The sequence below is a fragment of the Hordeum vulgare genome, chromosome 7H, assembly GCF_904849725.1.
Source record: "Hordeum vulgare subsp. vulgare chromosome 7H, MorexV3_pseudomolecules_assembly, whole genome shotgun sequence".
In the NCBI taxonomy this organism is placed as follows: domain Eukaryota; kingdom Viridiplantae; phylum Streptophyta; class Magnoliopsida; order Poales; family Poaceae; genus Hordeum; species Hordeum vulgare.
The window spans coordinates 543176011-543248099 of NC_058524.1; the positions used below are offsets into that span (position 1 = coordinate 543176011).

Consider the following 72089-nt stretch of genomic DNA (forward strand, 5'->3'; position numbering starts at 1 on the left):
CAGACGGGAAACGATGGAAAAGTTGCACATTTGCTATGCTAGAGACGCGTGACAAACGAATGGACCGTGTACCGGGTTCGTCTGTGTGACAGCCCGATGCCGACGTTTGCTATGCTAGATTCCCCTTCTATTTCGTTTTCGTCGTGTGTCTATTTTCTTTCGTCGCATCATCATCGCATCATGCGCATCATCTACATTGCATCGGCATCTCCGTTGCCGCCAGTTTTCGAAACCTGCATCCGTTGTCAGTTGCCGGTTCTCGTCGTTGTTCGTTCTAAGCCCGACCGCACTCACACGCGCTCGCGGCATTGTCGAAACTCTGTTTTAAAAGTGTGCATAAAACTTTCTCTAATCGGGTTGAGTTTTGACGTGCGGTCTTATTTTAATATAGCTAGGCCGCCTGTCGAATTTCGTCGCGATCGGAGACCGTCTGGTACCCGAACGGTCGACCGTAGCGGCACCCTATTCGGTCTACCGTCGGACGTGTTCCTGTGTTTTAAATCGCGTTGCCGCGCCGCCCGTTTTCCCTCTCGTCTCCGGTTAACCACTCTACACAGCCCACTAGTTCTACCTAGCCACTTCCTCCGTTCGTGGTCATCGGATCACGATCGGACGGACGAGGTCCACCCCACCAAAGACCAACCCTATATAAGTAACACCCCCCTAGAGAGAGCCCTCTCACTTCACTGGGGTTTCCCCTAGTCATTTTTGCAGCCACCCCCTCAAAAACTCCACCTGCTAGCCCTCTCCCTTCAAAATCCCGCAGCCCAAAGCCTCTGGACAAATCTGGCCATTGGATTCACATCTAATGGCTCAGATTCGCCCAAAAACCCACCTACCGGACATATCCGGGAGACCACAGGAGCTCTCCCATGCCCGCAACCACTCTCTCCTCTCCCTGCCCGAGCTCGTGCGAGCACCATGGACAGCCCCGCCGCCTGCGCCCGGTGCCCCGCGCCTCCAGCATCCTCGCCGGCGGACCCGTGCCGCGCCTCCCCGACGGTCTCCTCCAGTGCACTGGCCGCCTCCCGCAGAGCCGTCAGGAGCGTGCGTTGTCCCAGCCTCCCGCCGCCTCGGCCTCTACCCGCCGCCAAGTCCCGCCTCCACCGTGAGATCGAGCGGATCCCGGGCGTCCTGCGCCAGATCAGGCGAGCCCCGCTCCTCGCCGCCTCGTGGGAGCCCCTGCTCCCCGCCGCCGCCTCCTGTCCAGCTGGACGAGGAGCACAACGAGGGAGACGACCACGCGCTCGGCCTCCCCGCGACCCCTCCTGGGCCGGCCTCCTCCCGCCTGGGCCGGCCTCCCTCCAGGCCGAGCTGTCTCCTTCGGCCTCCTCTGCGGCCCAAGCCTCCAACCGGCCCAAGGTGAGGCTGGCCTATCCCCCGCCTTGCATTTTTTTCGTTATTTTGCGCTTGCCCTTTCGGCCCAATAGAATTTAGTTTTTTTTTTAGTTTTCGAATTAGATAGATTTCAGGAAATAGACGTATTTTAAAACGCGTGTATTACTTAAACTGTTTGTCGGATCGCGATGAATTAGATAAGTATTTGGTGTAGTTTTGCGCGTAGAATCTGATTATAAAACTTGCATATTTGTTTGACATGGTTTGTCGTGCCAAATGCCTAGATTAACGTGTTGTCTAGATAGGATAGATGCCGTATTTATTTTTCGCGCAAGACCGTATAGCCCGAATGCCATATTAGAAATGCCCATGTTTTAGGAACCCTCTTGCTATGTATTTTAGTGTGGTCATTGGTATTTTTGCGCGTAGGGATTTGCCGCTAGATTATTTTCCGTGTTTAGGTCTTTATCTCACATTTACGTGTGGCATTATTTTTGTGTTGTAACCCCACATATTTTATATGTTTTCGGGGTAGGATTTTTCTGTGCAATTGGTTTTAGCTTTGAGCAAGTATATCGCGCAATATTTTGCTATGTTGCCCTCTTGTCTATTTCATACGATTTATTCCGTGCTTCGTTTGATTAAGTTGTCAACTAGGGAGTTGATCTTTGATGTTTAGTCTAGCCCCTGGTATTTTTGGTTGCAATAGAAATGCATGCTTAGGTGTGGTTTGCTTGCTCTCAAGTTGCTAGAAATAGTGCTGATTTGGAGGTGCTGAAATATTTCTAAGTCTGAAATCTGTTATATTTTGTTGTTGTCTTGTCTTGCTTGTATCTTGTGATCTGTAGCTCTTTTGAGGTTGGTGCAATGGAGTAAGTTGTAGACCTTGTGATTCTCTAGAATGATCTGAATTTTCAGGCCATTTGGAGTCCTGTAGCTATAGGTTTTTCTGCTGTCAATATGGCTTCAGATCGAAAACTGCACTTTCATGAAGTCTTATTTTCACCAAGTCTGAAATAGTGTGTGGGAAGCCATTTTGTGACTTCTTTTCCTAGTTTTCCTTGGTGCCATGATAGTTGTTGTTAGTTGTTTGTTGTAGTGCTTCTTGCCCTCTTTCTTGTCATGCCTTGGTTGATTATATTGGAGTTGAGTAGCTCGTAGTTGTGGGGCGTAGATAATGCTATGTGGCTGATTTTGGCAGATTGTAGTGATTTCTTGTTTTGCTCGTAGTTGTTGAACCGTAGCTCCGATTTGATCGTGTCCTACATGAAACTTGCTAAGAACCTCGTGTAGTTTCTTTTTCTCTTGTTGTTTGTATGTTTTGAAGTTCTCGTGACCGTCGTTGCACACATATTGCATTCATGCCATCATATCTTGCGGTGTCCGTATCTTTTGAACCGTAGCTCCGTTGGAGATGTTCTCTATGTGTAAATTGCTTGAAATGACGCGTAGAATCACGTGAACCTGTTTGTTTTGCTGTTTAACAACTAATTAAATGTGTTAATTCAGATCTGGAAAGAATTGTAAATTAACATATGAGGTCGTTTCGGAGGTGCTATATGTCATTTCCGACCTCACTTAAAATGCCTAGATAGGTAGATTAATTACGCTTCAACTCTTGCCATGTTTAACCACATTTAATATTGCCGAGTACCTAATTGGGATAGAACTAAATAAATAAACGTGGAGTTTCGTCAATATGCAACTCGTTGCATATTGAACTTCACTTAATGTGTAGTGTTTGATTGTGTGAATTGTCATGCCGTGACTTGCATGTATTCAACTGCTCATGCATCATTTGTGTTGTGCATTGTGTGGTGAATATCATGTGTTGATTCTTGTTTTCGGCTTCCTTCGTCTCGCTAGAGTTCCGCAAGCGTGTCGGATTGTGAGGACCCGTTCGACTACATCGGTTCGTCTGCTTCACGGAGTCATTCTTCTTCCAAGTGGGATCTCAGGTAAGATGACCATTTCCCCAGATACCATTACTATCATTGCCATGCTAGTTTTACCGCTTCTATCGTTTATGTCTCGTTGCCTACCACATGTTAAATATCAGCCTCTCAACAATGCCATGAAAACCTTCAGCCTGTTCAACCTAGCAAACCACTGATTGGATATGTTATTGCTTGCTTATCCATGTTGTTAGCATTGCTAGTTGCAGGTGTAGTTACTTCCATGTGAAAACATGGGTTCCTTGTTATATCATCATATTAATGCTATTTAATTTAATGCACCTATATACTTGGTAAAAGGTGGAAGGCTCGGCCTTTCTAGCCTGGTGTTTTGTTCCACCTTTTCCCCCTTAGTTTCGGCTACCGGTGTTATGTTCCATAATTGAGCGCTCCTAACACGATCGGGGTTGTTATGGGGACCCCCTTGATAATTCGTTTTAGATTAAAGCTGGTCTGGCAAGGCCCAACATTGGTACTATTTTCCCAACATAATAATTTTGTTAATTTGAAATGCATAGGGAGTTAGCGCTACCCGAGGAGTAATTCTACATAATACAGGGGGGCCAGTGCTGATGGTGTTGGTCCAAAACTAGAGCCATTTGCGGGGCCAACCCGGGGCAACTCGGGACATTTCTATCAGGCCACCGTACGCTGTGCTTATCCGTCGTGTCCTGAGAACGAGATACGCGGCTCCTATCGGGATCGTCGACACGTCGGGTGGTCTTGCTGGATTAGTTTTACCTTTGACGAGATATCTTGTGCATTGGGATTTCGGTGATGCTTTGGGTAATCTCAGAGTTGAGGTTTTCCACTAGGGAATCCGACGAGATCGCGAGCTTCGTGATTGAGGATTTCTATGTGGCTTGTGGTAACTTGTGATGGAGTAGTTGGAGCACCCCTGTAGGGTTGAATCTTTCGGAAAGCCGTGCCCGCGGTTATGTGGCAACGTGGAAACTTTGTTTAACACTGGTTCTAGATAACTTGAAGTTAACTTAAATAAAAACTTGCCAACTGTGTGTGTAACCGTGATTGTCTCTTTCGTGAGTTCCTTCTCCGATCGAGGACACGGTGGGGTTATGTTTGACGTAGGTAGGTGTTCAGGATCATTCATTTGATCATCAGTAGTCACGTCCGTTATGCGTAGATCATCCCCCCTCTTATTTCTTGTACTCGGAAGTGTAGCCACCAAATAAATGCTTAGCCGCTGCTGCAACCTCACCACTTAACCATGCCTCACCCATTAAGCTTTGCTAGTCTTGATACCTTTGGAAATGAGATTGATGAGTCCCCTGTGGCTCACAGATTACAACACCAGTTGCAGGTACATGTAAAGGGTACTTGACGCGAGCACGTTGATTGTTCATTTGGAGTTGCTTCTTCTTCTTCTTCTTCATCGATCTAGGATGGGTTCCAGGCCGGCAGCCTGGGATAGCAAGGATGGACGTCGTTCTTATTTTCTCGTTTGTTTTCGTCCGTAGTCGGACCTTGCTCTTCTTCATGATGACTATATATTGTACTGATGTGACTCTGATGTAGCTTGTGGCGAGTGTAAGCCAATTCTATATGTATATATCTCTTCTTTTCAGTACATGTACTTGTAACGATATCCATTCTTGCGACACGACGAGATGCGCTTCTATCTCTGACGAGGCCTTCATGCCAAATTGAGGATAGGATCGCATCTTGGGCGTGACAGTCTCGTTCTGCTGATCAACTTTCATGTTGAAAATATTTTGATCTGACTTACGTATTATTTTATATTAATTTTTAAAGTTTTCTTCAATAATTAGGAATTAAAAACAGATTTAATTAATTTAATTAAAAGCTATTATGACATCAGCATGATGTCACGCTGACATCAACAGTTGACTGGTCAACTGACCAGTGGGTCCCGTGCGTCATAGGCACAAGTTTTTAATTAAGATTAAATAGTAACTAATCAAATTAATTTAGTGGGGGACCCACGTGTCATTCTCTAATTATTCTAATTACCTATTTAATTAATTAACTAATATATCTATTTATTTATTTAATAAAAACATATTTTACTTTTATATTTTAATTTTCACTTTTTCTCAAAAGAGGGTGTGGGGCCTCCCTGTCATAGACAGCGGGGTGAGTTGGCCCCACCGGTAAGTGGCTTAGGCCACATACACATTTTACCTATAGATACATATTCATACAATTAACGTATTCTGCCATATACGGACATACATAAATACATACGTACGTGCATCTCATACATACAAAATACATACGCGAATACATCATTTTATTTTTATTTCTAACTAAAACTCTGTGCTAACTCTCTTTGTTAACAACAGAGACTCTCAAACTCTCAACCTCATAGAGAGAGAGGAACATTTCCAACATCGCCTAATCGATCGTAATGGCGTCGGAACGGAGCGCCGTTTGCTGGAATGGAACCGGGACGGCGCGAGGAAGGAGACGGTGGGAGGAGCCCGTAAGGGGGCTCACCGACGTTGACGAGAGGGCCCAGTGAAGCCGGAGTTCTCGGGAGGCGGAGGAGGAGGCGGAGACGGTGGTGGCGCGGTTCCGGTGAGGACGTGCCGGGGAGGGGGAGCCGGCCGGAGGGTCGCAGTGAGGGGCCCCGGTGAGGAGGGGCCCCTGGGGATGGAGCCGCCGAAAGGGGCTCCGGCCGGTGCAAGGGCTGAGGAGGAGGGTCACCGACGGGAGGAAACGCAGGGGATGCTCGCACGGATCGAGGTGGGAGGCTCGGTGGGGTTCCTGGGGCTGGTCTGGGAGGAGGAGGGATCGAGGGGCGTGGGTGGGGTTTCTTGGTGGGAGGGAGGGAGACCGAGAGGCTGGGCGAGGGGTTCGTGGGGGGTACCGAGAGAGAGAGAGGAGGGTTTCTCTCGTGCGGGGGTTGGTGCGTGCGGCTGGGTGCGCATGGGTCTCGCGGGGGGGGGGGGGGCAGGGATACGAGCGGCTAGGGTTTGCCTCCCCTCGGGGGCTTTATACCCCAGGGAAGAGGTGGACCGAATGGGGAGGCTAGCTGGGCCAGTTTTGGCCAAGTTAGCCAGGGGGTATTTTTTTTAATTATTATTCCTTTTTATTATTCTTTTCATTATTTAATTTTATTTACTTTCTTTTACATTTTATTATATATAATTTTAATACTTTCTTTTATTTACTTATTTTCATTTACTATATTTATTTTATTTAAAGCTCCTCTTTTAAATATATTGGGATTACCAATAATTCTAAAAGTGCCCGATTCGTGTTTATAATTCGTTAGAGAATTTTCATAACTTCCCTGACATTTTCATTTCAACAACCGAAATCTTTTCTCGTTTGACTTTATCTTAAAGCTTCGAATTTTGATTCGTTTTCAACTAACACGAGATCATTGATATAATCCACGGTGACGTGGCATCATTAGCGCGGGATCACTGTCGCTTAATTACAATCATCACTGCAGCAAAAGTCGAGGATGTCACAATTCTCCGCTACAAACAAGAATTCTCGTCCCGAGAATTAAGAGGTAGAAGGAAAGAGCTCGGGGTATTCATCACGAAGATGATCCTCGCATTCCCAAGTGACTTCATCTTCAGAATGATTTGACCACTACACTTTAAGGAACTTGATGACTTTGCGACGAGTTTTATGTTCAGCTTGGTCGAGAATGTGGACCGGATGCTCCTTATAAGAGAGGTCTTGTTGTAGCTCAAGTATACCATGATCCACTGCTCGAATAGGATCCTTGAAGCAGCGACGGAGCTGAGAAACATGGAAGACATCATGAACCTGAGAAAGGTTCGCCGGCAGTTCCAATTGATAAGCCACTCTTCCACGCCTTTCGAGAACAATGAAAGGACCAATATAGCGAGGAGCTAACTTGCCCTTGATCCTGAAACGGTGTGCACCTCTCATTGGTGTGACACGAAGATAAGCCTTTTCGCCAGGTTGATAGACCATATCTTGATGATGACGGTCATACTGACTCTTCTAACGAGACTGAGCAGCCTCCAGATTGTCGTAATTAATGCGGACTTGACCTTTAGCATGTTGGATAACATCTGGACCGAAGATTGATCGGTACTTGAACGGTGGCTCGGGAATTTCATACGAAGCCAAGTGCAAATTTTAGCTAAAGATGTATAGGAGAGTCAGGTTTCAATCCTCTGGAACTTTGGGTTATGGGTCCACCATGTGGGCCGAGAGTAGATAGAGGGGTGACATATTATACAGTCTTGGTAGCAAGACATGTCAGAGGATAACCTGTCAGTTATGTTGGAACAACATCGGTGCCAAAGACGGGGGACGAATAGAACCATCTTCCTGCTCGTCGAAACGAGGCAGACCAATAGGCAAAGTTCTCGTCCACGGGCGGCTACCAGAATGTTATCCTCAATAGTAACACGGTCTTACTGACAGAGTTGCATACCAAGACTTTTATCTAAGTAGTGAAGGTATGCCACAAGAAAGGTCAAACAGACCAATGGGAAGAAAAATGTGTTCACACACACAAGTATTAAAGTATACAATTCCGGAGGAAAAATAGGGTATGGTATACATGATAGGTCATCAAGTACATAACCATTTTGATAAAGAGGCAAGAAGAATCAAGATGTTTACCCATACCACGCGGTTTGGATAATTGATCAGGAACAATTTAGCATTGCACTTCCAATGTTCCTGTTGACAATCGAAGTACCACATTCTTGCTTCGAGGCAGCATCGACACGTTCATCACATAAAGGTTGGACTTTGGGTACACAAAGGATTCATCAAAAACAACTTATAATATGAGCCATTTAGTTTCCGCATGAAAGGATGGCGAACCTTACATATGGAAGAATTTATAACAATAGGTCCTTCAGCCCGATGTGTTGGAAAGACAATACCGTACCACTTTACCTAAAGACCAAAGTTATAATTATTGGGAAATGTTCCAACCATCATATCTGCGAGAGAATTAGATCTGATTGGTGTCGGGACACCTCAGACTCAAGATGACTGAGAAGAAGAAAAATGAAGATGCAAGATTCTCATGATATGAGCTACACGAGCAATTCTTGAATCATGAGTTAGATTGTAAGCCATATGAACACAATGTCAAGACATTCGTGCCCACATAGAATCCTTACGTCAAAATGCAACTGAATCTCACTTGGAAACCATCATCGAGGATAACAAGGCTCCATGTGTAAGTCTGGATTAGCTCTTATGAAGGAACTTATTTTCCTTGATCAAATCTGTCAGTGGGTTGTGGTGCTAAGAGAAATTATGTGAAGTGAAGATAGCAAATCATCAAAACATATAACACTTCGCACATGCGCGAATGTCTTGGGGTGATCCTAGTGGAAGAAAAACAAAACTTTCACATATTCACGGCGGCAAGAGTGCACGTGAATTTTGAGAAAACATTTCTGCTATCAAACATATTCTTCGTGAACTAGGCACGAAGATAGTGTTTTCAAGAGTTTCATTATCAAACAAGGAGAAAGTTGAAGATGTGGCTGATGGGCTCAACAACAATCCCTCGAGGTTTTGACAGGGATGAATTTCCAAAATTATAATATCAAGGAGATAGCATTTGTCAAATCAAATGGTAATATGTCGTATGCTCGAGGGGACAATAACAATTAAACGTTGGTCGAAGGGTGCACTCGGAAATACGGACGGAGTAGCACAACCAATGTCAAAAATGATGAGTCAACACCCCACTCATTAGGAATGAAACAATGAATTGTTAACCTCAAGGCAATGGGGTTGCCGGAAGTATTGGAATCACACATCAGAGTTCACTTGTTGGTATTCCGGTTTGAAACAAAACGGGACCAAGAAATGAATGGTGGTGTCGAGAAGTATCACTATATCAACAATTCTTAAGAGGTGCAATGATGCCCACAACATTCTTGACAGAAAATATAGTAATACTCCAAGGTAGAAGATGACATAAGCTGGATAGTGAGGAACACAAAGGACAACACAAAACAAGAACACGTTTGTGTTGGAGGGAAGGCAAACAAGGATGTCGATGATAATACAAATCATCAAGGGGGCAAGGATGGTATTTCTCATCATGCATTCGGTTGATACCCTGCAAGAGCTCAGAATGTTGATGATGATCACGACACTTTTGTCGAGAAACTTCACGAAGATGTAATCGTTCAGCGACGACATCAAGCAAGGGAATGGTGAAGCAAGAGGTTGTCGGAATCACAGATAAGGCTGTTAGCTTAGAATTGAGATTGCTTCTGAGAACAACCAACAAGATGTTGAGAACTCGATGCAAGCTTAACACACAGTTGGAATTGTGTTCCAGGGATGAAGGGTATAGATAGCATGGTCGAGCTCCAACATGACGATGATGTAGTTTAACAGCTTGGAAAGACATGATCGACTACAAACTCGTAAACAAGGAAGATTACGAAAAGTTGTTGAATTGCAATGCATACTCGGTTCAGTTATCGATGTACTCGCGTGTCCAACAACTCAAACACGAGGCAACTGGAATTAAGGAAAATATCATAGTTGATGAGGAGCTCACAAGAAGTTTCATAGCTCCGCGATATCCTCGAGCTACAAGGAATAATACTCTAAGGTAGATCAACTCTAAGGTTTGGACTGGTGTGTTGATCCGAAGAAGACAAGTACTTTAACTCGTCTAAGAATGAAGTCATTGTAGGACAACATGGTCGGAACCATGATTGCAAAGGACAAGATCACATATACCAGATTAAATCATATAATGAATGATTGTTGATACGAGAAGTTTCTATGATAGGATCAACGTCGTTTCCATGGGCATGAACACAAAGTTCAAGGTCGACTCCCACTTCATCAATGCATCACCTGCCATTTATTCCTCGCCTTTGATCAGGTTGTAGCTTTGAAAGGATATCCGACAAAACACCAGAAGAGCAAGCCCATGAAATTTTTTCGAGTCATATGGATTTAGTAAGGCATAGGTTCAACCCGTCGGATCATCTTAGGAACATATAACACAAACTTCAAGGTAATTAACACATGCTTGAAGGGCATTGCTGACAAAAGCGTAGGGTATAACTTATCAGAGGGAGAAGACACAATTTACCAATGGCATCATGTGTCAGGGAAAGCAATCACAAGAATTTTCCTTTTTAAATGTAAAGGATTCCGTCGGATAATAACCCAGCAATGGGTCTAACGTTCCACAAGGATCTCATGTGAGTACTTGGTACCCAATCAGAGGAAGATAGGATGCAATGCATCGGGTTATAGAACATCTGAAAAGTATCAATAATTAATATGATTTCTAGCTTGGTGTATCGTAATCAGTTGCTCCGATCAAATGGAAGTAAGTTGAATAAACTTAGATGGACAATCAATCAAAGTTGATTTGTCGAGAACCAGCTCCGTCTAGAAGGACGTCTGAGCCGGAAAGATAATTTATGAGTATCAACAGAAGATCGTATGCATTCACACAAAGGTAGAATCAATAAGATCATAGGAAAATCACAAAGGATTTTAATGAATGCGGCTAGACATATGGATTTAACCATAATGCAAGCAGGTGAGAAAGGCCAAGAGCAATAGGTTACTAGGGATTCTGAAAGATCGAATAGTAATTCAAAGAACTTTCGAAACCCATGACAACTGACGATGAACGAATCCTCGATAAGATAATTTGTTGCATCTCGTAAAAACAAGAGCATTTGGAAATAAAATATGAATGAAATTTGTATACAATCATCCACAAGGGTTGTCGGAGGAAGGGAACTCGCAAGAGCGATGGGCACAAGTTCTCGAGAGAAACATCAGGGAGTACTATCGAAGTCTTCTGACGGGTTAAGCCATCGTCTGGAATTATGGGGCTCTCCGGGAGGAAATATTTACGAGAACCTAATGTTAGAGTTAGTAAAATCTTTAATCCGAAAGAGAAGAGAGAGTAGAGCCCAGAGTATAGGAAAGGAGTACAAGATACTAATACCATCCAATTGAGATGTGGGCCCATAAGCCACAACATCAGTGTTAGTAAAGTTTTTCAAACACTAGACTCAACTTCGGCCAAGGAGTTGGAAAGGGGGCTACCTACAGGCAGTCAGCTCTGATACCAACTTGTGACGCCCTCAGTTTAATCGTACGCTAATCATACATGCAAATGCGTACGATCAAACCCAAGGACTCACGGGAAGATATCACAACACAACTCTAGACAAAAATAAAACAATATCAGCTTCATATTACAAGCCAGGGGCCTCGAGGGCTAGAATACGGAAGCTCGATAAACACACGAGTCAGCGGAAGCAATGTGAGTACAGACATCAAACATGGGGTGCCTTAGAGAAGGCTAGCACAAAAGATACAACGATCGAACGAGGCGAGGCCTCCTGCCTGGGAACCTCCTAACTACTCCTGGTCATCAGCAGCGTCCACGTATTAGTAGGCATCGTCGGGGTAGCAGTCGTCGTCGGCGGGGACCTCCATCTCCTCGGCTCCATCATCTGGTCGCAGCACGGATCAAGGGGGCAAAGGAGGAGCAAAGCAGCGGTGAGTACTCATCCAAAGTACTCACAAGTCTTACATCAGAACTATTCTAGGTATGCATCAGTATCAAAGAAGGGGGGTTGGTTATATGTGGACTGACTGCAGCAATGTGAGAATAGGGAGAGAAGGCCTAGTCCTATCGAATACTAGCATCTTCAGGATCTTGCAGCAATAGACGAGAGTAGAGCAGGTGTAACACAATTAATAGTCATATTGTTGCAGCAATATTAAAGTGAGGTCGCGCCCAGAGATCCTCCCTCGACTACGTGCGAGGAAGCAATTGATGGCCCACAAGTATAGGGGATCAATCGTAGTCCTTTCGATAAGTAAGAGTGTCGAACCCAACGAAGAGCAGAAGGATCTGACAAGTGGTTTTCAGCAAGGAAATATCTGCAAGCACTGAAATTGTTGGTAACAAGTGATTGTGTGGTGAGATGATTCGTAGAAAGCTACAAGTAACAAAAGTAGCAACGGTGCAGCAAAGTGGCCCAATCCCTTTTGCAGCAAGGGACAAGCCTGGACAAAGTCTTATAGGAGGAAAAACGCTCCCGAGGACACACGGGAATTTCTGTCATGCTAGTTTCATCATGTTCATATGATTCACGTTCGTTACTTTGATAGTTTGATATGTGGGTGGACCGGCGCTTGGGTACTGCCCTTACTTGGACAAGCATCCCACTTATGATTAACCCCTCTCGCAAGTATCCGCAACTATGAAAGAATAATTAAGACAAAGTCTAACCATACCATTAAACTAGTGCATCCAAATCAGCCCCTTACGAAGTAACGCATAAACTAGGGTTTAAGCTTGTGTCACTCTAGCAACCCATCATCTACTTACTACTTCCCAATGCCTTCCTCTAGGCCCAAATAATGGTGAAGTGTTATGTAGTCGACGTTCACATAACACCACTAGAGGAAAAACAACATACAACATATCAAAATACCGAACGAATACCAAATTCACATGACTACTATTAGCATGACTTATCCCATGTCCTCCGGAACAAAAGTAACTACTCACAAAGCATAATCATATTCATGATCAGAGAGGTAATGAGTAGCATCAAGGATCTGAACATAAACTCTTCCACCAAATAATCCAACTAGCATCAACTACAAAGAGTAATCAACACTATTAGCAACCTTACAAGTACCAATCGGAGTCGCGAGACGGAGATTGGTTACAAGTGATGAACTAGGGTTTCGAGATGAGATGGTGCTGATGAAGATGTTGATGGTTATGAGTCCCCTCCGATGAGAGGAGTATTCGTGATGACGATGGCGACGATTTCCCCCTCCGGGAGGGAAGTTTCCCCAGCAGGATCGTCCTGCTGGAGCTCTAGATTGGTTCTGCTCAAGTTCCGCCTCGTGGCGGCGGCGAAACCACGAAAAAGCTCCTCTCTGATTTTTTTTTCCTGGACGAAACCCTCCATATAGCAAAAGATGGGGCAAGTGGGCCAGTGGGCTGCCCACAAGCCCCCATGACGCGGCATGGGGGGTGGCCGCGCCGTGCAGGCTTGTGGGCACCCCCTGGTGCCCCTCTGGCACTTCTTCGGCCCAGTATTTTTGATAAATCGGGAAAAAAATTCCTCGTTGATTTTTACGGCGTTTGGAGTTGCGCAGAATAGGTATCTCAACTTTGCTCCACTTTCAGGCCAGAATTCCAGTTGCCGGTATTCTCCCTCTTCATATAAACCTTGCAAAATAAGAGAGAAAAGGCATAAGAATATTATCGTGAAGTGAAACAACAGCCAAAGAAGCGATAAATATCAACATGAAAACATGATGCAAAATGGACGTATCAGCAATCCCGAGGAAACTACTTCCAGTTAAGTAACAATTGTAGTTGTATAAGATCAGGGCACAACTCCAAGTCGTCCTGTAATCGTGGACACGGCTATTCGAATACTTAATTTTCATCCCTGCAGGGGTGCACCACATGTCCCGACGCGCTCGATAACACTCTGCCCGGACATACTTTTCTGGGTCCTGCCCGGCCTCGGAATATCAACACGTCGCAGCCCCACCTAAGCTCAGCAGAGAGAACAGCCAGACGGTCTAAATCCTAAGCGCAAAGGGTTCATGGGCCCAGTTCCCCTCCGCGCTCCTGCACGGTGCGAGGGCGGCCGACGTCAGTCCTAGCATCCCTTAATCACAAGCGCAATGCATCTCGGGACCACTCGGGCGCGCGCCGCTACATCGCTGACGTCTGAAGAGCTTCGGCTGATACCGCGACGTCGATTACCCATAATTCTTCCCACACAGACGTATAGTGCGAAAAGGTCTCCGACCAACCCAGATCAAATACCCAAATCCATTAACATTTTAATTAGGCCATCGACAAAGTCTCACGGGAATCCATCCGTCTTAACAACTAATCACCAATGATCCTAGTAACATGGTCGAGTAACTGTGTGGTTGTAACATCGGGGGAAATCCGAGGTATCACCCTCGTTGGATTCCGAACGATGTATCCGTCAAGGTGGGCTTAGAGGAACCACCCTCGGGGGTCCCACACTTGAGGGGTTGAACGACAGAGGCATCGTCGGGAATGGTGAAAGAGAAATCACCCTCGATAATCCTGACCGACTAGCTATACTACAGAGATATCATCAGGAGTACTTAGCGAGGTGTCACCCTCGGTACCCGATAGTATCTCGGTAGCGTCGTACAACTAAGGGGGGTGTATGTGTTGTGTCGGGTCTGGCTCGTCGATCAAGGATCGAGATTTGAAAACAAGCGGGGCAACTGGACTACAGGGTCAGAGGGGATGACTGCTCCACCTATACTAAGCAGATTAAAGATACAGTGCTGAAAGTACCAGTTCATCAAAAACAGGCTATGCATCAGATATAGGAACTAACTACAACAGTAGCAAAATACTAATGCAAGCAGTAGGAAGAAAGACATAGGCGATATAGGAATGATCAAGGGGTTTTGCTTGCCTTGCTACGGCAAAGGACTGATCGGCAGGGTCGCAGATATACCCGGCAGTAGCGTCACTCTCGGGGTCTACCGGTAAGAAGAGGGGGAAGAAACAATAAATAATAGCAACAGTGCAACACTAAGCACGACATGGCAAAAAGCAGGCTAGGCATGAGCTAACGCAGTAACATCCGTCGCAGACGGGTCGGAAGAATATCTCACGATATTTTCCGGGTCTCGGGCTACTACCGGTCAGACGGGAAACGATGGAAAAGTTTCACGTTTGTTATGCTAGAGACGCATGACAAACGAATGGACCATGTATCCGGGTTCGTCTCGTTCTGCTAATCAACTTTCACACTGACGTCAACAGTTGACTGGCAACTGACCAGTGGGTCCCGTGCGTCATAGGCACAAGTTTTTTATTAAGATTAAATAGTAACTAATCAAATTAATCTAGTGGGGGACCCACGTGTCATACTCTAATTATTCTAATTACCTATTTAATTAATTAACTAATATATCTATTTATTTATTTAATAAAAACATATTTTTACTTTTATATTTTAATTTCACTTTTTCTCGAAAGAGGGTGTGGGGCCTCCCTGTCATAGACAGCGGGGTGAGTTGGCCCCGCGGGTAAGTGGCTTAGGCCACATACACATTTTACCTACAGATACATATTCATGCAATTAACGTATTCCACCATATACCGACATACATAAATACATACATACGTGCATCTCATACATACAAAATACATACGCAAATACGTCATTTTATTTTTATTTCTAACTAAAACTCTATCCTAACTCTCTTTGTTAACAACACACACTCTCAAACTCTCAACCTCACAGAGAGAGAGGAACATCTCCAACATCGCCTAATCGATCCTAATGGCGTCGGAACGGAGCGCCGTTTGCCGGAATGGAACCGGGACGGCGCGAGGAAGGAGACGGTGGGAGGAGCCCGTAAGGGGGCTCACCGACGTTGACGAGAGGGCCCGGTGAAGCCGGAGTTCTTGGGAGGCGGAGGAGGAGGCGGTGACGGTGGTGGCGCGGTTCCGGTGAGGACGTGTCGGCGAGGGGGAGCCGGTCGGAGGGTCGCCGAGGGGCCCCGGTGAGGAGGGGCCCCCGGGGATGGAGCCGCTAAGAGGGGCTCCGGCCGGTGCAGGGGCCGAGGAGGAGGGTCGACGGCGGGAGGAAACGCAGGGGAGGGCTCGGGCGAATCGAGGTGGGAGGCTCGGTGGGGTTCCTGGGGCTGGTTTGGGAGGAGGAGGGATCGAGGGGCATGGGTGGGGTTTCTTGGTGGGAGGGAGGGAGACCGAGAGGTTGGGCGAGGGGTTCGTGGGGGGTACCGAGAGAGAGAGAGAGAGAGAGGAGGGTTTCTCTCGTGCGGGGGTTGGTGGGTGCGGCTGGGTGCGCAGGAGTCTCGCGGGGGGGGGGGGGGGGCAGCCAGGGGGACGAGCGGCTAGGGTTTGCCTCCCCTAGGGGGCTTTATACCCGAGGGAAGAGGTGGACCGAATGGGGAGGCTGGCTGGCCAGTTTTGGCCCAATTAGCCACGGGGTCTTTTTCTTTTCTTTTCTTTATTATTATTATTATTCCTTATTATTATTATTTTCATTATTTAATTTTATTTACTTTCTTTTACAATTTATTATATATAATTTTAATACTTTCTTTTATTTACTTATTTTCATTTACTATATTTACTTTATTTATTTTATTTAAAGCTCCTCTTTTAAATATATTGGGATTACCAATAATTCCAAAAGTGCCCTATTCGCGTTTATAATTTGGTAGAGAATTTTCATAACTCCCTTGATATTTTGATTTCAACAACCGAAATCTTTTCTCGTTTGACTTTATCTTAAAGCTTCGAATTTTGATTCGTTTTCAACTAACACGAGATCATTGATATAATCCACGGTGACGTGGCATCATTAGCGCGGGATCACTGTCGCTTAATTACAATCATCACTGTAGCAAAAGTCGAGGATGTCACACGGGATCACTCCCCCATCTCCCTCGTGGCATGGACTTCGGTACTGCCCTTGATCCCCTGTCTTTGTGGTGTTTTTTTGGAGCTTGATCTATGGCAATGCATGCGTATTCCATGTCTATTTTGCATTTTTGTGGCATGAAAAGCATGTTTAATGGATACTATTTGCAATAGATTAGGTAGATGTATCGAAAAATTGGGGTCTAGGGCTTCAGCACTGTCGTCCCCATTGCCGCGGAAGTTTTCGGTCATCCAGGCGGTACTACCACACGTGCACGATCGGTGTTACCGCTGCTGCGGAAGTACCACTCCTGCACCAACAGTACTATCGCCCACGCACCAGCACCCAGTTATTTGTTGTGCAGCTATCTATTCTTTTTGTTTGATTCTTCAACTTATGGAGTCCTTTTACACCTGTTTTTATTGTAAATGTTCTTGTGAGTTCCAGGTGATGGTAGCTCTCTTCCGGTTGCTCGTCGCATGAACCCTCGCCGTGGCTCCAAGCGCCCATGCACTTTTGATGAGGCAGTGGCTGGTTCTAGTACTCAACCACATAGGCAGTCTGGGAATAAGACAATCACCAAGAAGAAGGGTCCCAAAGAGCCTCAATATATGACTCAAGAAGAGTTTGTGATTTTTTGTAAGCAGGATCCCTATTGCCTTCCTCATGATGAGTCTCTTGGTGGGTGCCCATTCTGGAACAAGGCTTAGTTTCTCATATATATACCAAGATCATCAAGAAAACGACCAATCTCTTTGTGGATGCCAAGAGCATTTATACATGGCACATGAGTTCCTAGCCTCACACTGCATATTTTGGTGAAGCTCATGCTCTTTGTCAGCAGTGGAGTCTTGGTCCTATTAGCAGCTTCAACAAGGACTTTGAGAGCGAGATTGTTGCTCAATTTTATGGCACTATTCACTTTCAAGAGGATGAGGCGAGGCGCCTGACATGGATGATTGGTGGTCGTGTGATGCACTCCGACTGGAAGACCTTCATCAACTCTCTGGGCTACGCTAATCATGGTCCGGATGAGCTTGTTGGACCGAGGCCACACACTAAGGGTGTTGCTTCTATACACAAGTTCAAGTTTATTCGTCACTCCGGGATTGTGAAGACTCCCAAGGGTGATCGCACTAAACTCATTCCCTTTCTGGACATCATGCACATGATTTTCCACAACACTATGTTTCCTCGTGTTGGCAACAAAGACCAGGTGCATTCTTATCTTGTGAACCTATTACTTCTCTACATGAAGGAGCGAGGCTGCCAGTCCACTTTGGATGTTTCCCACATTATGTGGATGGAGCTACGTTTAGCTGTTCTTGACAGGAAGAAAGTGCCCATCCATGGCCCATATCTGTACAAGGTGATTGAAGATACTTGGGATGCTACCTTTCCTACCGAGCTTTTGGTGACGGACCACATGGTTCATCATGGTGTTCTCAAGCTCAGTGTGAAGGAAAATTAGGGGATTCCACCTGTTGTTCCTGAGATTGCTCCCACACACTCGGATGATGAACCGGAGCCTAACTATGAGTTTGTACCCAGATCTGAGACTGAACCATCTTGGGCATCCAAGCTTATGCAGAAGATGAAGGATCTCTTCTGCTTCCAGGCTAAGGGACAGTATAAGGCACATGTTGACGCCAAGAAGGCACGCAGTCACGACAAGGTGATCATGAGGAAGATTGGCCTTGATGTCCAGAGCAGATCAGAGGACAAGACCACTCATGAGGAGGAATGGATCCAGGCGAACTATGAGTGGACTGACTCTGAGGAGGAGGTGTTTGCTGAGGAGGTGTCTGGTGCTTCAGACGAGTCAGAGGGTGATGATGAGGAGGAGTATTGGGCTCACCGTCGTTTCTGCTTCTTATCATCCTCTTTGCCCCTTTTTGGTGTCTCGATGCCAAAGGGGGAGAGAGTGTTTAGTTTAAGCTGGATTTGCTGAGTCATGAGTGCTTTATGGTTTATTTGCTATCTCCTCTCATGAACTCATTTTATTTGGTTGATTTGGTTTGTGCTACTAAGACTTGTGCTAACTAAAGTATGGTGTAAGACATGTGCTATCTTTCCTTTTATGTTATGTCTACTTTAGTTGTTATATCAGTTCATATTTCACATACTTGCATCCATGCTTAACTCTCATTTCCTGGTTATGCAAGTATATGGTTGTGTCTATAAAATATAGGGGAGTGTTGATCCTAGTGTGTGCTTTTGGCATTCCAAAAGCATATTACAATAGAGCACACATCTAGGGGAGCCTGCCTATATTTTGTAGATATTGGGAATTCCTAAGACTTTCTAGTTTATTCATGTTATGGTAAATCCTGTATTGTCATCAACCCACCAAAAAGGAGGAGACTCTAAGAGCACAATTTATCCTCAGTAGTTTTGGTAGTTAATGACGATACCCCTTGCGGACTAATCGTGTGCATTAAACTTTCAGAGAATTATCAGGTGGCACGAGATGGTTATTTTCCCCTCAATGGTTCAAAGAGAATATGGTGCTTAGCTATCGGTTTAGTGTTGGTGGACTTGAGTCATAGGTAAACCCATACTATCAAGAGGAGATCCGCGTATGGAAAGGTTGGGTGGAACAAACTCACACACACTTGCACCCCATCCGATTCCCGGAGCAATGGAGCCTTCCCGATGTGCCCAGATGTTGTATAAGCGGAAGTACCGCTCTCGGGAGCGATAGTACCACTCCAGCGGTACTGCCGCCCTCCAGGGTCGGTCTCACTTCCTCTTATATTTTTTGTCTCGTATCATTAGGTCATTTTTCATTTTTGAGCGGAAATACCGTTTGGGGGGAGCGGTAGTACCGCTCTAGCGGTACTGCCGCCCTTCCCTACTGCTCCCAGAGAGAGAGGGAGAGAGAGGGAGAGGGAGAGGGAGAGGGAGGGAGAGGGGGAGGGAGGGAGAGGGGGAGGGAGGGAGAGGGAGAGGCAGGGGGAGAGGGAGGGGGGAGAGGGAGGGAGGGAGGGAGAGAAAGAGACGGGAGAGGGAGGGAGGGAGGGAGAGGGCGGAGGGAGAGAGGGAGAGAGAGGGAGAGGGAGGAAGGGACACTTGTGCGAACTAAAGTATGGTGTAAGACATGTGCTATCTTTCCTATTATGTTATGTCTACTTTAGTTGTTATATGAGTTCATATTTCATATACTTGCATCCATGCTTAACTCTCATTTCCTGGTTATGCAAGTATATGGTCGTGCCTATAAAATATAGGGGAGTGTTGATCCTAGTGTGTGCTTTTGGCATTCCAAAAGCATATTAAAATAGAGCACACATCTAGGGGGGGCCTGTCTATATTTTATAGATATTGGGAATTCCTAAGACTTTCTAGTTTATTCATGTTATGGTAAATCCCTTATTGTCATCAACCCACCAAAAAGGAGGAGACTGTAAGAGCACAATTTATCCAAAGTTGTTTTGGTAGTTGATGACGATGCCCCTTGCGGACTAATCGTGTGTATTAAACTTTCAGAGAATTATCACGTGGCATGAGACGGTTATTTTCCCCTCAGTGGTTCAAAGAGAAGACGGTGCTTAGCTATCGGTTTAGTGTTGGTGGACTTGAGTCATAGGTAAACCCGTACTATCAAGAGGGAATTCGCGTACGGAAAGGTTGGGTGGAACAAACTCACACACACTTGCACTCCATCCGATTCCCGGAGCAATGGAGCCTTCCTGATGTGCCCAGATATTGTATAAGCGAAAGTACCGCTCCGGGGAGCGATAGTACAACTCCAGAGGTACTGCCGCCCTCCAGGGCTGGTCTCACATCCTCTTATATTTTGCGTCTCGTATCGTTAGTGCATTTTTCATTTTTGAGCGGAAGTACCGTTTGGGGGGAGCAGTAGTACCGCTGCAGCGGTACTGCCGCCCTTCCCTACCGCTCCCAGAGAGAGAGAGATGGAGGGAGATGGAGAGGGAGAGGGAGAGGGAGAGAGAGAGGGAGAGGGAGGGGGAGAGGGAGAGGGAGGGAGGGAAAGGGAGAGAAGGAGAGTTAGGGAGGGAGAGAAAGAGGGAGAAATGGAGAAGGAGAGAGAGGGAGGGAGGGAGAGAGAGAGAGAGGGAGGGAGGAAGAGAGGGAGGGAGGGAGAGAGCGAGAGAGAGAGGGAGAGAGAGGGGGAGAGGGAGGGCGAGGGAGGGAGAGAGAGGGAGAAAGAGGGAGAGGGAGAGGGAGAGGGAGAGAGAGATAGAGAGGGAGAGGGAGGGAGAGAGAGAGAGAGAGGTGGTTACGGGATAAGGTCAGAGACCCGACCCCGAACCACATCCGCTCGATCCTCATCTCAACCCAACGCATCGACGAAGGAGAGGCCACCGACGTTGGCAGGCACGATGCACGGTCGGAGCGTGGGACGCAGTGCGGCGCGGGCAGCGACCGTTCTTATGGGTGTTGGGCGCGTCACGGCATGGGCGGGCAAGGGCGAGGCCTCGGCACAGGCGACGCACGACCACGAATTGGTATCGAATAAAATAAATGAACAAACTATCTTTTATTAATGATGAATAAATACTTATATACAATGAAAACAATCGCCTTTAAGGAATGCGATGGTTCAAAGAGATGTCGTTCCAGGAACCATCATAATGGTTGTTAGAAGTGTGCAACTGTACATGTTCGAAGGAGCAGGGATTATACTCTAATAATCGCAAGGGTTATTTAATTTTAACACGAACCTGCCTCCAATTAGGGTTGTAAAGCGATCTACACCCGCCAAAGTGCTAAATTATTGCAACTTTGCCTAACAGCATCATAAGCTAGCCAAAACTATTTTTTTTCTTTTCTAATTTGTATACAGAGCCGGAGGGATCGGACGGCGCTCCACAACCCTACCTTCGATTCCTACATAGGGGACATCACTCTGATGCTATGCGGGCATGTCCTAACAACACAAGACCGCATCGCATCGCATCACATCACTGGATTCAGGATCCAAAACCGGCAACGGTTATTGGCCTATTGCATCGGCCACTCTGTACCCAACGGCACGGCGCATGAGAGTGAATCGCCGGGTCTCGCCGACAAAACGGACGTGCCATTCTAGCTAGCTGTAAATGATCCGCCCAGTTGGTGGGACGCGACACGGCCGAGCGCGACACGGTCGTTCGGGTCGCCCGCTGTCCCTAGTCGCTACGCTTGCATGGCCATTGCCCGCGAGATGAGATCCGGTTCAACAAAGTGACTTTGCTCTGGTAAGCTATTGGAGAGGCACCAAACGATCAGCTTGATAAGGTATCAACAAAAATTACAATTATTGGAGAGGCTGGTTGGATCTGCCTGACTAGTCATAGTCACGGGAGGGTGCCTCCACGCGATGCTCACATGTCTGAATTACCGGTGATCAGTTAATTTCCTAGCACGTTCCTGTTTGGAAGCTTCTCCTCTCAATCTATTCCGCAGGCCGCAGCGCTCTGATTACACACGCAGTTAACCGGCCTGGTCCAACACTTCTTTCTCGGTCCCTTTCAGCTTTTGCTCTGCCTTTTTAGGAGACTGTTGTGCTGCTTTAGTCTGCTCACAACATTATTCAGTTTGGTAACACGTCACGGGTTTCTTGGATGGACGCCATCCAGTGTGTTGACTATGGGTCTCCCGAATGTTAATAATAACTAACAAGATGCCTGCCACGGGAGGACACGCTCAAAGTGAAAAAGACCCCTCATCAGTCATCACTTAGGTTGTGCTTGCACTGGCAATTATATTCTTGTCGGCGTAACCTCTTCTTACCTATTTTGAACATCATTTTTGCGGAAATTAAACATCATTAGGGTATAGCCAAAATATCGTTCCGTTCTGTTTTGTAATTGGAACAAACATAAACTAATGGCCAGTGCTCTGCGCCGGCGCGCCAGCCGAAACTTTCGACCGGCCCCGCGCGGGCCGCACGATTCATCAACCCACGCGTCCGCACCGTTAGATCTCCATGCAACATTTTTTCTTCCGATGCAGCAAATTTTTGCGCGATGCAGCAATTTTTTCAACGGTTGCAATAAAAAACAAAAATTGTAGCAAAAAAATATCTACGTGAACGTAGCAAAAAAACGAAGTTGATGGTGCGTGGTAGCAAAAGTCAAACGCCGGTTGTAGCAAATATGTACGTGACGTGGATGAAACTTTTTTAGTGAACGGTTGCAGCAAAAAATGATGCCAGTTTTAGCAAAAATTAACACGGTTGTAGCAAAAGTAAAAAACACCGATTGTAACGAAAATCCGACGAACTGGAGTTGCAACCAACCGTGGATGCAACTTTTTTAGAGGACAGATGTAGCAAAACAAAACGCTTGTAGCAAATATGACGCTTGTTACAACAATTCTAGACGAAAAAAGTTGCATGTCAAGTCAGCGGACGCCCGCGCGGTCGCGTGCGGTCGGCCGAACGGTTCGGTCGGCGCATCGGTCAGAAGCGTTTCCCTAAACTAATTGGGGTAGAAAAGGAGCGGAAAAGGATATGTGGATTAGACTCCCTTTCTTTCCTGTGTTTGTGTTAAAAATGCAACACTCTGTTCTGATCATATCATTATCCAATAAACCAAAAAATGTTATCAAACTATTATGTTTGAGTCTATGTATTGTTTGGAACTATCATGTTTGAGTCTCAAAATGTGTAGTGCAATGCGTGTTAATATTAGGAAGGAAATTAATTCTTCGTTTATATTAGGTAGGATATTCATTGCGTGTAAATTGCATGTTTATATTAGGTAGGATATATGTTAATTATGTGATTGGCACAAATATTGATATTTGGTATGATATTAATTGCACGCTAAACATGTTGATGGCTCGACATCGGAGCAATTTAGGTCATTGGATTGACATGTTTGATGGGAGATGTAGGGAGAGGTGTTTTTGGCTCCCGGGTGCATATGCACCCGGATGAACAGTACCGCAAAAAATAATAGTAAATATTTTCAAAAATTCTGAATTTTTTTTGTAGATGATTGTATTAGTGTCGTAAACATGTATGACAATTTTCATGCGATAAGCAGCAGTGGTGTTTTGTCAGCAAAAAAACAAATTTAGGATGACATTTTGGGGTAACTTTTGGTGTTCAGTTTATTTTTTTCTTGCACAAGCCAAAATGTTTTATCTTTTTGTCTTAAAATCTACAGGTAGCATTTGGATGTGACAAAGTACACAAATAAATTTTGTCTTGATTTTTTTATTTCAAACTTTTTTTGGGCCCCGGGAGCATATGCTCCCGGGAGCCGAATTGTATTTCCGTATAGATGTATTGTTTGAAACTATAGTTTGAAATATCTATCAACTATCATAGATACATGTGTTGAGTCTATCATATTTGTTGTATCTATGAATATATATTTGTTGTATCTATGCATATTTGAGGCTAAAATATACTCGTCACAAAATAAGTGTCTCGAACTTAGTATAACTTTATAATTTTGTACTAAAGCTAGTATAAAGTTGAGATACTTATTTTGGGACACAGGGAGTAGTTTGGAACTGTCATATTTGAGACTGAAATGGTTTAGAATTTGTGTTATGTTATCGTAAGAGAATATTGTTTTTTGTGTGTGACCATTTGTGCTATTGTGATTCATCTCTGCAATATTATTTTTAATGCTATATATTCTTTTTGTTTTGCAGAGTACTGATGTATATTCTTTAAATTATAGTCACATGTGAGAAGATCTCATTTTTTAGTTATGTAGAACAACGTATAATCTTCATGGTAATGTAGCTATGGAGTTCCAAAGTTTGACATTCAAACCTAATTTGGTATTGAATCGTCATAGGCATTTCAATGTTATTCAGCTTGTTCTGCCTTGTTAGGAGACTGGTGTTCTGCTTAGTGCTCACAACATTATTCAGTTTGGTAACACGTCATGGGGTTCTTGGATGGACGCGATCCAGTGTGTTGACTATGGGTCAGTGGACTGTTAATAATAACTAATAAGATGCCTACCACGGGAGGAGGAGGACACACTGAAAGGGACCCCTCATCAGGGACCCCTCATCAGTTAGGTTGTGCTTGTACTCTCCATGATAATCTCGTTGGTGTAACCTCTTTTACCTATTTTAAACATCATTAGGGTACAACCAAAAGAATCCTTCCGCTCTCTTTTATAATTACTCCCTCTATTTCTAAATATAAGTCTTTCTAGAGATTAAACTATTGAACTACATACGGATGTACTCCCTCCGTTCCTAAATATAAGTATTTTTAGAGATTTTATTAGGGACTACATACGGAGCAAAATAAGTGAATCTACACTATAAAGTATGTCTATATACATTCGTATGTAATCCCTAATGAAACTCTAAAAAGACTTATATTTAGGAACGAAGGGAGAATATAGACATGTTTTAGAGCGTGGATTCACTCATTTTGCTTCATATGTAGTCTCCTATTGGAATGTCTAAAAAGTCTTATATTTAGGAACGTAGGGAGCAAAACACAAATAAACCGACTGGGTAGCAAAAGTGAGGGAAAATATATGTTAATTAGACTCCCTTTCTTTTTAGGAACTTTTACATATTTCCCCCTAACTTCGGCCCAACCTCATCTTTACCCCTAAATAAAAACAGTGCTCAACCATACCCCTCTTCCGTTAAGTGCGTTTATAGAAATACCCTTCCGTACATTTTCCATCCAGTCAAAGGCCTTTGACCATTAAGTGCACGTATAGAAAAATGTAACGGTCAAAGGCCTTTTACTGGATGGAAAATGTACGGAAGGGCATTTCTATAAGTGCACTTAACGAAAGAGAGGCAAAGTTGAGCACTGTTTTTATTTAGGGGTAAAGATGAGGTCGGGCCAAAATTAGGGGGGGAAATTGAATTGGCCCTTCTTTTTACGGGTTATATTAAAAATGCAACACCGTGTGTCTCACCATATTGCAATATGTATCATTATTTGATAAACTACAGATGCATCTTCACTTTGATTCAAGTAGAAATACAAATTAAAAATTTGAAGGGTGTTCAGAAAAACACAAATCTCATTTCTATTCTTGTGGTTATATTTTCATGACATACTATACACTAAGTTTAGCAACACACGAGCCTGCAATAAAAAAATTATGCAGTCACACATAATTTCATCACTTGGTGGCGGTCAATTGGTTATGATGTTGATTACCTTGGTTTTACAGGATTTTTGGAGCCCTACATCCCTTCAGGAGTTTTTCTTATGGATTTTTGTCAGATTTTCCAAGATACCACTCTACATGCAATTTCAAAAGGAAAATTTCAACGTGTGTACGGGGAATTCTCTTTATTTCTATGACAAGTAAACCCATAATCTTCTCGTAATTTTTCCGTCTGTTTTCTGATCCGACATTTTTACTCTATACTCTATGCTTTTCACCCCATGTATGTTCAACACACCATGACAACTCATTTTTTTTCATAGCACGCAAAAAAAATTGCTTGTCGTTTTCTATTAAGACTTGGAAACATAATTATTTATGGGATTGTTAAAAACAACGAATCATCATGTTTCACATTTCTGTGTTTTTGGAGGTCTTTCAAAATCCTTCGAATCGAAGAGGCCCCTTGCTCCTGACTAATTTAGGAGGCACTTACTAAGTGAAAAGCGAGATTAACAAAAAAAACATGTTGGGAATTGCAGATAACCTTGTGCATATCATCTTGGACCTACAAATGGAGAGAATGAAAAGGGCTCCAAATTCTTCAAGTGTAGTTTGTGGTCACTAAGGTCATCGAGGTTATTCGATTTCTTGGAGAACATAACCAATGCCTCGTGAATATGTCTAGGGATGCAAATGTGTGATCCAAGGTATCCTTAGACCCACTTTACTTCAATCAAATGAACAAAAAATTCAGCAGTTACATGTGACTTCTGAACATTTTGTTCAATTGATTGAACTAAGGATGGTCAAAGAATACCCTTAAGGTACCCATTTGCACCTTACAATTTGTCACTAGGTGTTGTGGTGAAGCATTGACTAAATACAAGGGGAGGGGCAAAAGAGCTAGGAAGATTAGAGAGGACGAATAATTAGCAAGCAGTTTAGGCTTAAGGACGAGCTTATGCTTGCAAATTTCTCTTGGAAGGGGGACCGGGACCCTCTTGGTCCACTGATGCTCCCAGTGACCCGGTGGACCTGGTCCTCTATTAGATGGATCAAATTTTAAATTGGAATATGTGTCCTTGAGTAAAATACACTCGCAGTCCTAAAAGCATTTAAGGTATGTCAAGTAAGTCTTAAAAGTTTGGGACCACACATTTGAGTCCTAATTGTGAGTAAGTGATTCACTATGAGTCCTATTCATGTATGACCTAGCCACATCAGGAGTAGATTGTGTTGGGGAACGTTGCAAGGGAAACAAAAAAATTCATACGCACACAAAGACCTATCATGGTGATGTTCATCTACGAGAGGGAGATCGGATCCACATACCCTTGTAGATCGCTAAGCGGAAGCGTTATTAAATGCGGTTGATGTAGTGGTACGTCTTCACGATCCGTCCCACGAACCGTCTCGCGATCCGTCCCACGATCCGTCCCGATCAAGTGCCGAACGGACGGCACCTCCGCGTCCCGCACACGTACAGCTCGATGACGATATCCGCCTTCTTGATCCAGCAAGAGGGACGGGGAAGTAGACGAGTTCTCCGGCAGCGTGACAGCGTACCGATGATGGTGATGATATATTCCTGCAGGGCTCCACCCGAGCTCCGCAGAAAACCGATCTAGAGGAAGAACTACGATCTAGAGGAGAGGGCAGCACGTGGCAAAGTTGTGTCTCTGAAAAGGATCGAGATGGACCTAGAGGGGGGGTGAATAGGTACAATTCCAAATTTTAATTGTTACTTAGCAATTTTAGGCAAAAGTGCGGAATATGAGTGTAGGCCTAATAATTGCTACGACAAGGAATAAGCTATTTAGAGTGAAGTAAGACAAGCGGTAAACAATAATCAAATACAAGTACGTAATAAGGATTAACACAGGTAGAGAGTTAGGGTTAGGAATAACCGAAACTCCAAGACAGACAAGGATGTATCCCGATGTTCACTTCCTTGGAGGGAAGCTACGTCACCGTTAGAGGGGCGGATGTTACCACGAAGGCACACCAACGCCACGAAGGCTCACCCTATTCTCCCTTTGAGATAACTCCACGAAGGCGTTTCTCAACCACTAGTGGTAAGCCTTGAGGTGGCTTCCAAACCTTCACAAACTTTCCGGGGGAAATCACAATGGTTTGATTCCTCTCCGAAGACTCCTACCGCCTAGGAGTCTCCAACCTCCAAGAGTAACAAGATCACGGGGATTGCTCAAAACTTGCTCAAATCACAAATCACTTTGGTGGGAAGGAGGAGAGGGAGACGATCTATCTTTTGATTGGAAGAACACTCAAAGGGACTCACAAATGCTCTTGGGATCTAAGATTTGGTGTAGACAAGAGTGAGTGAGAAGAAAGATGTTCTTGGATGTATTCTAGTTGTGTTGAACACCCTCTCACGAAGTGGGTGAGGGGTATATATAGTGGGGAGTGTAAAACAGCCGTTGGGGACACTTTAAGTCACACAGGGTCCGGACGTCCGGCAGTTCTCGGAAGTCCGGGCGTCCGCAAGGGGTCGGACGTCCGACACGGGTCGGTCGTCCGAGGGCTGTAGCTATGATTGGAAACACTGTGAATTGAACAGCGACCGGACGTCCGGAGAAGGCCGGAAATCCGAGTTATTCGACTCAACTTCTTCTGGTGGGAGGTTCCGGATTTCCGAAAGGGGACGGACGTCCGGCCCTCGGACGTCCAGAGGGAGCCGGAAATCCGAGTTATAGAGCTCATGTTCTTCTGGTGCAGGGCTCCGGATTTCCGAAGCTGGTCGGACGTCCGGCCCTCGGATGTCCGGAGGGAGCCGGAAATCCGAGTTATATGACTTAAATACTACTAGTGGGTGGCTCCGGATTTCCGAAGCCTGTCGGTCGTCCGGCCCTCGGACGTCCGGAGGGAGCCGGAAGTCCGAGGCAATAGACCTGTTTTGAGATAGGAGCAGATAAGAGAATATGTGGTATTGGATAGGATAGTGAAGATGTGGTATGAGCAAGTTCATCGTAAAACCTGTGATCCCCTCTTAATAGTGCGGGATTCCTATACTCAATAATAGTAAACTCAAAGGGATAGTCTACATCATCTTTTCTCAAACCCGAGCCTTCTTGAAATGTAAATCCCGATCTTCCGAGACCACCTTTGACACATAATTCTCAATCTACTAAAGTACTTGCCATCCTGAGATACACTCAACAAATAGGATTAGTTTCCTATGTATGTGTTGTCATTAACACCAAAAGTCGATTAGGGGCATAGCATGCACTTTCAATCTCCCCCTTTTTGGTAGTTGATGACAACATATACATAGGTTTCAAAAAGATTTATCATACATTATAGCCTAGGAGATATTTAGTACGGATCTCCCCCTTAGTATGTGCATGATAAAATAACGGAGCTCCCTTTTAATGTGTTTATTGAACATATAATGGATCAACATGTAAGGATAATAGATCATCATAGAAGTAGAGGAGCAAAACATAATAGTCTATGATGATATCATAGCAATCCATAGCAATCACAATCATTCATAAGTAGACATACATGAGTTTATCCATTACATTAAATCTCCAAAGACTAAAAACTACGATACATGACTCCCCCTTTGGCACCAAGTACCAAAAAGGGAGGCACCAACAGCAACAACCATGCTCAGAGCTCATCAGCATCATCATCAGCATCATCCTCATCGTCAGGCAAGCCACTGCCACCAGCCTCGTCAAGGAAATCAGCCCACTCAGGACCAGATGGGAAGCCAAAGTCAGAAGGAGGAGCAGCAGGAGGGGCCTCATCATCACTCACATCAAGAGTGCCCGAGGCTCTTTAGACGAGCCTTGAGGGCATTCTTGGAGGAGACTAAGCGAGAAACCACATCATGGGTTTGACCACACTGGAAAGAGACGGCCTTCATCATAGCAGAATGTGCCTTGCCAAGGAATTTGGCAATGCGACCGAGAGGAGCGGAGCTAGATGAGGGGGTGGCTGACCGGGCAGCAGTGCGGCGAGTGGATATGGAGGATGGGGCTTTCTTGGGAGCATAGTTATCCGCCATGTGAGCGGGAATGACCCACTTGCGATGTGTGTGAGTGACAGCAACAGAGAAATCAGCAACATGATTAATAAGAGCCTGGATGAAGGGGGCATGAGGAAAGGCTCGCTTGTACTGAAAGCTAGCAAGCCGAATCTCATGCCATAGAAAAGTGAGGCACATTAATTTTGCTCTTGGGGTGCTCGTACAAGTGAGACATGATGTCAATACAATAGCCACTACAAGACCCCTTATCACCCATCTTGGGATAGATGGTGCGGATGAGACACTGAAAGATGATGAAGTAAGGTGAGCGCCAGATGGATACCTGGTTAAGATCCTTCATGCGTTCATCCGCATCAAGCTCACTGAGTGGTTTGAGAAGATACCCACACGCCTCAATGGACTTAGGCGCATGGTTAGGATCATCCCTATGTATTTTGAAGCCGGAGTTGGGGAAACCAAGTGCGGCAACAAATGTATCATAAGAAGCTGTGAAGCGAACGTCAGAGGTGATCCAGCTAACAGTGTGGTTCGGAGCAAAGAAGCATGTGGCATAGAACTGGTGAATGGCAGCAGCATTAAAGTCGCGATGAAAGGCAAATGGGGCGGCAAGCCCCGATGCCTCAATAAGCTCAATGGCACCCGGGTATTTCGCCGGGTGCATGCGAATATGCTCAAGATCTATATAGAGATGAACAGATAAACCCTTAGGAACTATGACTGTAGTAAAAATGTCCGCCTGGACGTGTGTGCGGAAACTTGAGTCCGTAGAGTCACGTACGACAGCGTATTGATCAATGTCGCGGCGGAAAGTGAGGAATGACGACTTGGCAAGTGTGGTGAAGTTCACGGTTGCACGACCTAAGGTAGCAGGGGGTTCTAGTGAGATGCGACGAGCTTCACCTGCGGGCTGAGTAGGAGGAGGTGGTGGCATGTAGGACGCCCTACGAGTCCTGGGCTTTGGCTTGGACCTCCGATCGGCGGGCTGGTCAGCAAGGTCCTCGGCGGCAAGCTCATCCTCGAAGTCGGAGTCATCACCATCAGACGGCGAGGGGAGCTGTGGAGGCGGAGAACGTCGGGCAGTCCGTTTGAAGGGACGACGTGGCCCGTCGGAGTCCGACCCCGTGCTAGTAGGGGCGCGAGAGGATGACCCAGCAACGTTCTTCCGTGCGGCATGCTTGGTCTTGGGCATGGTGCACAACAACCTGTAGACGGATCCCGCGGAGGAAGAAGAGGAAGGAGAGAAGGATCCACGGAGGAGATCGGGAAGATCTCGGAAGGGGCGGCGCTGGCGAGTGCTCCTGGAGCTGACGACGGCGGCGGTAGGGGAAAAAGGGGGCGCGTGAGGGCTAGGGCAAAGCCCAGCCCCGCGCACAGCTATTTATAGGCCCCGATACGTCGGACGTCCCACAGGCGTCGGACGTCCGGAGAGGAGTGTGTCGCCGGACGACCGACACTGGTCGGACGACCGAAAGGAGATTTGGCGCCGGACGTCCGAGACACGTCGGACGACCGAGAAAGAGGAGGAGGCAGAGGCTGATTTTGGAATTTTTGATGATGAGATGATGATTTTCATGGTTTCTCACAAAAAGTACGAACATAGTTGCCTACAAGCATTACATATACTACTTGTGGACACAAATTGATTTATGTGTACTTTGTAAGCTCAAAAACAGAACATTAAGACTCACTCCCCCTAAATGCATGCCCACATCAAGACATAAACATAATGTGAGTGTGTGTATGTGTGCAAGGTTTCAAGTTATGTTGTCAAGCTCCAAGATACCAAGTTCATGCCTAAGTTGACAGAACCTAGCTATGCTAAGTGGCTTGGTGAAAATGTCGGCTAGCTGCATGTCGGTACCCACATGGGTAATATCAATGTCACCCTTTTGCACATGGTCTCTCAAGAAATGATACCTAATATCTATATGTTTTGTGCGAGGGTGATCAATGGGGTTCTCGGAGATCTTTATGGCACTTTCATTATCACAGAGAAGAGGAACGTGTCGATACGTGATACCATAATCCTTTAGTGTTTGCCTCATTCATAGCAGTTGGGTTGCACAGCTTGCGGCTGCAATATATTCGGCCTCGGCTGTGGAGAGAGAAACACAGTTCTGCTTTTTTGAGGACCAACTTACCAAGGAGCGTCCAAGAAACTGACATGCACCGGAAGTGGATTTCCGTCCCACTTTGTCACCGGCCCAATCCGCATCGGAGTACCCAATAAGATCGAACTTTGCATCCTTAGGGTACCATAAGCCTAACTTTGGGGTGTGAACAAGGTATCTAAGAATATGCTTAACCGCCGTATGATGGCTTTCCCTAGGGGAAGCTTGAAATCTAGCACATATGCCTACACTTAACATGATGTCCGGTCTAGGTGCGCAAAGATAAAGTAGCGAACCAATCATGGAGCGGTAAGTAGATGGGTCAAAAGGAATACCGTTTGTGTCTTCATTTAGAACTACATCTGTGGCCAAGGGTGTCTTCATTGGTTTAGCATTTTTCATATAAAATTTTTCAAGAATGTCCTTGAGGTACTTAGTTTGAGACAAGAAAATCCCTTCTTGAAATTGTTGTATTTGAAAACCAAGAAAGAACTTCAAGTCCGTGTTGAGTGACATCTCAAAGGTCTTGGTCATGGAGGCCGCAAACTTCTTGCATAAATGGATGTTAGGAGAACCAAAAATGATGTCATCTACATAGATTTGGCATAAGATCAAATCACCATTTTCCCTCTTAGTAAAAAGAGTGGGATCGATCACCCCCACCACAAAGCCATCATCGAGTAGGAACTTCTTAAGATGATCGTACCAAGCACGGGGTGCTTGTTTGAGGCCATACAGAGCCTTGTGAAGTTTGTATACATGGTCTTTGTGGTGAGGGTCAACAAACCCAGGTGGTTGTGATACATATACCTCTTCTTGTAGAGGACCGTTAAGAAAAGCACTTTTCACATCCATTTGATGCAAAGTAAAACCATTGAAAGCAACATAGGCCAATAAAATGCGAATGGACTCAAGACGAGCAACAGGGGCGAAAGTTTCACCAAAGTCCAAACCTTCAACTTGGGAGTACCCCTGTGCTACTAACCTTGCCTTGTTGCGTAGGACAATCCCATTCTCATTTTCCTTGTTCTTGAAAATCCATTTAGTTCCAATGACATTATGTTCCTCAGTTGGTCGTTCTACCAATGACCATACTTTGTTGCGTGTAAAACTATTTAACTCCTCTTGCATAGCAAGGAGCCAGTCATTGTCACACAATGCATCCTGAACCCTGTGTGGCACGGTACTAGAGACAAACGAAAAGTAAGCACACAAGTTTGTTAATTGTTTACGAGTCACTCTACCTTCCGACACGCCGGTGAGGATTTGATCAATATCAACACGACCGGCCACACATGGCATGATGGAGGTCAGGGTTTCACGAGGTTCGACTTCGTTTCCATCATCAACGTCCTCAACATATGGATCATTTATGTGCGGAGGAAGATATTCCTCTTCGCGTTGCACCTGTTGAGGTTCATCATCAAACATACCCATACTTTGGTCTAGCTCTTGAAGATCAACTTGTTCTTGAGTGTGATCAGGGTGAGGGACATGTTCTCCCACTTGATCCTCAACAACTGGCATGATGTGTGTGCTAGTATCTTGTGGAGGTACGGGCAGTGAACTGTCTTGAGGATGAGAAATACTCTCATCATCTTCATCATCATCATCATGGGGTGTTTGTTCCATGGGAAGAAGTGCACCTACACCCATGTTTAAGATATCTTGTGGGGAGTCTTCTTCACCTGCATCATTTAGATCAACTTGCTCCCCATGGGAGCGGTTAAATTCATCAAACGTCACGTCACAAGTTTCTATAACACATCCAGTGGATTTGTTGTAGACTCTGTAGGCGTGAGAGTTTGACCCATAGCCAACAAAAATCCCTTCAGTTGTTTTGGATTGAAATTTTCCTAACCGTTCCCGTTTGTTGAGGATGAAACACTTGCATCCAAACAGACGAAAGTACTTAACATTGGGCTTGTTCCCAGTTAGGAGCTCATATGGAGTCTTCTCCAACATTGATCGAAGGAAGAGTCGGTTTGATGCATGACATGCTGTGTGACGGCCTCAGCCCAAAAACTATGTGGTGACTTGTATTCGTCTAACATGGACCTTGCCATTTCCACAAGTGTCCGGTTCTTCCTCTCTGCCACACCATTTTGCTGAGGGGTGTAAGGTGCGGAGTACTGATGTTCAATTCCCTCATCAAACTTCTTCTAGGGTGTAGTTCTTGAACTCAGAGCCATTATCACTTCTTACTGCCTTGATGTCCTTGTCAAACTTCCGCTGGGCTTGTTTGGCAAAATCAATGAAGGTGATCTTCGTCTCGTCCTTGGACTTGAGAAAGAACACCCATGTATATCTTGAGTAATCATCAACAATCACTAGGCCATACTTTTTCCCTCCAAGACTTGCCCATGAAGGAGGCCCAAACAGATCCACATGAAGGAGCTCTAACGGCCTCGAAGTGGATACAATGTTCTTGGGTGGATGTTTTGATTGATGTTGTTTTCCAGCTATGCATGCACTGCACACACGATCTTTATTAAAAGATACATTTGTTAGTCCAAGGATGTGATTGTCGTTTAAGAGATTTTGAAGATTTTTCATGCCAACATGGGCAAGCCGGCGATGCCACAGCCATCCCATGTCGGCTTTGGCCATTAGACAAGTTGTATGGAAGGTGCTCTCTTTTGAGAAATCAACCATGTAAAGGTTGCCATCCAACTCTCCAACAAAGGCCACTTCGAGAGTGTCTCTCTTAAATACTTTCACATCCGTTAGTCCAAATAATGTGTCATAACCGACGGAAGCCAATTGGCGAACTGAAAGTAAATGATATTGAAGAGATTGGACAAGCATGACATTTGCAATAGACATGTCATTAGTGATTGCCACCTTGCCCAACCCAATTACCTGCCCTTTCGACCCTCCACCAAATACAATGCTCATGTATGGTCGAATGGCTTGCATGAAGTCATAGAGCAAGTTACTATCTCCGATCATATGATTGGTGCATCCACTGTCGATCACCCATTTGGCTCCTCCGCAGAAAACAACCTATAACGAATTAAGACTTGGTTTGAGGTACCCATTTCGTCATGGGGCCTTTCACATTAGTTACAAGAGTCTTAGGGACCCAAATAGCATAGAATCGGAATGCATTACGGGGACCAATGAATTTAGCATAAACCTCTCCTTCCTTTGATTTGCGTAGTACATAGGATGGAGGCATGAATTCGGTTGTCTTGTTGTGAGTAGGCGAACCCCTAGTGGCTGACCCACTCACAACCTTACCTTTCTCCTTGTGTCCCTCTCGTACAAATATTTCTTTAAGCGGAGTGGTACACTTGAGAGGAGATGCACTTTTCTTGGCGGTGCTTGGGTTGAACCCAAGCCCTTCCTTGGCAAGGCCTCCATTGTGTCGACTTAAGATCTCATTGAGAGTCTTTTGTCCTTGTGCACATGTCATGAGACCTCTGTCTAGCTGTGCCTTTAGCGAACAGTTTTCCTCAAGGATAGATGTCAGTTCACTACTGGAGTTAGAAGTGCAGGTATCAACATTAATAATAGGTGAGGAGTAGGCCTTAGCTAAAGTGTCAAGATAAGTAACCTTGAGTGCCTCAAAGCTCTTTGTAAGAACAGTGAGTTTCTCTTCCTTGTCTTTGAGAGACAAGGATAGACGCTCACAGTCTTTAGAAAGGGAAGCATGAGAGTTCACTAGTCGGTTTTTATCATTTAGTAACTCTTTGCACACAGATTCAGCCTTTTTCAAGGAGGCAAGATCATTAGCATGTTTATCAAGGTTTTCACCTACTTTTGAGCATAATGCATCATTTTGTGCTTCCTCATACAGGACTTTCTGCTCAAGGATTTCATTTCTTTCCTTCTCCTCACTGACGAGGGTTTCGAGTTCCTTGATGGTATTGGTGTGCTTACTCACCATTTCCATAAGTATGCGAAACATAGTGAGCTTCTTTCCTTTAAGAGAGCACATAAATTTGTTTATTTTAGCAAACATGGGATGATCTAAGTCATTATCCTCATAGTGATCTTCCGCATCAAGATACTCATCAGATGGGGTAGAAGCTAGACTGAAGGAGTTTAACCGTGGAGTTACCTTAACCTTATCATGGGAGCTTTGGTCTTCCTCATCTCCCATGGCAGTCTTTGCCATCAAACACTTGTGAGCGTTGCCCTTGTAGTCCTTCATATAGTTGTAGTGAACAACTTCACCACTTTTGTTGACTAGCCTCAAGGTGTTTTGTGTATCCCGAGCTACTCCGGCAACCCCACCAACATCTTCTGGATCTGATTCTTCTTGTGCAACCATTGCTCTTCCATCTGTCCTCTTGAGCTTGGAGTTCATAGGGTTTGGCAACTTCTTCTTTACAAAGGTCTTTGGAAACCTTGGTTTGTCTTCTCTCTTCTCATAAGGGAGGTCATTGGAGAAGTGGTTGGTTTCCTCACAGTTGTAGCATTTCCTTACCTTCTTCTTTGGGAATCTTCCCTTGAATTTTCCTGCACTGAACTTCTTTACAAAGAGAGCAATGTCCTCATAAGATGGGCTTTCATCAGAGTCAACATCATCACCATCTTCGCAGTCATCATCACCCTCTTCTTCTTCACTTTCTTCTTCGTCACATTCATGCTTGGCTTTCAAAGCAAGATTGATCTTTGATGTTGAAGTGCCATGCATGGCAAGGTGCTTTGTTGCATTTTCCTTTGACTCTTCAAATAGTTGGAAAGTGGATATGATGTCATCTGGAGTCATTTCTTTGAACCCATGGTGCTGCCTCATGTCCCATACCATTTGATGGTGATATGGAGCAAGAGCATGAAGTAACTTGTCCACGAGAAATCTCTTGGTCAGATTGAAACCATCTTGCGTCTTGTCACAGTCACATGACTCAATGTGTGCGGCGAGAGTCATGAGCCGTTCTAGTAGTTGCTTGGGAGATTCACCCTTCTCCATACAGAAATTCTGTAATTGCCCCTTGGCAATTTCATATTGAGCAAGCCGAAGAGTGGAGGTACCGGTCTTGGTCCTTATAATGCTATCCCACAGTTCCTTGGCACTTGTGATGTGAATGTAAGGTCTCCGTTGCTTGTCATTTATTCCTTTTCTTATGCACATGATCGCAGTGTCATTGAGATGCTTGTCATAAGTTTCTCTGGGAGTGAGGCACCTTGGATCTACAGGATTGTACCCATGCTCGAGGATGTCCAACATCTCATCATTGGCGTACCTAAGATGATCCTGCATACCAACTCTCCACAAAGCAAAATCGGAATTGTCATCAAGCAAGGGAGGTTTACCTCCAGGATTGTACTTAGGTTTCTCAATTTGAGATCTAGCATAAAGCCATGGAACACTGGTTTGGTTCCTTTCCGGAGGTTGTTGGCCAAATGAAGTACCGTGCACATGTGGCCCTGAGGCCCTCGGGGACGTGGTTGTCCCCGTGGTTAGTGACGCCAGTCTCATTTGGACCATGGCCTCAAGAGAAGCATCATGCTCCTCCTTTTTCTTGGCAAGGGCCCATTCCAGGTCCTCAGAGGTGAAAGACTTGACTTTCGTGGAAGTCCCGTCCCTCTGCACTGGAGCTACCGTAGCTGGAACCCCGTCCATCTCGCTCTAGGGCGGTTAAGCCACAAGAATAGAGCACGAGGCTCTGATACCAATTGAAAAGGATCGAGATGGACCTACGACAAGGAGTAAGCTATTTAGAGTGAAGTAAGACAAGCGGTAAACAATAATCAAATACAAGTACGTAATAAGGATTAACACAGGTAGAGAGTTAGGGTTAGGAATAACCGAAACTCCAAGAGAGACAAGGATGTATCCGATGTTCACTTCCTTGGAGGGAAGCTACGTCACCGTTAGAGGGGCGGATGTTACCACGAAGGAACACCAACGCCACGAAGGCTCACCCTATTCTCCCTTTGACATAACTCCACGAAGGCGTTTCTCAACCACTAGTGGTAAGCCTTGAGGTGGCTTCCAAACCTTCACAAACTTTCCGGGGGAAATCACAATGGTTTGATTCCTCTCCGAAGACTCCTACCGCCTAGGAGTCTCCAACCTCCAAGAGTAACAAGATCACGGGGATTGCTCAAAACTTGCTCAAATCACAAATCACTTTGGTGGGAAGGAGGAGAGGGAGACGATCTATCTTTTGATTGGAAGAACACTCAAAGGGACTCACAAATGCTCTTGGGATCTAAGATTTGGTGTAGACAAGAGTGAGTGAGAAGAAAGATGTTCTTGGATGTATTCTAGTTGTGTTGAACACCCTCTCACGAAGTGGGTGAGGGGTATATATAGTGGGGAGTGTAAAACAGCCGTTGGGGACACTTTAAGTCACACAGGGTTCGGACGTCCGGCAGTTCTCGGAAGTCCGGGCGTCCGCAAGGGGTCGGACGTCCAACACGGGTCGGTCGTCCGATGGCTGTAGCTATGACTGGAAACACTGTGAATTGAACAGCGACCGGACGTCCGGAGAAGGCCGGAAATCCGAGTTATTCGACTCAACTTCTTCTGGTGGGGGGTTTCGGATTTCCGAAAGGGGACGGACGTCCGGCCCTCGGACGTCCGGAGGGAGCCGGAAATCCGAGTTATAGAGCTCATGTTCTTCTGGTGCAGGGCTCCGGATTTCCGAAGCTGGTCGGATGTCCGGCCCTCGGATGTCCGGAGGGAGCCGGAAATCCGAGTTATATGACTCAAATACTACTGGTGGGTGGCTCCGGATTTCCGAAGCCTGTCGGTCGTCCGGCCCTCGGACGTCCGGAGGGAGCCGGAAGTCCGAGGCAATAGACCTGTTTTGAGATAGGAGCAGATAAGAGAATATGTGGTATTGGATAGGATAGTGAAGATGTGGTATGAGCAAGTTCATCGTAAAACCTGTGATCCCCTCTTAATAGTGCGGGATCCCTATACTCAATATTAGTAAACTCAAAAGGATAGTCTACATCATCTTTTCTCAAACCCGAGCCTTCTTGAAATATAAATCCCGATCTTCTCAGACCACCTTTGACACATAATTCTCAATCTACTAAAGTACTTGCCATCCTGAGATACACTCAACAAATAGGATTAGTTTCCTATGTATGTGTTGTCATTAACACCAAAAGTCGATTAGGGGCATAGCATGCACTTTCAGTCTCAAAAGCCCTAAACCTCTAGTATATATAGGAGGAGGGGAGGGGCAGCCTTGGCACGCCAAGGAAGGCCTCCTTGGGTCAACCGAAGTGGGGAAGGGAGGAGTCCTCCTCAAATCCCACTTGGATTAGGACTCCTTCCTTATTTTCCCACCTCTTTTGGATTTTCCACTTTTTCCTCATGGGATTTCCTTGGATGACTTTGTCAGCCCATTATACCTTATTGCGCATCCAATAAACCCACGTGGACCCCTTGGGGCGTAGTGGTCCCACCCAGTGGGCCCCCGGAACCCATTCGTCACTCCCGGTACATAGCTGGCAATGCCCGAAAACCTTCTGGAATCGAAACACCAACTTCCTATATATCAATCTTCGTTTTCAGACAATTCCAGAACTCCTCGTGACGTCCAGGATCTCATCCGGGACTCCGAACAAAACTTTGGTCACCAACACATATAACTCAACTATACCGAAACATCACCGAACCTTAAGTGTGCAGACCCTGCGGGTTCGAGAACTATGCAGACAGGACCTAAGACACTCTCTGGTCAATAACCAATAGCGGGACCTGGATGTCTGTATTGGCTCCTACATATTCTACGAATATCTCTATCGGTTGAACCTCTATGTCAAGGATTCATATAATCCCGTATACTATTCCCTTTGTCCTTCGGTATGTTACTTGCCCGAGATTCGATCGTCGGTATCATCATACCTAGTTCAATCACGTTACCGGCAAGTCTCTTTACTCGTTCCGTAATACAAGATCCCGTAACTAACTCCTTAGTCACATTGCTTGCAAGGCTTGTTGTGATGTTGTATTACCGAGTGGGACCCGAGATACCTCTCCGTCACAGAGAGTGACAAATCCCAGTCTTGATCCATGCCAACCCAACAGACACCTTTGGAGATACCTGTATAGCACCTTTATAGTCACCCAGTTACGTTGCGACATTTGATACACACAAGGTATTCCTCCGGTGTCCGGGAGTTGCATGATCTCATGGTCATAGGAACAGATACATTAACATGAAGAAAACAGTAACAATAAACTGACACGATCATATGCTATGTTTACAATTTGGGTCTCGTCCATCACATCATTCTCCTAATGATGCGATCTAGTTATCAAGTGACAACATATGTCTATGGTTAGGAAACCTTAACTATCTTTGATCAACGAGCTAGTCAACTAGAGGCTTACTAGGGACAGTGTTTTGTCTATATATCCACACATGTATTTGTGTTTCCAATCATACAATTATAGCATGGATAATAAACGATTATCATGAATAAAGAAATATAATAATAGATTATTTATTATTGCCTCTAGGGCATATTTCCAACAGATTGGCACCACGTAGGCAACATTTTACATAAACACCCCTCATAGACTTCCCCTTCTCACTTGTGGTCCCTCTGTTCTTTTCTCCACACGTGGGCTTTCGTGAACACCGTCCTCGACGGGCTAGCCCAACCTCGATGCTTCTCCGTGTGCCATGGCCACCATCGAGCTGCCCCTGCCCCAGCTTGTTGGAGAACGTCGCATGTGAAACAATAAATTTCCTACGCGCACACAAGATCTATCCATGGTGACGACCATCTACGAGAGGGGAGAGTGCATCTACATACCCTTGTAGATCGCTAAGCAGAAGCGTATATAACATGGTTGATGTAGTCGTACGTCTTCGTGATCCAATCAAGATCCGTCCCGCGATCTCAACACGATCCGTCCTGCGATCTCATCACGATCCTTCCCGATCTAGTGCCGAACGAACGGCACCTCCGCGTTCAGCACACGTACAGCTCGATGACGATCTCCGTCTTCTTGATCCAGCAAGAGGGGTGGAGAGGTAGATGAGTTCTCCAGCACGACGGCGTGGTGGTGGTGGTGGTGAACTAATCCAGCAGGGCTTCGCCAAGCTCTACTGAACTAATCTAGAGGAGAAAACAAGGTAGAGAGAGAGGGCAACACGTGGCTAATTAGGGTTAGGGGTGCCCTCAAAATCATTTAGTATATATAGGAGGGAGAGAGGGGAGGAGGCAGCCAAAAGGATCCTTTGATTCGGCTGAACTGGAGAGGAGGTGGAGGAGTCCACCTCCAATCCTACTCCTAGTAGGATTCCACCTTCTCTCCTCCTTCCCTTTTTCCCTATTTCCTTTTTTTCTCCTTGGTTGAAATAGGCCCTCTTGGGCTGGCCGCGCCAGACCACTAAGAGCTTGTGCACCGCCTTTAGGCCTATTAGGTTCTCCCTCGGGTGGGTGGCCCCTCCCGGTAAAACCCCAGAACCCATTCGTCACTTCTGGTACTTTACCCGTAATGTTCGATAATTTTCCGAAAGCCAAATGCAACTTTCCTATACATCAATCTTTACCTCCGGACCATTCCGGAGCTCCTCGTGACGTCTGGGATCTCATCCGGGACTCCGAGCAACTTTCAATCACCAACACACATAACTCAATAATGCCGAAACGTTACCGAACCTTAACTGTACAGACCCTGCAGGTTCGAAAACTACGTAGACATGACGTGAGACACTCTTCGGTCAATAACCAATAGCGGGACCTAGATGCCCATATTAGATCATACATATTCTACAAAGATCTTTATCGGTTGAACCTCTATGTCAAGGATTCAGTTAATCTCGTATGCTATTTTCTTTATCCTTCGGTATGTTACTTGCCCGAGATTCGATTGTCGGTATCTCCATACCTAGTTCAATCTCGTTACCGGAAAGTCTCTTTACTAGTTCTGTAATACAAGATTCCATGACTAACTCCTTAGTCACATTGCTTGCAAGGCTTATTGTGATGTTGTATTAGCGAGTGGGCCCCGAGATACCTCTCCGTCATACGGAGTGACAAATCCCAGTCTCGATTCACGCCAACCCAACAGACACCTTTGGAGATACCTATAGAGCACCTTTATAGTCACCCACTTACGTTGCAACGTTTGATACACATAAGGTATTCCTCCGGTGTCCGGGAGTTACATGATCTCATGGTCATAGAAACAAATACATTGACATACAGAAAACAGTAGCAATAAACTGACACGATCATATGCTATGTTCATAGTTTGGGTCTTGTCCATCACATCATTCTCCTAATGATGTGATCCCGTTATCAAACGATATCTCATGTCTATGGTCGAGAAACCTTGACCATCTTTGATCAAAGAGCTACTCAACTAGAGGCTTACTAGAGACAGTGTGTTGTCTATGTATCCACACATGTATTTGAGTTTCCAATCAATACAATTCTAGCATGGACAATAAATGATTATCATGAACAAGGAAGTATAATAATAATTAATTTATTGTTGTCTCTAGAGCATATTTCGAACACAGTTGTACCTAGTAGACTAGACCAGTCTCGAGTACCTCACCGCGGGACATGACTCCATTGACCATTGGGCACCAACAGAAACACCATCATCGTTATCCACGAAGTCCCTTGTGTCGACGCTGCTGTGTTGCTGGTGTTGTTCTGCTACAGTCGTTTCTAGACCCGCAGCTACCGCAAGACGACGCCAAGGGAGAGGCAATAGTGGGGATGATGCTTACATGGCGCTAGTCAACTCGCCACACGACTTGGTTAAACATGGATAGGATCAACGATGAATCACTTCCTCACAATTACGATTCACACATGTTCACTTTCAAATTTTTAGGACCTAATTTTTTTCTTGATAATATGTGTCTCATTCATATCATAAAGATCAAAGTACAAGTCACATAAAAATCGACATGACAAAACTGAAAAGATAGAAGAACATTTCTGAGTTTGACACCAACGTCCGTCATCTGCCTCTGGCACTACCATAACAGTCATCGAATAAAAGAATGACGAATAATCTTCTCTCCCGAGCTCCATCGCTGATATGCAGCTTTGCGAGCCTTCAAGGTGGCTCACCAAAAATGAAGCCCTTATCATTGAACGAATCAGACCGGGATAACACCGCAGACACGCCATCGAACTCCAGATCTAGCACTCCACCACGACTAAGATGTCGAAGTAGGAAACCATACCCATCATCCACGAACCACGAACCCAGCACACGTTCCGTCTTCCAGATGTCGTCGATGTAGACCACAATCTGCATTCGCTCCTGGACTACCTCCCAAGCTCCGCACAGACGCCGGAGCAAACGTCGTCGCGACGGTGGAGCCCGAGGACACAGATCCACCACGAGGATGCCGCCACCGCCACGCCATCCTTGCTTGAATAGACTGGTTTTTAAATCCATCCCCAACCATAGGACCGATGGCCTCATCAGGGAAGTATTCGAATAATCATTATTCAACATCGCCATCACCGCTGCCGAAGCCAAGGCAATGAACAACATAAAAACCTAAACTACAAAAACTAAAAATGATCCACATGCGTGGATCCGGCGACCCTCCTCACCACCGGCGGCCGAGGTCGCTGACGGAGGAAGGTGTTGGGGAACGTCGCATGGGAAACAAAAATTTTCCTACGCGCACGAAGACCTATCATGGTGATGTCCATCTACGAGAGGGGATGAGTGATCTACGTACCCTTGTAGATCGTACAGCAGAAGCGTTAGTGAACGCGGTTGATGTAGTGGAACGTCCTCACGTCCCTCGATCCGCCCCGCGAACAATCCCGCGATCAGTCCCACGATCTAGTAACGAACGGACGGCACCTCCGCGTTCAACACACGTACAGCTCGACGATGATCTCGGCCTTCTTGATCCAGCAAGAGAGACGGAGAGGTAGAAGAGTTCTCCGGCAGCGTGACGGCGCTCCGGAGGTTGGTGATGACCTTGTCTCAGCAGGGCTCCGCCCGAGCTCCGAAGAAACGCGATCTAGAGGAAAAACCGTGGAGGTATGTGCTCGGGCTGCCGTGGAAAAGTCGTCTCAAATCAGCCCCAATACCTCCGTATATATAGGTGGGAGGGAGGGGACCTTGCCTTGGGGCTCAAGGAGCCCCAAGGGGGTCGGCCGAGTCCAAGGGGGGAAGGCTCCCCCCCCAAACCGAGTTGGACTTGGTTTGGTGGGTGGGAGTCCTTCCCTTCCTTCCCACCTCCCTTTTTTTTCTTTCTCTTTGATTTTCCTTTGTATGGCGCATAGGGCCCTTTTGGGCTGTCCCACCAGCCCACTAAGGGATGGTGCGCCACCCTCATGGCCTATGGGCTTCCCCGGGGTGGGTTGCCCCCCCCCCCCCCGGTGAACTTCCGGAACCCATTCGTCATTCCCGGTACATTCCCGGTAACTCCGAAAACCTTCCGGTAATCAAATGAGGTCATCCTATATATCAATCTTCGTTTCCGGACTATTACGGAAACCCTCGTGACATCCGTGATCTCATCCGGGACTCCGAACAACATTCGGTAACCAACCATATAACTCAAATACGCATAAAACAACGTTGAACCTTAAGTGTGCAGACCCTGCGGGTTCGAGAACTATGTAGACATGACCCGAGAGACTCCTCGGTCAATATCCAATAGCGGGACCTGGATGCCCATATTGGATCCTACATATTCTACGAAGATCTTATCGTTTGAACCTCAGTGCCAAGGATTCATATAATCCCGTATGTCATTCCCTTTGTCCTTCGGTATGTTACTTGCCCGAGATTCGATCGTCAGTATCCGTATACCTATTTCAATCTCGTTTACCGGCAAGTCTCTTTACTCGTTCCGTAATACAAGATCCCGCAACTTACACTAAGTTACATTGCTTGCAAGGCTTGTGTGTGATGTTGTATTACCGAGTGGGCCCCGAGATACCTCTCCGTCACACGGAGTGACAAATCCCAGTCTTGATCCATACTAACTCAACTAACACCTTTGGAGATACCTGTAGAGCATCTTTATAGTCACCCAGTTACGTTGCGACGTTTGATACACACAAAGCATTCCTCCGGTGTCAGTGAGTTATATGATCTCATGGTCATAGGAATAAATACTTGACACGCAGAAAACAGTAGCAACAAAATGACACGATCAACATGCTACGTCTATTAGTTTGGGTCTAGTCCATCACATGATTCTCCTAATGATGTGATCCCGTTATCAAGTGACAACACTTGCCTATGGCCAGGAAACCTTGACCATCTTTGATCAACGAGCTAGTCAACTAGAGGCTTACTAGGGACAGTGTTTTGTCTATGTATCCACACAAGTATTGTGTTTCCAATCAATACAATTATAGCATGGATAATAAACGATTATCATGAACTAAGAAATATAATAATAACTAATTTATTATTGCCTCTAGGGCATATTTCCAACAGTCTCCCACTTGCACTAGAGTCAATAATCTAGTTCACATCACCATGTGATTCCAACGAATCCAACACCCATATAGTTCTGGGGTCTGATCACGTCTTGCTCGTGAGAGAGGTTTTAGTCAACGGTTCTGAAACTTTCAGATCCGTGTGTTCTTTACAAAGCTTTATGTCATCTTATAGATGCTGCTACTACGTGCTATTCGGAAATGCTCCAAATATCTACTCTACTATACGAATCCGTTTCACTACTCATAGTTATTCGGATTAGTGTCAAAGTTTGCATCAACGTAACCCTTTACGACGAACTCTTTAACCACCTCCATAATCGAGAAAAAAATTCCTTAGTCCATTAGTTACTAAGGATAAATTTTGACCGCTGCTAGTGATTCAATCATGGATCACTCTCTGTACCTCTCAACAGACTTTGAGTCAAGGCACACATCAGGTGCGGTACACAGCATGGCATACTTTAGATTCTACGGCTAAGGCATAGAAGACGATCTTCGTCTATTCTCTTTATTCTGCCGTGGTCGGATTTTGAGTCTTACTCAAATTCACACCTCACAACGCAACCAAGAACTCTTTCTTCGCTGATCTATTTTGAACTCCTTCAAAAACTTGTCAAGGCATGCATCTTATTGAAACTTTCATTAAGCGCTTTTGATCTATCTCCATAGATCTTTGATGCTCAACGTTCAAGTAGCGCTATCCAGGTATTCCTTTGAAAACTCCTTTCAAACAACCTTATATGCTTTACAGAAATTCTACATCACTTCTGATCCACAATATGTCAACCACATATACTTATCAGAAATTCTATAGTGCTCCCACTCACTTCTTTGGAAATACAAGTTTCTCATAAACCTTGTACACACCCAAAATCTTTGATCATCTCATCAAAGTGTACATTCCAACTCCGAAATGCTTGCACCAGTCCATTGAAGGATCACTGGAGCTTGCATACTTGCTAGTATCTTTAGGATCGACAAAACCTTCTGGTTGTATCACATACAATGTTTGCTCAAGGAAACCGTCGAGAAAACAATGTTTTGACATCCTACGTGCAATATTTCATAAATAATGCATCAAGAACTAACATAATTCTAACAGACCTTTAGCATTGCTACGAGTGAGAAAGTCTCATCATAGTCAACTGTTTGATCTTGTCGAAAACATCTTTGCGACAAGTCGAGCTTTTCTTAATAGTGACTTATCACCAGCATCGTCTGTCTTCCTTTAAAGATCCATTTTTACTCAATAGTCCTATGACCATCAAGTAGTTCTACCAAAGTCTACACTTTGTTTTCACACATGGATCCTCTCTCGGATTTCATGGCTTCCAGCCATTTGTCGGAATCTGGGCCCACCATCGCTTTCTCCATAACTCGTAGGTTCACTGTTGCTCAACAACATGACCTCCAAGACAGGGTTACCGTACTACTCTGCAGCAGTACGCGACCTTGTCGACCTACGAGGTTTGTAGTAACTTGATTCGAAGCTTAATGATCATCATCATCAACTTCCACTTCAATTGGTGTAGGCGCCACATGAACAACTTCTTGTGCCCTCCTACACACTGGTTGAAGTGATGGTTCAATAACCTCATCAAGTTCTACTACCCTCCCACTCAATTCTTCCGAGAGAAACCTTTCCTCGAGAAAGGATCCGTTTCTAGAAACAAACACTTTGCTTTCGGATCTGAGATAGGAGATGTACCCAACTGTTTTGGATATCCTATGAAGATGCATTTATCCGCTTTGGGTTCGAGCTTATCAGACTGAAACTTTTTCACATAAGTGTCGAAGCCCCAAACTTTCAAGAAACGACCGTTTAGATTTCTCTAAACCTCAGTCTATACTGTGTCATCTCAACGGAAATACGCGGTGCCCTATTTAAAGTGAGTGCGGTTGTCTCTAATGCATAACCCATAAACGATAGTGGTAATTCGATAAGAGACATCATAGTATGCACCATACCAAATAGTGCGTGGCTATGACGTTCAGACACATCATCACACTATGATGTTCCAGGTGGCATGAACTGCGAAACAATTTCCACATCGTCTTAACTGCATACCAAAACTCGTAACTCAGATATTCATTTCCATGATCATATCGTAGACAGTTTATCCTCTTGTTACGACGAACTTCACTCTGAAACGGAATTGAACTTTTCAACATTTCAGACTTGTGATTCATTAAGTAAATACTCCTGTATCTACTCAAATCGTCAGTGAAGTAACAACATAATGATATCCACTACGTGCCTCAGCACCCATTGGACTGCATACATCAAAATGTGTCACTTCCAACAAGTTACTATCTTATTTCATCTCAATGAAAACAAGGACTTGCTCATGTGGTATGATTTGCATGTCACTAGTGATTCGAAATCAGGTGAGTACAAAGATCCATCAGCATAGAGCCTCTTCATGCAATTTATACTAACATGACTCAAGCGGCAGTGCCACAAGTAAGTGGTACTATCATCATTAACTCGTATCTTTTGGCACCAATATCATGAACATGTGTAACACTACGATCAAGATTCAATAAACCATTGAAGGTGAATATTCAAGAAAATAGAGTAACCATTATTCTCCTTAAATGAATAATCGTATTGCAATAAACACGATCTTAATCATGTTCATGCTTAACGCAAGCACCAAATAACAATTATTTAGGTCTAACACCAATCCCGATGGCAGAGGGGGCGTGCGACGTTTGATCATATCAACCTTGGAAACACTTCCAACATGTATCGTCACCTCGCCTTTAGCTAGTCTCCGTTTATGCCGTAGCTTTCATTTCGTGTTACTAATCACTTAGCAACCGAACCGGTATCGAATACCCTCGTGCTACTAGGAGTACTAGTAAAGTACACATCAACATCATGTATATCAAATATACTTCTTTCGACTTTTGCCAGCCTTCTTATCTTCCAAGTATCTAGAGTTGCTCCGCCTTAGTGACTGTTCCCCTCATTAGAGAAGCACTTAGTTCTCGGGTTTGGGTTTAATCTTGGGTCTCTTCATTAGTGCAGCAACTGTTTTGCCGTTTCACGAAGTATCCCTTCTAGCCCTTGCCTTTCTTGAAACTTAGTGGTTTTACAAACCATCAACTATTGATGCTCCTTCTTGATTTCTACTTTCGCAGTGTCAAACATCGCGAATCGCTCAAGGATCATTGTATCCATCCTTGACATGTTATAGTTCATCACGAAGCTCTCACAGCTTGGTGGTAGTGACTTTGGAGAACCATCACTATCTCATCTGGAAGATTAACTCCCACTTGATTCAAGTGATTGTCGTACTCAGACAATCTGAGCACACGCTCAACGATTGAGCTTTTCTCTTTTACTTTGTGGACAAAGAATCTTGTCGGAGGTCTCGTACCTCTTAACAAGGGCACGAGCATGAAATCACAATTTCATCTCTTTAGAACATCACGTATGTTCCGTGACGTTTCAAAACGTCTTCGGTGCCTTGCTTCTAAGCCATTAAGTATTTTGTACTGAACTATCGTGTAGTCATCAGAAACGTGTATGTCGGATGTTCACAGCATCCACAGACGACGCTCGAGGTCCAGCACACCGAGTGGTGCATTAAGGACATAAGCCTTCTGCGCAGCAACGAGGACAATCCTCTTCAAAGTTTGCTACTATCAACTTTCAACTAAATTTTCTCTAGGAACATATAAAAAATAGTAGAGCTATAGCGCAAGCTACATCGTAATTCGCAAAGACCATTAAACTATGTTCATGACAATTAGTTCAATTAATCATATTACTTAAGAACTCCCACTCAAAAAGTACATCTCTCTAGTCATTTGAGTGGTACATGATCCAAATACACTATCTCAAGTCCGATCATCACGTGAGTCAAGAATAGTTTCAGTGGTAAGCATCTCTATGCTAATCATATCAACTATACGATTCATGCTCGACCTTTCGGTCTCATGTGTTCCGAGGCCATGTCTGCACATGCTAAGCTCGTCAAGCTTAACCCGAGTGTTCTGCGTGTGCAACTGTTTTGCACCCGTTGTATGTGAACGTTGAGTCTATCACACCCGATCATCACGTGGTGTCTCGAAACGAAGAACTGTCGCAACGGTGCACAGTTGGGGAGAACACAATTTCGTCTTGAAATTTTAGTGAGAGATCACCTCATAATGCTACCGTCGTTCTAAGCAAGATAAGGTGCAAAAAGGATTAACATCACATGCAATTTATAAGTGACATGATATGGCCATCATCATGCGCTTCTTGATCTCCATCACCAAAGCACCGGCACGATCTTCTTGTCACCGGCGTCACACCATGATCTCCATCATCATGATCTCCATCAACGTGTCGCCATCGGGGTTGTCGTCCTACTCATGCTATTACTACTAAAGCCACGTCCTAGCAATATAGTAAACGCATCTGCAAGCACAAACGTTAGTTTAAAGACAACCCTATGGCTCCTGCCGGTTGCCGTACCATCGACGTGCAAGTCGATATTAACTATTACAACATGATCATCTCATACATCCAATATATCACATCACATCGTTGGCCATATCACATCACAAGCATACCCTGCAAAAACAAGTTAGACGTCCTCTAATTTTGTTGTTGCATGTTTTACGTGGTGACCATGGGTATCTAGTAGGATCGCATCTTACTTACGTAAACACCACAACGGAGATATATGAATTGCTATTTAACCTCATCCAAGGACCTCCTCGGTCAATTCCGATTCAACTAAAGTTGGAGAAACTGACACCCGCCAGTCATCTTTGAGCAACTGAGTTACTCGTAGCGATGAAACCAGTCTCTCGTAAGCGTACGAGTAATGTTGGTCCGAGCCGCTTCGATCCAACAATACCGCGGAATCAAGAAAAGACTAAGGAGGGCAGCAAAACGCACATCACCGCCCACAAAAACTTTTGTGTTCTACTCGAGAAGACATCTGCGCATGAACCTAGCTCATGATGCCACTGTTGGGGAACGTCGCATGGGAAACAAAAAATTTCCTACGCGCACGAAGACCTATCATGGTGATGTCCATCTACGAGAGGGGATGAGTGATCTACGTACCCTTGTAGATCGTACAGCAGAAGCGTTAGTGAACGCGGTTGATGTAGTGGAACGTCCTCACGTCCCTCGATCCGCCCCGCGAACAATCCCGCGATCAGTCCCACGATCTAGTACCGAACGGACGGCACCTCCGCGTTCAGCACACGTACAACTCGACGATGATCTCGGCCTTCTTGATCCAGCAAGAGAGACGGAGAGGTAGAAGAGTTCTCCGGCAGCGTGACGGCGCTCCGGAGGTTGGTGATGACCTTGTCTCAGCAGGGCTCCGCCCGAGCTCCGGAGAAACGCGATCTAGAGGAAAAACCGTGGAGGTATGTGGTCGGGCTGCCGTGGAAAAGTCGTCTCAAATCAGCCCCAATACCTCCGTATATATAGGTGGGAGGGAGGGGACCTTGCCTTGGGGCTCAAGGAGCCCCAAGGGGGTCGGCCGAGCCCCAAGGGGGTCGGCCGAGTCCAAGGGGGGAAGGCTCCCCCCCCCAAACCGAGTTGGACTTGGTTTGGTGGGTGGGAGTCCTTCCCTTCCTTCCCACCTCCCTTTTTTTTCTTTCTCTTTGATTTTCCTTTGTATGGCGCATAGGGCCCTTTTGGGCTGTCCCACCAGCCCACTAAGGGATGGTGCGCCACCCTCATGGCCTATGGGCTTCCCCGGGGTGGGTTGCCCCCCCCCCCCCCCCCCGATGAACTTCCGGAACCCATTCGTCATCCCCGGTACATTCCCGGTAACTCCGAAAACCTTCCGGTAATCAAATGAGGTCATCCTATATATCAATCTTCGTTTCCGGACTATTACGGAAATCCTCGTGACGTCCGTGATCTCATCCGGGACTCGGAACAACATTCGGTAACCAACCATATAACTCAAATGCGCATAAAACAACGTCGAACCTTAAGTGTGCAGACCCTGCGGGTTCGAGAACTATGTAGACATGACCCGAGAGACTCCTCGGTCAATATCCAATAGCGGGACCTGGATGCCCATATTGGATCCTACATATTCTACGAAGATCTTATCGTTTGAACCTCAGTGCCAAGGATTCATATAATCCCGTATGTCATTCCCTTTGTCCTTCGGTATGTTACTTGCCCGAGATTCGATCGTCGGTATCCGTATACCTATTTCAATCTCGTTTACCGGCAAGTCTCTTTACTCGTTCCGTAATACAAGATCCCGCAACTTACACTAAGTTACATTGCTTGCAAGGCTTGTGTGTGATGTTGTATTACCGAGTGGGCCCCGAGATACCTCTCCGTCACACGGAGTGACAAATCCCAGTCTTGATCCATACTAACTCAACTAACACCTTTGGAGATACCTATAGAGCATCTTTATAGTCACCCAGTTACGTTGCGACGTTTGATACACACGAAGCATTCCTCCGGTGTCAGTGAGTTATATGATCTCATGGTCATAGGAATAAATACTTGACACGCAGAAAACAGTAGCAACAAAATAACACGATCAACATGCTACGTCTATTAGTTTGGGTCTAGTCCATCACATGATTCTCCTAATGATGTGATCCCGTTATCAAGTGACAACACTTGCCTATGGCCAGGAAACCTTGACCATCTTTGATCAACGAGCTAGTCAACTAGAGGCTTACTAGGGACAGTGTTTTGTCTATGTATCCACACAAGTATTGTGTTTCCAATCAATACAAATATAGCATGAATAATAAACGATTATCATGAACTAAGAAATATAATAATAACTAATTTATTATTGCCTCTAGGGCATATTTCCAACAGAAGGCCCCCGGTGGATAGCGCTAAAAGATTGTCCTCTCCTGGCGGTGGCTAGGGTTCCAGCCGACGGGGAATAGAGGAAAACGATTTTTTTAGACCTGCTCAAATACTTGTAGGACCGTGAGTGTATTTTATTCTTTATTTTTTATTTATCGATGTGCCAGCTCGCCTCCCCCTCCAACAGCTCGTTGTCGTCCGTCCCCCACATTTACGAAGCCAAAAGCAGGCCGCGGCGGTACCCCACACCGCGGACAACCGCAGCGAGACAAGGACCCGGGAACCCAGAGACAGGAAGCGGATGGGGGAGAGGGACCAATCCTTGCCGACGCCGCACTGCATCCCCCGCCCACTGCCTCGAGCAAGCATGGCATCGAGCACTCCTTTCTATATTAACTGGCCTCGGATAGACAGATAAGAGGGGCCGTCGGCAATGGTGAATTGGTGATCACCGCGGCCAGGTCGTGTCAGCCGAGAAGATAGCCGCGAAGAGGGGTTTCCTAGCGGAGAGAGGGCCAAGAATGGCGGCGCTGGCCGCCGCCATCGCTCTCGCCAGCCTCCTCCTCGCCCTTGCGCCGGTGGTCGGGGCCGATACCGACGCCGCCGGCGGTAATGCCGCCCCCCCTCTTGGTTTCTTGGCACGCACTGTCTGCGATTCCACTGCCTGACGGTTGGTATGCTCTGGGTTCTTGCAGTTGCGGCTCTGGGGAACCTCTACACCTCCTGGAACAGCCCGGCTCAGCTCGTCGGTTGGTCGGCGGCCGGCGGCGGCGACCCCTGCGGCGCCGCATGGACGGGCGTCTCCTGCTCAGGCTCCGCCATCACCTCAATGTAAGGGCTTCTCTCTTGTCCTAAGTTGTTTACTGACGAAGAATGGAATTGGACTAAGCGATTTGCCACACTGTGGGTTGATCCTTCTTTGCTGTATTTCTGTCAGCGTTTGCATCCTTTGAGGTATTTTGGACACCAGAAAAGTGTTCGAACAGTTACTATATACGCTGGCCAGAAAAATCTCTGTTGATTTCTAGGACAAAAAGTTCTCCTTTTTCTTTCTTTTGCACGCATGCTGTAAAAAACAGAGATTTTATGCAACCCTGCTCTGAAACTGACTAGTTTTGTTTGGCTAAGCTTTTGGTACCAGACTTTGGAGAAACCTCTATATATTTGTTCTTTTCAATTCAAAGTTGCTGTAGACTATCAAAATGTCACTAACAGAAGATTATGGAACTATGGATGTGGTATAGTAGCAACTAGTGCCAATTTTACTTTACCCTTTATTCTGCTCTTATCGGTTTTTATCGTTGTTGTTATACGAATTTCTCTGAAACGAAGTTAATCAGCACTGATATACCCTGATTCCACCCCTATTTTGCAGCAACCTTTCTGGTATGGGACTGAATGGTACTCTTGGATACCAACTGGCCAGTCTAGTGGCACTGACAACGATGTATGAGCTAACACCAGTAGTACTACAAATCATCATTGCTCTGTGTTTTCCTTTAAATTCATATTATTTTCATTTCTTTACTTGCAGGGACTTGAGTAACAACAGCTTGCATGATGTAATTCCGTATCAGCTGCCACCAAATCTGATCCATCTGTAATGCTTCTCACCTTGCACATGTTCATTACAAGTAATTTGTGCTTTGTTGTTTTACTTATGGCGATAATGCAGGAATTTGGCGAGAAATAATTTTTCCGGTGACCTCCCATACTCTATATCCAACATCTTATCGCTTGGCTACCTGTAAGTTGCTTATGACCACAAAGATGTGATTAAATTAGTGGTGGTTTTTTATTTGACACAGTCTAACTACGAATAACATCTGCATGCAGCAATGTCAGTCACAACTCTCTGTTCCAGGAAATCGGCGAACTATTTGGTGGCCTCAATTCGCTTTCTGTATTGTGAGGCCTACTGAGAATCTTTTTTTCTTCGTCTTTTTTGGGTGCTATGAGTTACATCATTCACTAAACCGAAGCTATGAGCTATATCATTCTCTGTCTTCGTCTTTTTTGGGTGCTGAAGCTGAATTTAATTATGCAGTTATAACTGTGAAATGTGCGTTGAAATGATGATCACCGGCACTAAGGCGGGCCACTGCATATGTATATGCATTTTCCACTTATTACATAACTGCATCTTATGATTTTTAAAATCCTTTCAGGGATTTATCTTTCAACAACTTGTCAGGGAATCTGCCAGTTTCTTTTGTCTCTTTGTCAAATCTTTCTAGCCTGTAAGTATCCAATAGTCTTCAACTCAATCTGCTTGCTTTTGTGTTTCAGTTTCATTTTTTTTTTCATAATTCTTTACTTTCATCCCACTGTGTAGCTATATGCAAAATAATCAACTAACAGGCACCGTCAATGTCCTCAGCAACCTAAGCCTTACTACACTGTAAGTGACTTCCCATTTGCCAACATGACTGCTAATATACCTTGCCTGCTTTTTTATCTGATGTGTGCGGTAATTGCGCCTTTAAACAGAAATATAGCAAACAACAACTTCAGCGGCTCGATACCCGGGGAGCTCAGCTCGGTTCCAGACTTGACGTAGGCACTGTAACATATTTCATTGCTATTTTACTACACAAATCATAATTTCTAGATGCTGATGGGTTAGTGCAATTGTAACCATAGTGCTGGAGGGAACTCATTTATCAATATGCCTGCATCTCCACCGCCAATTATCATGCCACCATCTGGGAGTCCACTTGCTCAGCCAGACCGTCCTCGAGTACCAATAACTTTTCCAAATGGCCCTGAGGATGAGATCCCTATCGATGAAGGTGACAAGAAGCAAGGCCGGCAAACAGGTCTGCTTGTAGGGTTGGCTGTTGGCTCAGTGGCTGCTGCTTCATGTATACTTTTCGCGTTGGTGTTCTGTCTTCACAATCTCCATAAAAGAAAGGATGGTGGTACCAGTGAACCGAAAGACTTTGTAGGTGCTCTTGCAGTAAACATAGACAGAGGTATGCTCCTATTTCTTCGCGCATGATAGTTTCTCGTTACCACGTGAAGTAAACATAGGGATTTGTAGGTTCACTTGCAGTAGGATTAGACCTGTTTGAGGTAAATTGAATAAGAATATGTTATTTTTGCTGTTAGCAAAGTAAAAAGAAAAGGTAAAAATGGAACAGTTGCAGGAGGCCAAAATGTTCATCAACTTTAAATTACTAAACTGTGACTGGTTGGTAATTCAAATCCTTACAGCCATCTCGTTTTTTTTTTGTGTGTGTAGATTCTAACAACAACATCCATCAAGACTCTCCTGTAGCAACTTCAGTGCTCCAGCGGCCTATCGGGACTCCTGAGAGGGCATATGGTATAAATAGTTCTCCAGCAAAGAAGATAAAGGTTCCCGGTGCGGCCACTTCTTATACTGTTGCTTCACTCCAAGTTGCTACAAACAGCTTCTGTCAAGATTCCCTCCTAGGTGAGGGTTCACTTGGTCGTGTTTACAAGGCTGATTTCCCCAATGGAAAGGTAAAAATACATTTACATATGGTTAACAATTACTTTTAGTGCTTTACAAGCATACCATTGTTTACATATTCAGCACCCATTTTGGTTTGGGCCTTTTTTCTATTTTGGCTTCATCATACACTAGAACTGAACCGTGCGCCCGGCCACAGGTACTTGCGGTGAAAAAGATAGACAGTGCTGCCCTTTCCTTGTATGAAGAGGATCATTTCCTTGAGGTTGTATCAAACATTTCTCGGCTTAGGCACCCAAACATCGTATCGCTTACGGGCTATTGCGCTGACCATGGGCAAAGGCTTCTTGTATATGAGCACATCGGAAACGGAACGCTGCATGATATGTTGCACTTTTCCGATGAAGCGAGCAAGAACCTTACATGGAACGCCCGCGTGAGGATTGCGCTAGGCACTGCTCGAGCTTTGGAGTATGTTGTCTGAATCTAGTGCCTTTCACTCTGCACTTTTCTGGTGAAGCGAACTTATAACAATGTACTGCTAACCTTTATTCAGGTACCTGCATGAGGTGTGCCTTCCCCCTGTTGTACATAGAAACCTGAAGTCATCAAATATCCTGCTTGATGAAGAGTGCAGCCCGCATCTGTCTGACTGTGGGCTTGCCGCCTTTTCGCCAAATCCTGAGAGAGAGGTAAGCAACATAGCAGCAACATATTCAAAAGTTTCATAGATTTTTTTCATTTTTAATTGGAATACATCAGTTATTTTTTTTAATGTTTTGCCAGGTTTCAACGGAGGTGCTTGGCTCACTTGGATACAGTGCCCCAGAATTCGCCATGTCAGGAACATATACTGTAAAGAGTGACGTGTACAGTTTTGGAGTAGTGATGTTAGAGCTACTTACGGGCCGTAAGCCGCTAGACAGGTATTATTTCTGATCTGCAAAAGCACACTATCGCTGTAAATTTGAACCAAAAATCACCTTTTGTTCTCTTGCCGAGATTTGAACCATTGTGTTGTACAGATCCAGGGAGAGGTCAGAGCAGTCTCTTGTCGGGTGGGCAACCCCGCAGCTTCACGACATCGATGCGCTCGCCAAGATGGTTGACCCAGCAATGGATGGCATGTACCCTGCAAAATCGCTCTCCCGTTTCGCCGACATAATCGCGTTGTCTGTCCAGGTACATCACTTTCTTCTCTCACTCATATTTTGTGCTGCATATGGTCATCTGTCATTCCTTCGAACATCTGGTGTAGCTCGTAGCTAACTATGAACACCATTCACTAGCAATGTGATCATTCACCCCTGACATCTCCAAGTAAATTCTGTTGATATACGAACTGAATTATTCTCTTCAGAGAGGTAGAGTAAGATGCTAATTTTTCTGTCTGCCCTTCTGTAGCCGGAACCGGAGTTCCGTCCACCGATCTCCGAGGTCGTCCAGCAACTTGTGCGTCTGATGCAGAGGGCTAGCATGTTAAGACGGCAGTCGGGAGACGATCTAGGGTCTTCGTACCGTGCCCCGGAGCGTGAAGGAGGCGCGTCGGACGCCTTGTGAGGCCAAACCCTCCTGCCAGCTATAAACCAGAGCTGTATTATCAGAACATACCATTTTGTGAGTATTAGTATGTGTCACTTTTTACTCAATTTTCTGTCTGGTATTTCTGGATCTTCCGGTTATCTGTTTGTACCGAATATGCTGGGGATTTTGTCAATGGCTTGTATAGATATAGATATAGGATTCTGTTATGTTGATCAGTTTTAGATAAAAAAGGAAAGGAAAGGGAGAGAAATGGATTTGTGACAAGTTGAATGCGCACGCCTCTGTCAGACGGCGACCTGTGTGTGCCTTGCCAGCGTGGGAAACCTCACTGATTCGCGGCGAAGCACACGTCGCTAGTAATATATACTCCCTCCGTTCCTAAATATAAGTCTTTTAAGCGATCTCACTAGATGTCTACATACGGAGCAAAATGATTGAATATACACTCTAAACTATGTCTATATACATCCGTATGTAGTCCACTAGTGCAATCTCTACAAAGACTTATATTTAGGAACGGGAGTATATATCTTAATTCAAACGAATTGCGTGCCATGTCAAACATCTGATATTGATTGTTGATGTTGAAGGCTCTTTTGTTTTCTTTCCCTTGTTGGGGTCTTTGGGTATGCTGTAGTGGCTGACTGCTCTAACATATAAGCTCGTAATCCCTATTAGACCTGTTAAAGTGAATGGCTGATGGCTAGATTCCGTTGTTTTGAAAACTTTGGTCGTGTGTTCCATACACTGCGCCTATTTTTGTTACTTTTCGCAGTACAGTTGTTGGCTTTCTGCAAATAAAAAATTGTGATGGGGTTTGTGTAAAAATGTGTCGCAGTTATTGTCTTTTCTGATGAAAAAATACAAGGGTATTTTCTGCAAAAATAACATCGGTCAGGCACCATTACTCACTCACGGGTGGGGCCATACACATGAATACATCCACATATGCATCTTGTGACCGCATGTGCATGTTTCAGTCAAGTTAAAGTGACTGGAAATCTGTATTTTTAAAGTTCTAGTACCAAATTGAACATCGAGTGGAAGCTTTATGACTCACGTCTACATAAAAACGATGTCGTAACTTGTCCTCCCGTGCATATATTGTGCCTTCGGCCGTATGCGACAATATGGGCTAAGTTATGAATACACCATTCAGCCGAACTAACGGTGTGTTTGGTTCGGGAACGAAGTGGAACGGAATGTCATGGTTCCATTCTAGTGGAATGGGTCGGTTCCGTCCTTGTGTTTGGTAGTAGCGACTTAAAAGAACGGGATGGTTACATTTTGATGTTTGGTTGGAGGGATGGAATTGAATGGATTTGTTCATCTTCCTCTGCTGCATCTCGTCGTCGCCATCACTGCACGCCATGGGAGAGTAGAGATGATGGGGATGCGGGCGCTGCTGCCGGCGAGGAGAGGAGGGACTGGCCGGCAGGGAAAGGAGGGACCGGCCGGCGGGGAGAGGAGGGACCGGCCGCTGCTGCCGACGAGGAGAGGAGGGACCGGCCGACGGGGAGAGGAGGGACCGGCCGCTGCTGCCGGCGAGGAGAGGAGGGACCGGCCGGCGGGGAGAGGAGGGACCGGCCGTTGCTGCCTGCGAGGAGAGGAGGGACCGGCCGTTGCTGCCGGCGAGGAGAGGAGGGACCGGCCGCTGCTGCCGGCGGGGAGAGGACGGACCGGCCGTCGGGGAGAGGAGGGACCGACGGGCGGGGGTGGTAGGAACCGGCCGCCGGTGAGAGAGAGAGAGACGAGACGAGAGGGAGGGAGAGAGACGAGAGAAGGAGCAATTCCGCATGGTTCCTCCGATTTGGAGGAATGCGTTGGTTCCGCATATCAGGGGAATATTCCCTTCCGAGGAATCAAGTCATTCCGGTTCTCCTCAGAACCAAACACTAGAACGAGGATGAGGAACGGGTCGAACCCGTTCCATTCCACCCCATGACACGAACTGAACACACCCTAAGTTATGCATGCTAGCATTATAGACTTAGTCCGCGTATCGCTCTGCATTTTCTTCACACATTTTCTATATGTTTTCTTTTTATTTACTTGTGAGTTCCTATTTAATTAGTTTTCATGTGTGATTTTTACCATACAAAATACAATAATTATAAATAAGCAATTATTGTGTATTTTAATTCTTTAATCTATTTTCATTATTGTTACTTTGAAGAGGTAAGCATGGACTTTTTAAAAAACTTATGTGGATTTAGACAGTTCAACGTATATTTAGAATTATTGTGTAAATTTATGTACATTGATGCAAGCCCACAAGTACGGACAATTATTGCCTATATTCGTTACATTTTTTGAATACACAATTGCAAAAGATTGACAACATAACTGTTCAACGTGTATTAAAAATTATTGTCTAATACTCCCTCCGTTTTTAAATATAAGTCTTTTAAGATATTTCACTAGTAGTCTACATACGGAGCAAAATGAGTGAATCTACACTCTAAATTATGTCTATATACATCTGTATGTAGTCCACTAATGAAACTTCTTTAAAGACTTATATTTAGGAACGGAGGAAGTAATAGCAATTCTAGAAATGTATATAAACATGTTAAAGGTGTTTGTAGAAATATAAACATAATTTTTTACAATTTTTTTTTTCAATACAGGTTGAACATTTTTAAAAATACATGTTGTCAATGTTTTGAATGAATGACAAACTAAAGGTCCCGACCCCCGCGTCGCCCTCCTCTAGCGACACGGGAGGAACCCTAGCCGCCGCCCCTACCACCCCCGCCGCCGCTCTCCCCCGCATCGCCGCTGCCGGAGGGCTGGCCGGCGAAGCCGAGCCGGGCCCCAGGATGGCGGAGGCTGGGCGGATCTGCGTCCCGTGCGCCCCGAACCCCCTCCCCCGCCCCCTCGGTCGCGATGGCGCCCCCCTCCCGCTAGTCCGGCAGCGGCGGATCTGGTCCACCCCGACGACCTGACCCCTCCTTGGCCGCCGCGGTCGCCTCCACCCCACGCGCCTTCGCCCCTTCTGCCCGCGACCCCGGGATCCTCCCCGCGCATCTCGGGTCCTCTCCCACCTTCGACTGCTGCTCGAGCCTGCCGGTCGGCGGTGAATCCAGCAGTCCTGGCCGTCGCCACGGGCACCACACCCCACCTGTCCCCATGGGGACGGTTCTTGGGCCGAGGCGGCAAAGCATCTGTGGTTGTGGCTGGTACCAGGCTACTCATAGTGGTCCTTGCCGATGCTGTTCCGGTCCCGGCGGCCTTGGGCCCGCGCTCCTCCGGTGTCCCTCGTTGTCGGCGTCCCTTCCGGGCAGCTGCGACCTCGGTGAACGGGTAGCTGCGTCCCTTCTAGCTCACTCTGTTCGTCGATGTCCTAACGGTTATGGCCACGACAACTTGGATCTGCATGCCTCCAGTCCTCATTTGTCGGCGTTGCTTGACGTCGTCGCCTCAGACCCACTGCGTTGTTCGCCTTGCTGCCCGCCCTACCATATACGCCTCAAAGCCTTCACCTTTTGCGTGAACCTATGCTCATGGGTTCGGTGGAACCCTCCGCCGATAGGTGCGGCCCCGCCAACCCCTTCCTATCTTGGTGGTTCCGACCAGCGTTGGCCTCCCCATCTACGGTTCCGGATCCGGTGGCTATGGGATCGCTCAGCTTCAGGCCATGGAGAGATCCCTGCTCGGCTTGCCGGTGCTGGTAGCGGCGGCGCTCGCGGGTGTCGTTTCCTTCTTGGAGGCGCTGCCAAGGTCTTCAGCTAAGCCCCTCTTCGAGCTCAGGGGAAACCCGAACCGGGTAGTGACGGTGTCTCGACGTCGTATTCCTTCATGAAGGCATTATCTTGTCGCTCGCGGTGTCCCTGGTTTTGGCTCGATAGATGTTGGAGTTCTTGTTGGTTTGGCATCGCCGGTTTTGGTTTGGGTTTGGTTTGGTTCTGTTGTGTTGTATCCTCTTTACGGGCTGAGCATCCTTTGTCTCTCTGCTCCGGGCACCATGTTCACGCCTATCCGCGTCCGTGTCATGTGTTGTACCTCTATGTACTCTTTCTACTCCTTCTATTAATAAAATGATATGTAAGCATTGCGTATTCGAGAAAAAAAACAAACTTAAGGTAACCACCAGGCAAGACATGCCTAAAAAGAAGAAATACTGCTTACATCTTTCACTGGACGAGTCAAATAAATCAGCAGGAAAATTCCAACTAGATACTCTAATATGATAAATATAGTTTAGATCTTAATGAGATTGTTACGTACGGTAACAAGTGAAGAATTTAGGTGCGCCAAACAAATAAATTGTCATTGACATGTGCATGTGTGCATACCACATACACGAGAATACAAGATCCAGTATTAAGAAATATGATACTACAAATGATTAGATACAACACGAAAAATAAATATGGTAATTTATATTTTACACAAGATGGCGTTTCTCTAAATTTAGCGTAAAATATTGCTTGGTTTACTAGCTAGCTTACAAGGCTGGCACGACTGAGCTCCCGAGTTTGAATTTTGAATTCCCTTTTTCTTTCTTATTATTTCTCTTTATTGTTTCACATGGTATCATTATTATAAAAGCGGTTGTATCTGCCATTTACACGTACGGTCGTGCTTGATGTAATGGTTAACATGTACAGTATAACTTGTTCACCCGAGGTGCTCGGTTCTAGTCCTTCAAAAAAGTAAAATCTACAGGGTCTGGCTATAAAAAGCTCCCACTCACTTACATGTGGGCCGGCTCCACGCTGACGTTCCATGTGGGCAGGCTGTACGTCTGGATACCATAGGAGGCACCGTACATGGTCGAACAAGTTTAAACATCACTATCATGTATTTCATAACTTTAGACATTAAAGTCACCATGCAGAATAAGTTTAGACATTCGTGGTGTTTTAACTCTAACATATGATATGTTATGAAGTTGTGAAGGAGCATCTGCGTGTGCGGGAAGAACGTCCAATGATATTCTTGCACTTGACGTACCGTTGGGGCTCACGTAGTCTATATCTCTCCCTAATAATAAAGCAGCGACGGCTTCTGTTGTCCGTCGTGGCGTTTTTACAAAAAAGCCCCTCATGTTTTTGCTATTCAACGTGCAGTCCTTATACCAAAACAAGTCAACGAAGCGGTACAGGCGAAAAAAAGAAAAAAAACAGTCGCACGCACCTCCCGATCCAATCTCAACCTCCGGCGCGCCGCCACCTCCTGCCACGCCCGACGCCGGCGACGGTCGATCCGATGTTCGCCGGCCGCCGGCACCACTTGCGCCGCCCAACGCCGCTGCCAGCTGCGTCGTAGCTAAGGGGGCAACAGTCGCCGCTGCCCCACCTTGTCATGCCGTTCACGGAGGCGAGGCGACCACCGCCACCGTAGGGCCCAACGTCGCCTCCCACCTGCGTCGCCTTGCGCCGCTGCCACGTAGGCGACCGCCGCCGCCCACCTGCGTTCAAGGAGGCAAGGCGACCACCGCCACCGCAGGTATTTCGTCAGCTTCGGCCACCTGTTTCTTCATAAGGGGGTACACAAGAACCTTGAGTTCAAATTCTTCTCCCAGAAGTTGAATACAGGTCAGCATGGATTGGAAGCTCAAGCGATCGAAGAGCGTTCCTAAGCTCAAGAACGGATCGCCCACGAGTCCGACTAAAGGTAATTCATTTGGTTGTCCACTTCCCTCTACTCTGTTCATTAAGAGACATGTTTTTTCCTTGGACTCAACGTGTGTAGGATTCTCCCTTCATTTGCTTTGAGATTTACAGAAAACTGTTATGTATAGAAAAAGGCAAAGAAAAACAAGAATAAAGTTAAAAGAAACATGCTAATCAAGTATTTTTTGTTCAGCTTCACCTAAGAGCCTAAAGTGGCATGACGGGCACCAAACTAAACAAGAATAAAGTTAAAACTCAATTATTTTCTGCCAACAAGAGATTCTTGGATGATGCACTGAACTATCTCTGAATATTTATGCGCGAATCAAATACATAATAACATGTATATTTCCGGTTGTAGAACTCCATAACTACATATATTGAGATTGATAACTTCACATTATAAAAGCAACACTAAGATGCTGGTAACCAGAAACATTAATATTGCTGGTTACCATCGTTTTGGAAAACACTTGACGCATTGAGGAGACGCCCTTTTTCGAAAACAGAAACGACCACTAGGAAAACATTCAGAATAACCCATGTACCCAGGCAAATAGATTAAAACTGGAATTTGATATGAATTGGGTGTGCTTTCTAAGATTTGTTTAAATCGGGTTTATATTCTGTGAACTCCATTTGAATTTTAGTGATTTTACACCCTTGCATTTGGATCCGAGATTCTATATGAATATATTTTTAACAAATTACGTGTCGAATTTCTGGTTACTATGGCATCTGCATTATTTTCTGCCAACAAGAAATAAATTATGTTATATGTGTCGTCTTAATTATTGTAGTTTCCAAATGCAATGCACCATGATATTCATGGATTCTAGGTTCAATGCTCTACTGGCTTAGCTTGCATCCTCCTGGTCAACGTGTTATCTTTCTTTCTTTTTTTGACTCTCAAGAGTAGTTAGATAGAAATACACAAAATAATCCTTATTAAGGGCAGCATACCAAAGATCTATTTAATCCCCCAGATTCAAACATATGTCACCATTTGACCCAACAGGAGTAGTTTCAAAAGCAAAATATTCTCTTAGTAAAATAATATTTAATCTGTGTGTGTATCTTACCCACTTGATTATTGAGTACCGTCATTTGTCTGTCCATTCGATTTCTCATATGAAGCTACTGAATGTGACAATTCCTTTTATTTTACAACGCTATTGATTATTTTTCCTATCAAAAATAAACTAGAGTGAGTTAACGATTTGTGTTTCTTTAGATGTTCTCGGTTGGGTGTCCTCTCTACTACTGAAGTTTTACCACCATCTCGTGGTGTTTGAGAGCAGAGACGTCATACTTTCATCAGCAACGGCCAAATCCCCAGCGCCGCCGATGATGTACACCCCTGTACCCCTTGACTGTACCCCTTGACATCCAATACCTCGCGTCTGCTCAACTTGAACACCTGCTCACTACGTACTGTTGGAATTATGCCCTAGAGGCAATAATAAATAGTTATTATTATAATTCCTGTATCAAGATAATAGTTTATTATCCATGCTATAATTGTATTGAATGAAGACTCATTTACATGTGTGGATACATAGACAAAACACCGTCCCTAGCATGCCTCTAGTTGGCTAGCCAGTTGATCAATGATAGTCAGTGTCTTCTGATTATGAACAAGGTGTTGTTGCTTGATAACTGGATCACGTCATTGGGAGAATCACGTGATGGACTAGACCCAAACTAATAGACATAGCATGTTGATCGTGTCATTTTGTTGCTACTGTTTTCTGCGTGTCAAGTATTTATTCCTATGACCATGAGATCATATAACTCACTGACACCGGAGGAATGCTTTGTGTGTATCAAACGTCGCAACGTAACTGGGTGACTATAAAGATGCTCTACAGGTATCTCCGAAGGTGTTAGTTGAGTTAGTATGGATCAAGACTGGGATTTGTCACTCCGTGTGACGGAGAGGTATCTCGGGGCCCACTCGGTAATACAACATCACACACAAGCCTTGCAAGCAATGTAACTTAGTGTAAGTTGCGGGATCTTGTATTACGGAACGAGTAAAGAGACTTGCCGGTAAACGAGATTGAAATAGGTATACGGATACTGACGATCGAATCTCGGGCAAGTAACATACCGAAGGACAAAGGAAATGACATACGGGATTATACGAATCCTTGGCACTGAGGTTCAAACGATAAGATCTTCGTAGAATATGTAGGATCCAATATGGGCATCCAGGTCCCGCTATTGGATATTGACCGAGGAGTCTCTCGGGTCATGTCTACATAGTTCTCGAACCCGCAGGGTCTGCACACTTAAGGTTCGACATTGTTTTATGCGTATTTGAGTTATATGGTTGGTTACCGAATGTTGTTCGGAGTCCCGGATGAGATCACGGACGTCACGAGGGTTTCCGGAATGGTCCGGAAACGAAGATTGATATATAGGATGACCTCATTTGATTACCGGAAGGTTTTCGGAGTTACCGGGAATGTACCAGGAATGACGAATGGGTTCCGGGAGTTCACCGGGGGGGCAACCCACCCCGGGGAAGCCCATAGGCTTTGGGGAGACACACCAGCCCTTAGTGGGATGGTGGGACAGCCCCAAGGGGGCCTATGCGCCAAGAACAAAGAATCAAAGGAAAAGGAAAAAAAAAAGAGGGAGGAAGTGGGAAGGGAGGGGGACTCCTCCCACCAAACCAAGTCCAACTCGGTTTGGGGGGGAGTCCTCCCCCCCTTGGCTCGGCCGACCCCTTGAGGGTCCCTTGGACCCCAAGGCAAGGTCCCCCTCCCTCCTCCTATATATATGGGGCTTTTAGGGCAGATTTGAGACGACTTTCTCACGGCTGCCCGACCACATACCTCCATAGTTTTTCCTCTAGATCGTGTTTCTGCGGAGCTCGGGCGGAGCCCTGCTGAGACGAGATCATCACCAACCTCCGGAGCGCCGTCACGCTGCCGGAGAACTCTTCTACCTCTCCGCCTCTCTTGCTGGATCAAGAAGGCCGAGATCATCGTCGAGCTGTACGTGTGCTGAACGCGGAGGTGCCGTCCGTTCGGTACTAGATCGTGGGACTGATCGCGGGATTGTTCGCGGGGCGGATCGAGGGACGTGAGGACGTTCCACTACATCAACCGCGTTCTCTAACGCTTCTGCTGTACGATCTACAAGGGTACGTAGATCACTCATCCCCTCTCGTAGATGGACATCACCATGATAGGTCTTCGTGCGCGTAGGAAAATTTTTGTTTCCCATGCGACGTTCCCCAACAGTGGCATCATGAGCTAGGTTCATGCGTAGATGTCTTCTCGAGTAGAACACAAAAGTTTTTGTGGACGGTGATGTGCGTTTGCTGCCCTCCTTAGTCTTTTCTTGATTCTGCGGTATTGTTGGATTGAAGCGGCTTGGACCGACATTACTCGTACGCTTACGAGAGACTGGTTTCATCGTTACGAGTACCCCCCCTTTGCTCAAAGATGACTGGCAAGTGACGGTTTCTCCAACTTTAGTTGAATCGGATTTGAGCGAGGAGGTCCTTGGATGAGGTTAAATAGCAACTCATATATCTCCGTTGTGGTGTTTGCGTAAGTAAGATGCGATCCTACTAGATACCCTTGGTCACCACGTAAAACATGCAACAACAAAATTAGAGGACGTCTAACTTGTTTTTGCAGGGTATGATTGTGATGTGATATGGCCAACGATGTGATGTGATATATTGGATGTATGAGATGATCATGTTGTAATAAAAATATCGACTTGCATGTCGATGGTACGGCAACCGGCAGGAGCCATAGGGTTGTCTTTATACTAACGTTTGTGCTTGCAGATGCGTTTACTATTTTGCTAGGATGTAGCTTTAGTAGTAATAGCATAAGTAGCACGACAACCCCGATGGCAACACGTTGATGGATGATCATGGTGTGGCGCCGGTGACAAGAAGATCGTGCCGGTGCTTTGGTGATGGAGATCAAGAAGCACGTGATGATGGCCATATCATGTCACTTATGAATTGCATGTGATGTTAATCCTTTTATGCACCTTATTTTGCTTAGAACGACGGTAGCATTATGAGGTGATCTCTCACTAAAATTTCAAGACGAAATTGTGTTCTCCCCGACTGTGCACCGTTGCTACAGTTCGTCGTTTCGAGACACCACGTGATGATCGGGTGTGATAGACTCAACGTTCACATACAACGGGTGCAAAACAGTTGCGCACGCGGAACACTCGGGTTAAGCTTGACGAGCCTAGCTTGTGCAGACATGGCCTCGGAACACATGAGACCGAAAGGTCGATCATGAATCATATAGTTGATATGATTAGCATAGGGATGCTTACCACTGAAACTACTCTCGACTCACGTGATGATCGGACTTGGGATAGTGTAAGTGGATCATGAACCACTCAAATGACTAGAGAGATATACTTTTTGAGTGGGAGTGTAGCATATAATTTGATTAAGTTGAACTCTAATTATCTTGAACATAGTCTAAGTCCACTTTGAATATATTTGTGTTGTAGATCATGGCTCACGCGATAGTCATCCTGAATTTTAATACGTTCCTAGAGAAAGCTAAGTTGAAAGATGATGGAAGCAACTTTGTAGACTGGGCTCGTAATCTTAAGCTAATCTTACAAGCTGGGAAGAAGGATTATGTCCTTAATGCTGCGCTAGGAGATGAACCACCCGCTACGGCTGATCAGGATGTTAAGAACGCTTGGTTAGCACATAAGGAGGACTACTCAATAGTTCAATGTGCAATCTTGTATGGCTTGGAACCGGGACTTCAACGTCGCTTTGAGCGTCATGGAGCATTTGAGATGTTCCAGGAGTTGGAGTTTATCTTTCAGAAGAACGCCCGGATCGAGAGGTATGAGACCTCCGATAAATTCTATGCTTGCAAGATGGAGGAAAACTCGTCTGTCAGTGAACATGTGCTCAAAATGTCTGGGTACTCAAACCGTCTAGCTGAACTAGGGATTGAACTCCCGCAAGAAGCTATCACTGACAGAATCCTTCAATCACTGCCGCCAAGCTATAAAGGCTTTGTGTTGAACTACAACATGCAAGGGATGAACAAGTCTCCCGGCGAGTTGTTTGCGATGCTGAAAGTCGCAGAGTCTGAACTCCGTAAAGAGCATCAAGTGTTGATGGTGAGCAAGACCACTAGTTTCAAGAGAAACGACAAAGGCAAGAAGGGCAATTCGAAGAAGAGCGGCAAGCCTGTTGCCAATCCGCCGAAGAAACCCAAAGCTGGACCTAAGCCTGAAACAGAGTGCTTCTATTGCAAGGGTATGGGTCACTGGAAGCGCAATTGCCCCAAGTATCTGGCAGATAAGAAGGCGGGCAAAGAAAAAACAGGTATATTTGATATACATGTTATTGATGTGTACTTAACCCGCTCTCGTAGTAGTGCCTGGGTATTTGATACCGGTTCTGTTGCTCACATTTGCAACTCGAAGCAGGAACTGCGGAATAGACGAAGGCTGGCGAAAGACGAAGTGACGATGCGCGTAGGAAACGGTTCCAAGGTTGATGCAATCGCCGTCGGCACAGTGTCACTTCAACTACCATCGGGATTAGTGATGAACTTAAATCATTGTTATTTAGTGCCTGCGTTGAGCATGAACATTATATCTGGATCTTGTTTATTGCGAGACGGTTACTCTTTTAAGTCTGAGAATAATGGTTGTTCTATTTCTATGAGTAACATCTTTTATGGTCATGCACCGAATGTGAGAAGATTGTTCATATTGAATCTTGATAGCGATACGCATATACATAACATTGAGACCAAAAGAGTTAGAGTAAACAATGATAGCGCCATATTTTTGTGGCACTGCCGCTTGGGTCATATTGGTGTAAAGCGCATGAAGAAACTCCATGCTGATGGACTTTTGGAGTCACTTGACTTTGATTCACTTGACACGTGCGAACCATGCCTCATGGGCAAGATGACTAAGACTCCGTTCTCCGGAACAATGGAGCGTGCAAGTGACTTGTTGGAAATCATACATACCGATGTGTGTGGTCCAATGAGCGTGGAGGCACGCGGCGGATATCGTTATTTTCTCACCTTCACTGATGATTTAAGTAGATATGGTTATGTCTACTTGATGAAGCACAAGTCTGAAACATTTGAAAAGTTCAAGCAATTTCAGAGTGAAGTGGAAAATCATCGTAACAAGAAGATCAAGTTCCTACGGTCTGATCGTGGGGGTGAATATCTGAGTTTCGAGTTTGGTGCTCACTTAAGACAATGTGGAATTGTTTCACAGTTAACACCGCCTGGAACACCACAGCGTAATGGTGTGTCCGAACGTCATAATCGTACTTTATTAGAGATGGTGCGATCTATGATGTCTCTTACTGATTTGCCGTTATCATTTTGGGGTTATGCATTAGAAACAGCTGCATTCACTTTAAATAGGGCACCATCAAAATCCGTTGAGACGACACCATACGAACTGTGGTATGACAAAAGACCAAAGTTGTCGTTTCTTAAAGTTTGGGGATGTGATGCTTATGTCAAAAAACTTCAGCCTGAAAAGCTGGAACCCGAAGCGGAAAAGATCGTCTTCATAGGTTACCCAAAAGAGACAGTTGGGTACACCTTCTATCTCAAATCTGAGGGCAAAGTGTTTGTTGCTAAGAACGGAACTTTTCTCGAGAATGAGTTTCTCTCGAGAGAATTGAGTGGGAGGAAGATAGAACTTGACGAGGTTGTCGGACCTCTCATCCCTCTGGATGGTGGCGCAGGGCAAGGGGAAACCTCTGTTGTTGCGACGCCGGTTGAGGAGGAAGTTAATGATGATGATCATGAAACTCCAGTTCAAGTTTCTGTTGAACCACGCAGGTCGACGAGATCACGCGCTGCTCCACAGTGGTACGGTAATCCCGTCTTATCAATCATGTTGTTAGACAACAATGAACCTGCAAATTATGAAGAAGCAATGGTGGGCCCAGATTCCAACAAATGGCTAGAAGCCATGAAATCCGAGATAGGATCCATGTATGAGAACAAAGTGTGGACTTTGGAGATACTACCTGAGGGTCGCAAGGCTATTCAGAACAAATGGATCTTTAAGAAGAAGACGGACGCTGACGGTAATGTGACCGTTTATAAAGCTCGACTTGTGGCAAAGGGTTTTTCACAAGTTCCAGGAGTTGACTACGATGAGACCTTCTCACCCGTAGCAATGCTCAAGTCCGTCAGAATTATGTTAGCAATAGCTGCATTTTTCGATTATGAAATCTGGCAGATGGATGTCAAAACGGCGTTCCTTAACGGTTTCCTTAAGGAAGAGTTGTATATGATGCAACCCGAAGGTTTTGTCGATCCTAAAAATGCTGACAAGGTGTGCAAGCTCCAGCGATCCATTTATGGACTGGTGCAAGCATCTCGGAGTTTAAACAAACGCTTTGATGAGGTGATCAAAGCATTTGGGTTTATACAAGTGGTTGGAGAATCTTGTATTTACAAGAAAGTGAGTGGGAGCTCTGTGGCGTTTCTAATATTATATGTGGATGACATATTACTGATTGGAAACAACGTAGAGCTTTTGGAGAGCATAAAAGGTTACTTGAATAAAAGTTTCTCTATGAAGGACCTAGGAGAAGCTGCTTACATTCTAGGCATTAAGATCTATAGGGATAGATCGAAACGCTTGATAGGACTTTCACAAAGCACATACCTTGATAAAGTTTTGAAGAGGTTCAAAATGGAACAGTCCAAGAAAGGGTTCTTGCCAGTTTTACAAGGTACGAGATTGAGTAAGACTCAGTGCCCAGCAACTGATGAAGATAGAGAGCATATGCGCTCCGTCCCCTATGCTTCGGCCATAGGTTCTATCATGTATGCGATGTTGTGCACTAGACCGGATGTTAGCCTGGCCATAAGTATGGCAGGCAGGTTCCAGAGTAATCCAGGAGTGGATCACTGGACAGCGGTCAAGAATATCCTGAAGTACCTGAAAAGGACTAAGGAGATGTTTCTCGTGTATGGAGGTGACGAAGAGCTCGCCGTAAAAGGTTACGTCGATGCAAGCTTTGACACAGATCCGGACGACTCTAATTCGCAAACCGGATACGTATTTATTCTTAATGGGGGTGCAGTAAGCTGGTGCAGTTCCAAGCAAAGCGTCGTAGCAGATTCTACATGTGAAGCGGAGTACATGGCTGCCTCGGAGGCGGCTAAGGAGGGTGTCTGGATGAAGCAGTTCATGACAGATCTTGGAGTGGTGCCAAGTGCACTGGATCCAATAACCTTGTTCTGTGACAACACTGGTGCCATTGCCCTGGCAAAGGAACCAAGGTTTCACAAGAAGACCAGACACATCAAACGACGCTTCAACCTCATACGCGACTACGTCAAGGAGGAGGACGTAAATATATGCAAGGTGCACACGGATCTGAATGTAGCAGACCCGCTGACTAAACCTCTTCCACGGCCAAAACATGATCGACACCAGAACTGTATGGGTGTTAGATTTATTACAATGTAATTCACATGGTGATGTGAGGGCTAGATTATTGACTCTAGTGCAAGTGGGAGACTGTTGGAATTATTCCCTAGAGGCAATAATAAATAGTTATTATTATAATTCCTGTATCAAGATAATAGTTTATTATCCATGCTATAATTGTATTGAATGAAGACTCATTTACATGTGTGGATACATAGACAAAACACCGTCCCTAGCATGCCTCTAGTTGGTTAGCCAGTTGATCAATGATAGTCACTGTCTTCTGATTATGAACAATGTGTTGTTGCTTGATAACTGGATCACGTCATTGGGAGAATCACGTGATGGACTAGACCCAAACTAATAGACGTAGCATGTTGATCATGTCATTTTGTTGCTACTGTTTTCTGCGTGTCAAGTATTTATTCCTATGACCATGAGATCATATAACTCACTGACACCGGAGGAATGCTTTGTGTGTATCAAACGTCGCAACGTAACTGGGTGACTATAAATATGCTCTACAGGTATCTCCGAAGGTGTTAGTTGAGTTAGTATGGATCAAGACTGGGATTTGTCACTCCGTGTGACGGAGAGGTATCTCGGGGCCCACTCGGTAATACAACATCACACACAAGCCTTGCAAGCAATGTAACTTAGTGTAAGTTGCGGGATCTTGTATTACGGAACGAGTAAAGAGACTTGCCGGTAAACGAGATTGAAATAGGTATACGGATACTGACGATCGAATCTCGGGCAAGTAACATACCGAAGGACAAAGGGAATGACATACGGGATTATACGAATCCTTGGCACTGAGGTTCAAACGATAAGATCTTCGTAGAATATGTAGGATCCAATATGGGCATCCAGGTCCCGCTATTGGATATTGACCGAGGAGTCTCTCGGGTCATGTCTACATAGTTCTCGAACC

General features: G+C 45.4%; 2 protein-coding genes across 4 annotated transcripts; both read left to right on the forward strand.

Annotated features, from left to right (window-relative positions):
• Window positions 1-52361: 52361 nt before the first annotated feature.
• Window positions 52362-57347, forward strand: LOC123411731 (protein STRUBBELIG-RECEPTOR FAMILY 8-like). The gene is made up of 16 exons (XM_045104694.1): window positions 52362-52708; window positions 52795-52930; window positions 53475-53546; window positions 53634-53699; window positions 53775-53846; window positions 53936-54007; window positions 54268-54339; window positions 54435-54500; window positions 54590-54655; window positions 54743-55074; window positions 55344-55588; window positions 55738-56009; window positions 56095-56230; window positions 56325-56464; window positions 56564-56720; window positions 56943-57347. Exons 1-16 carry the CDS (start codon window positions 52621-52623, stop codon window positions 57096-57098), a joined length of 2148 nt encoding a protein of 715 aa, XP_044960629.1. The 5' UTR covers window positions 52362-52620; the 3' UTR covers window positions 57099-57347.
• A 4759-nt stretch (window positions 57348-62106) lies between these two features.
• Window positions 62107-64121, forward strand: LOC123409022 (verprolin-like). Of its 3 annotated transcripts, none has more exons than XM_045102022.1 (3): window positions 62107-62537; window positions 62614-62705; window positions 64006-64121. In XM_045102022.1, exons 1-3 carry the CDS (start codon window positions 62135-62137, stop codon window positions 64075-64077), a joined length of 567 nt encoding a protein of 188 aa, XP_044957957.1. In that variant the 5' UTR covers window positions 62107-62134; the 3' UTR covers window positions 64078-64121. The 3 variants fall into 3 exon arrangements, 2 of the variants coding, with proteins under 2 accessions (XP_044957957.1, XP_044957958.1); XM_045102023.1 differs by having other exon boundaries at window positions 63939-64007; XR_006612820.1 differs by having other exon boundaries at window positions 62518-62537; window positions 62617-62705; window positions 64006-64098.
• The last annotated feature ends 7968 nt before the right edge of the window (window positions 64122-72089 follow it).

Excerpts from the sequence above, each read along its gene's own strand:
- LOC123411731 (XM_045104694.1), top strand. The coding sequence starts at position 52,621 with ATGGCGGCGCTGGCCGCCGCCATCGCTCTCGCCAGCCTCCTCCTCGCC. Across the intron at positions 54,501-54,589 it reads AACCTAAGCCTTACTACACT|AAATATAGCAAACAACAACT; the intron begins GTAAGTGACTTC and ends GCCTTTAAACAG. Across the intron at positions 55,075-55,343 it reads TGCAGTAAACATAGACAGAG|ATTCTAACAACAACATCCAT; the intron begins GTATGCTCCTAT and ends TTGTGTGTGTAG.
- LOC123409022 (XM_045102022.1), top strand. The coding sequence starts at position 62,135 with ATGTTTTTGCTATTCAACGTGCAGTCCTTATACCAAAACAAGTCAACG. Across the intron at positions 62,538-62,613 it reads GGCGACCACCGCCACCGCAG|AAGTTGAATACAGGTCAGCA; the intron begins GTATTTCGTCAG and ends TTCTTCTCCCAG. Across the intron at positions 62,706-64,005 it reads GCCCACGAGTCCGACTAAAG|AGACGTCATACTTTCATCAG; the intron begins GTAATTCATTTG and ends GTTTGAGAGCAG.